Genomic DNA, 72,089 nt, shown 5'->3' on the forward strand with positions numbered 1-72,089 from the left:
TTCTCGAATATGTGAGCAGTTAACTTCTGTGTATTTTGATTGTCAGTGATTCAGTCATGAATCATACAGTAATTTAATGTTTAGAAATAATATACTGTGTGCTATCACCTTAACAAGCATAGAATTCTGCGGTGCTGTGCAGCATTTTGTCTAAGATAAACCATTTTGTTATGGTTTATTTGTTGGGTATTTTGATGTTGCAATGAAGTGTGATTAACACTGAGGTTTGAAGGTATAGTAGCTATAAATTGGCTTTACTTTCCTTTTTAGCAGAATTTCAGTTCCTTTTTCTCTTCTGTGCTTATGATTATTATTCTGAAAAGAATGGAAAAATGGTGACACCACAGTATGATGATAGACTGAGGACAACTAATATAAGCTGTCTGAAAAACTGCACTGAGTTGTGGTAGCCAAACAATTTAAGAAAAATGCTGCTGGTCAAGGGCATTTATGGATGTGCAACCTGCGAGTCTGAATTTTTCAAAATTAATTGTGAATATGGTGTAAGTTAAGGGAATATGTACTTGTGGATGAAAACTGTTCCTACCCAACTAGAAAAAGAAAGCTGAGATTCAGTTCAGAAAATCTGATTTTTAGGTATAGATCCCAGATCTCAGAGCAATGGAAATATTGCATGGATTGTGAAGTACACTTAAATATACATAAGACACAGAGTGGTGTTTTTCTCCTGACCTCTGGTCTGAACTTTTAGCTGTAGTCTGGTTTACTGCATAACTTGAAACCTTTTCCAATTTGGAATGCAGTTTCTTCGTGTAGAAATGAAGTTATGGCAGATTGAGAAAAAATTCACATCAGGAAAGTTATTCTTTTTAGTTTGCCTTTATGGGTTATTTTTACTATGTTAATAACTATAAATTGAAAATGGGCTCAAAACTAGTTCTAGATCTTATGCTATTGAAAAGTTTTTGTTTTGATTTAAATTTAAATAAGGATGCCTTTTAAAAACATTAGTAGTATAAATCACATACATATGCTGACTGATTCTATTACCTCATTTTCAATACAAACCTCTTAAACAGAATCCCAGAGGATGCATTTCTGCTTTAATGCCTCCGTAATCAAGCAAAAATATGTATTTTAGAAGCTTTCACAGACAAATGCTTAAACTGAACCGTAATTTGCATGTTAGTACCTGAATGTGTTGTTTCTGACTTTAATTACTCAGTTTTGTATTATTATTCTGATTGTTTGGAGTTTGGAGTATTTTATCAATAAATTTCCATCAATATTTTTATCAATACTTTTATAAACATTATATTGCAATTGATGGGACCTTGCTGATATCTAGTATGTTGTCAACAGAGCCTTCCACTTTATGGTAATAACTATTGACCTGTGAATTCTTGAGAGTAAAAGAATACAGACTTAACTAGAATTTCATCAACACTCTTGTAAGGGTTTTGGGCTAGATCATCTTGTCTGACCATTGTAACTCCACTGATTTTAGCTGTGCTGCTTTGACCTGGATGGTCTGGGAATTTTTGGTATTTTCTACCTGAATAAAAACATTGCAGTGATATCTTAAACAGGTGAATTTTGATTACCCTTCTGGTGATGCTGACAGCCTGCAGGAGGTTAGAGCAGTGGACTGCTCAGTTAGAGGCAGCAGAATTCACTTGCACAGCTGTTTGCAGCTAGCAGGGAGAAAGAAATTATTTCAGCCAAAGGTAATGCGAGGCAGAAGGCTAATGGCTATCTATTCCTCACCGCCAGTACTGAATGTATTACTGAGCTGATTGCTCAAAAAAATTCCCTTGCTCAAGTAAAACAATGCAAATTTTTTGAATTAACTTCAGTAGAGTTTGGTTTATTGACCTATGGCTTTGGAAACTTTTTGTGCCTTTTCTAGCTTTTTAGAAAGTCTCAAAGGAAAAGTCTATATCTGCAGCAGATATAATATAAATTTTAAATAACTATTACAACACAATTCTCTGTAACTGCAGACATGAATTTTGATGCTAATCTCTGAGTATAATGAACTTTTGTCTGTTATTTTGCTCTCAGATTGATGCTTAGTTCCAGTATCCAGTAGGGCAGAAAAATAACTTATCAGCATTCATTAGATACACGAAACTCAGTGGAATATTTCCTGTTGCCTATGAAAGTTGCTTTCTAAACTAGGAAAGGATGTATGAAATGAGAGAAGGCAAAACAGAATTGAAATTGGATAAGAAACCTTTCACATAGGGGCCATTAGTTATCAAAAGCTATTCTTACATGATGGCTCACTGGTATTCTAAATTTAATGCCATATGTGGGTGATCTCATCATTGCTTCTTACTTAATAATTTAACATCTCTTATTTTTGCTGCTGGGACCTGGGTTTCTTAGTTGTAGCAGGTTTTTGGGGTGTCATTGTTCAATTTTTCACCAATAAAAAGAAACATTGTTTTTCAGGACTATGTTTTCAAATTTAGACTGCTTTTCTTCACAAATGTTATGAGACAAGCTGGTCTGCTGAGGAAAAACAAGGGGAACAAAAAGTCTTTCCTCTGCTCTTTACCTCCTCGACATAATGGCAGTACCAGGTCAATTTCTGGTTTACTTCAGAGGTGTTCATAATTACAGGTGAGCTGCCACCCCTCCTCTTGTTCTACAATTGAACTTTGTTATAATTTGTTTTCACATAGGGTGATTTGTTTGATCTGAGTCAGAACAGATTCTTTTTTTTTTTGGTCTCAGTGGCAGGAGCTCTATGCTTTTTTCCTGCATTTCCTCAATCCAACACCAAGGCAAAATTAGTTTGAACAATTGCAGCTATATAAAACTCAAAATTGTTTAGGATCAAGAGCAATTGAAAAACTGAAAGTCAGATGCCAGAATTGTGTAAGACTTGTGATTTCATTTTCAGATTTTAACCCACAATCCACATCTTCTTAATGGTCAACCCCAGGAATTTTGTGTGTATTTCTAAGGGGTTGGGTGAGGATGTTTTTTTCAAAACTGTAATATTTTGTAGGCATCCAGTGAGTGACATCCATGTTTTCTATAACAAATCTAAAATTTTTGCTTAACAACTAAATAATAACATCCTGACCTCTAAGCACACCAGTATCTATCTTTGAAGGATCAAGAGTGATGGATAGAAAGAGGAAAATATGTTCTTATTTTGCATGATACTACTTCAGTAATAGTTAAAATTCCCTGTATTGATCTGGACACGAAAACAAACACCAAGATGGCTTTGTTACCTTAATGTATGAATTTAGTGTGTGAATTCAATTAACAGTCATAAACAAGCAGGGAAAGCTTAGCTCACCCTCATTTCTAGGTTATGGATGTAAGAAGCAAAAGACTTAAAAGGAATCTAATTTTTTTCCCTTCCCGTACTTAGGTCAAGGCAGAGGATTTGTAAACATGCCATGAGCTTTAGGCAGTTCACTGTATCTGGACTTCTGAAATAACATTATTTGTAAAGGATTTTAGAGTTCTGACTCTTGAAGAGACCTCTGAACCTCAGAAATTAACTATGAAAATCTCCATGTTCCTCCTTACTGTTAAAGTTTGTTTAAATTGAAAATTTCCACTTCTTAAATTGAAAAAACAGACCCATATAATAAACTTGATCCATCAGCTGTTAAATTAGTGTTGATTCCTCAGGTAAATTCTGTAATTTAAACCAATTATCTTCATTAGATTTTACGTGTCACAAATAAATTAGAAGCTGCTTAATTGTTTTTGCTTTTCACTTGAGAAATGCTGTGAAATCATAGCAATGACTTAAAAAATGTGGTATAAGAATTATTTTGGCTCCCTGGACTACAACTGAGATTACAGGATGTAATGTGCTCTTTCAGTCAGCTTTAGGAAGGGACACAGAACTCTCTCTTCATGATATGTCACATATATAAAAGAAATTTTAGTCAGTGAATACTGTGTCTAGAGGACAACTTCAGTTTAAAGGAGCCCAGGTCTAACATTGTTCTACAGACCTTACTCTAGATTCATTCTTACTTATTAGTCTTCCAAAATATACATTTGCAAAGAAATATTTCCCTAGAACATATTAAAAAATACATTTTTTTATCTAGAAAAGTTTTCTATGCTGTTTTAAAGAATTGTTTGCTATATGTAAATTTTTAATGCAACTGAGCAGAACAAAATTAAACATCAGAATATTTTTGCTTTAAGGGTAAACAAATTTGATATTCCTATACAAATTTTCCATAAAAGCAAGTGAAATGAATGATCATGCAACTGCCAATGCAAGAAGGGTATTTACTCTTCTCTTAGTACACATAGACCTCTGTAGACCATATTTATTATGTTTCAATGGCTCCAGTGGCTTGTATTTGGAGGATTATTTCAGAGGAAAAATCCCATTTGAAAGGTTTTGTGATGTCAGGGATCATTGCCCAGTTAACTTACTAGTGATGAATGCTTGTAGCATACCCAGGAATTTCATTCTAATCCAAGTAGGATAAGTAGAATTTTAGCCTAGTAATTAAAAAAGAAGAAATATTAGTTTTGTTATAATTTTTAGTTGGTATGTTTGTAATTTTAGCAGAACAAAATTTGCAAGGACCAGGTAGATCTGGAAACTATAGCAATGTTATGTTGTGAGATGAGGGAGACAGCACTTATACTATTTTTCTTTGGACTATAGTCTCGGTAACTTTGTTTCTTAATAGCTCTTTGCAAGAAAGAAGGGGAAAAAAGCAACCCCACAATTAGAGCTAGACCCTCAACCAACACTATCTGATGTTTCTCTTTTCTTTTGAGCAGGCTTACTCTATTTTTTCATAAAGATCTTTGGTTTTGTCTTATTTCCTTCTCATTGTATTTTCCAGTTACTGATTTCTCTGAAATGCTGTCTCTTTTCTACTCTATGAAGTTTAATAAAGTTATGCTTAAAGAAAGGCTGCCATCACACTGTGTTGGTTCAAAAGGGGGAGAGGAATTGCCTATCACAGGGCAGAAATCCAGCTGCTTTTGTTGGGCTCTAGTCTGTGCCAGTGCATGCCCTGCACTCAAAAAGCAGAGCAGGATGACAACAGTCAGCGTCTCTCCAGAGCAGGAGATGGAGGCTGTGGATGTCTGTTCTGGCCAGTGAACTGAAAATGTCTCTGAGGGGAATCTCTGCTCTGATCTTGTCTCTGGATTTCTGCAGGCATTTAATCACTGCTAGCTCAGATATCCACCTGAATCTGGCTGCCTGTTGTACTCCTGTGATCGAACCCCACAGTTTTCTGCAACAAATGCACAGACAAGGTGCAATCAGTAAACCCCTTCACTCCAGCCGGCTGAGTTGCTGTTTGCTCTTAGGCTGATAGGTTTTGGGCACAAATCTAAAGTCAGGTTGATTTCAGGGTCCATGAAGCTTTCAAGTATCCTTTCCTCCCTCCTTCTCCCTCATTCTCTGAAGTTTTCCTGTACTTGATGTACTTGAAACATGTATCTGGGTATTTTACACTGCTAAGGCAGTTATTCTGAAAAAACTTCCATTCAATGCCTAAACTTAGTGATTCTTCATTTCCTCTACCTTTAAATAATTTCCACATTGACAGTTAAAAATTCCTCTAACAATAAATGTACTATTTATTACTCCAGAGGAATATTTTCTTTGCCCAGGACTTTCAGGATCAGGTTTGAAACAGAAACTCGGGGTGCGTGGCCACAATCATTAGTTTGCAATAGCCCTCAGGCCAGGCAGAGAGAAGGGGAATTTTCAAACTGCCTCACCAGTTTTCTTCTCAGTTTGTTTGTACCCCAGTATTTTGCAGTTGTTAATACTTCTCATTTTATCTAAGGGCATTTCATTAGAGCAAATCTTTAGTACTGCCTATGATGAGAATTCTAAATTTCCTCTATCTCTGATCCGATTTCTTTATCTAATACTGTGATACTTCAAAAGGTTATTTTATGAAGTTTTTCTGTTGGTTATGTTTTCAGTCAAATGGTATAAGGAAATACTGCATATAGGGTCAGATTGTGTCCATAACTGGGGAAAAAAAAATCACAGCGTTGATATCTCACTGTTCGGCTTATTATCAGGCAATCTTAATAGCTTGTTGTTGCACTTTCATCTTCTAATTTTTGGACATTATTGTGTATCAGAGCTGTACTCTGCTTCCTGTTTTTTGGCAGATGTCAGAGCATAACATTGGAAAAAAGCTGAGGGTTCTTCGGTCCTGCAGGAGATTTCTCAAGTCTTTACTTCCTAAAGATTTGTGGTTAATTGACAGTCTTTGAAACTGAAGCTCTCTGCAAATTGCAAGCTAGAAGCTCGTGTTTTAAAAGTGTTAAGTGGAGCTCAACAAGCTTTAGCAGAGTAAAAAAAACTAGTGATTGAACCACCAGTGTGTCCTGTAATCCATGAAAAATATGATGTGTTGGTAAAGAGGAGTCTGACATAATAATATATTAAAGATCCTTGAACTGAAATTCATGGAAAAATCAAGGAGCTGAAATGAGCAGACTGATTCTATTTTCATATTAGCACCTGAAATTTTGTATGATCAATCTGAGAATCTCTGAAAAGTGAGACTTTCTGGAAGTATCTATTTAAAGTATTTAAGTGGCTCTGAAAACCACAAAGTACTTTTGTAAAAGTATATTAGGGTATTTCATATTATTTAAAAACAGTTATTACAATAAAACAAATGCTGCAAAGAGCAAAATGCAAACTCAGTTGGGTTTTGCTGTAGACAGTCCTGCCTGCCTGTTAGTGTTGTATCTGTTGTTGACTCCTGGCTGGCAGAGCTAGACTTCGTCCAAAACCTGCTTATTTAGTTGCAGTGAATTTCTCTTCTGACCTGCTGAATAGCTGAGTCACATGGCAGAGATATTTAATGTGCTGCCTTCAGCCCATCCCATTAGGCCAAAGATTTATGCTTAATCCAAACCTCAGATGGTTGAGTGGGTTTTAAAAAATATAACTGCACAGTCCTTATCTTTGCCTGGTTTTGTTCTTTACGTTTTCCTTTGGTTTCTGGTAATCATTCTTCCACACACTGTTTGCCCTTTTCTCTGCTGCTGAGCAGAGGGGATTCATTCTCTCGGAACCCATCGGACCAGCAGGCACAAAGACCGACACTCTGCAGCTCTGCAAAAATGGAGAGTGAAATACTCTGCTCCTTCAAAATAAAAAAAAATTGGTAGAATTAAAACAAAAGAAGATATGAAGCAGTTAGAGATATGAAGATATAAAGCAGTAGAGAGAGTGATACAATTGTAAAGTTTCCAGAAAAGGAGAACTAAAAACCTTGTTTAAAGCAGGCTTTTCCAGGGATTATACAAGTATGAATTTGCATGCGAGTCTCTATCTCTTATCACTTTGTGCTATTCATAGAATATCCCAGGCCATCACAGGTCTTCAGATCTTGTCTTCCCTACCCCCATTTGTTCTAGCAAATGGAAGAATGAACAAGACAGACCATAAAGATGCTGCTGCTGCTGCGCATTTTTCATCATGTTTGTAATCAAAAATCTTTACAGTAAACATGTGAAACTATCTCCTGTTTCCTGGACATGTTCCACATTAAATGTAGTACATCCCTTCATGTTCCTAAGATAAATTATTATTTAGTGTGTGACCTATGTCTTCCTGCTGTGATATTCTTTGCATCAATTCCTTCTTCAGAGACACTCCTGTGGCTATTTAATAATGGACTAGGAGAGACTATCTCAACTAGAGAGTACAAAAAAGTTCATTTCAGTTATTCTGTTTTAGTTTAGTCTTCTACTAAACCACCCCTTTCTCCAACAAGCCATTGTGTAGGGGTGAAATTTAATATCTATATGAGAACAAGCATTGGTAATCTTATGACAGCACATGAGATTAGGAACAATGAAGAGATTAATTTGATGAGGTTTGTTTATATCTTCTCTCTAAAACCTTTTCTGGGAAATTCTAAAGGGTTTTTGCAATCTATGATTAAATTCCAATACATCTCCCACTGGGTCCCTACCTTGTATTTTCTGTTTACTTAAATAACATGTGTTTTATGTAAGAACTGCATTTCCATTTTTCTTTTACCTAAAACATTTCTGTTGAGCTGTCACCATAGAGTGAAAACTTTGATAACATCGATGCTGCTCTCTCCAGCATAGACTGCTTTAAAATTTAGCTTTAGAAATGTTTTACTTTATCATGAAGAAATTGTGAATGCTGTGCCACTGAGTGCCAATGACCTTGCTGTATCCCTGCAGGCTGGGAGCAGGAGCTCAGCAGCCCCGGAGAGGCTGAGCTGTCCTGATTGTGAGCTGCATGGAATCTTTGGTGTGCAACTGTGGGAGTGCTTCCAGACTGCTCTGGAGCCTCTCCTCTTATGGATCACCCAGTAACATCTTGCTTCTTGCTCAGCTCTGTGCCGAGGTTGGTAGGCATTCACACCTTCAAAAAAAGGTAAAAACCCCATGAGGGTAACATGAGAAAAACAGGTAATCAAAGAGAAGAGGAGAAAATAAGGTGATTTTTCTTTCCCTGGTGAGTTATGGCTCAGAAAGATATTTGGGTGATCAGTGAAAAAAGAAAAAGAGAATTTTGTCAAATTCCATTGCTCTCGAAGTTGATCAAATTTATGTAGAAAATAATTAATGATGAGAGCTGCATTATATCTTAAGACAACCAGTTAGCTACTTCTTGAAAGACCATATTTTGTTACAAGTAATTCTAAATTATGCATCTGGTAGTATGTTAAATTTGGGGTTTTTTTCACTTATTTATTGTAAAATGAGAGAAAAAAATAAAATAACAAAAAACCCCCCATGGTTTGCTTTTGATTGCTTCTTTCAGTGAGAAAAAGCTGTGGCCAGTAACACTAAGTGAATGTTATAAGTCCAGTGAAACAGGCAACAGGATGTGACATTAATTAAATTCATGAATTTTTAAAGAATGAGTTGATTCGAACATCAATTTGCAGAATGACATAGCAAAAGAGTCCAAGAGCTCTTCTTCCCTAAAGGGGAGCATAAACACTCAGTGGAGACTTTGCCTACCAGAGGTGGGGAGGAGGGGAGGGCCAGGCTGGGGTAATGGATGGTGAATGAAGTGTGACTTTGATGTGCTCCTGGCCTCTGGTCCTTCAGCCTTTGAATGCAAGACAGCTTTTTTCCATGACAAATGTTAGAAAGTAGTTTATTGCTCAGGGTGTTTTAGGTGCCAAAAGGCTTGCAAATGAAAGATGGCAAAGCAAACATGAAATCGAGCATGAAACTATTAAAGGAATGTCAGTTGATGTATACAAGTAACAGAAATAAAAACAAAATTATAAAACAAAAATACCTTCCTCATTATTTTCCCTGGAAATAGACCCTTACTCATCTGTCCTTTCTTTAATATCCTTTAATTAAATGTGTTTAAATAAATAAAAAAGCCCTAAGCATATGTTATGACTAATGATATTACTCTAATGCATTTCTCCAGTGGCAATCACAGCTGAATTGCTGGTGCATTTTCAATGAGTCCACAGTTCTCATTCACCAGTTCTTGTGAAAAGGGGCTGCACTGATTCACCATATTGATTAAATTATCTTAATTTCTAGGTTATAACTGTGGAAATGTCTTTGCTTGTGTGGAGGGTGAATACTCTTTGTTTAGTTTAAAAAGAAAAAAAAGAAGGAAATGTATTTTGGAAAGCAATACTTTGTGTGATATTTTTCTAATATAGAAATTAATATAAATAAATATGTAATGAAATGCATAGCAGAGTTTTTATGTATATCAGGGTCAACATTAATATTGATATTTTAAATTATTTGATCTCTCTCTGCTAAAATTTGTCTTCCTTGGCTTATGATTCTATAAAATAGAGTTGTTTAGCTTTGAGAAAAAAAATAGTGGTGTAGTCTGCCCATTGGGACCAAGTGTACCCAATCTTATATTTTTGCACCCAGCCTCAGAATTCTGGGGGAAAAAAAAATTAGCTACGTGTAATATTTATTATATAAGAAGTACAACAAATACTAAATTTTATAAGCTCTCTCCACTTCTTATACTCAGATGCTCCATAATGCTCAAAGAGAAAATCTTTTCTACAAAAGTATAAAAAAATTATATATTTGTATTATAAAGGAAAATAAAATATACGGGAGAAGGAGCCATTTGAACTACTGTTGAATACTTACTGAAACTGTGACAATTTTCCTGGGAGTCTATTAGCACTAGCATGGTCCACAACAGGACGTTTTATGACTTTATTATGCATTCTCATTTACAGGAATGCAGAGTCAGAATGCAGCTGGTTTGTTCCATATTTAGCAGTTTAACTATTTATTACCTGTCACAACTCTCACCCTGTCCAAGGATGTAACACTGAGACCATTCATTAACACACTGAGAAATATCCATTACTGAGCATAAGATCATTAACATGGCACAAGTTTAACTAATAATGTTGAAAACAACTAATAAATCTACCTGTTTTTATTGTCAATTAAAATCTGCATACATCCTATGGCATTCATTAAAAATTAAGTGGATAGATACAATCAGGGATAATCATGCATGCCACTTATCCCTGAGAGCATGACATGCTGTTAATTCATAGAAACTGGAAGCCTAATTACTTCTATCACTGTAATTGATGAGCTTTGTATGTACTACTTCATCATAAAAATAAATGTGAAACAAATTTTCCTTTAATTTATTGGCACTTCTGAAATAAAGGAATGCTAGTTAAATATGCAGAATTCTGCATATGTGTGCTGTTGCAAATTTCAGTATTAATTTCTGCAATCTTTCATAAGCATATTTCTGCATAGTGTTTAAGTATACTGTAATTATTTCATTACCTAATTGCCTAATATGTTATTAACCATGTAGTAAAATTAATTTTTAATTGGTGAATATGTTCACTGACCACAGATTCTGTGTTTGAGATGTGGAATATCTCATGGTGTTAAATCATCCTGTAGCAAGATAAATACTTGATAAAACCCATAGCCAAGGCTACATTAAGATTCAAATATTAATTTTTCTAAAGCTGTGATGTTATTGACATCTCTTTACTACCTGTTAAGTACAGTAAAGGTAGGAATGATCTCTGTCTAAGTTACTCATTTTCTCATATTCCTGTAAAATCAGCAACATTGGCCAAGTTAATCTGATGGCAGCATGACTGATAAAATTCTGCCTTTTTAAACTAAGGCCATGCAATAAAATTCAGGTAACTGTAAGAGGTGAAGAATCTTGACATTGTGCTGTGTAACAGGGATTGCACGGACAGTTTGATATCTGTTGTAACAAAAACTTTAAATTAATGGTGATGTTTAAGCATTTGGGCAAGACTGATCAGGCTTCTCTTCTGAATAACTTGGCAAGAGTTCCACTTGTCCTCTTGTCCTTTCTCCTGCTCTCTCTGGCCTACAATGCTCTCATTCAGAAAATGAGTGTCGAGGTATTCAGGTTTTACAGTACTCTTGAAGATCCTACACTTTACAGCTCATAAAACTGACAGTTCAGAATAAAACACCTTGTTGAAATGAAAAGTTCAACAGGTTTATTTTATATTTGTAGAGTTTACTATTTCCCATATTCAAGCTTGGCTAGATTTCTCTGTGCTAGGACATACAGGGTGGACTAAATTAAGACATGTGGGTTAGGACTGGTTGAGTTGTTGTACTGCATATTTAAGACTTATAAATATGTGCTTTTGATAAGATAGAGTTGCTTCCCTCCTCTTTCTAGTTGCACTATCTATTCTGCTTTGTCTTTACTTATTATTCCTGCATTCCAGAAAGCACAAAGTTTGCAGTCACTTTTATAGTTTTATCCATTCTTCAGAGAGAAAGAATTGAAGTCTATATACTTAATTGCTGAATGACTGCTAAGGATGGGTTACCTGTGTTTGCACAAATAAAGGACCCTGACAGTCAGTGGAGGTTTTCAAAGACCTGTCATACACATACTATAAGGGGTTGGTGAGACCCTGTAATTGAATATTACAGGACAGTGGTGGAGGACGTTTGATACTATGGTGTCATTTCCTTGAGTCTCTTTTGAGCCATGGGAGCAGCTTAGAGCAATACTTACAGAAAAATGATTGACTCTTTCTACACCTTAAGTCACTTTTCTCCCAAAAGAAATAGACCTGAGGGCAGCGGCTCGTTCTCAGATACTGCAAAAACCAAACTGAGTATTAAAGGTGGAAAAAAGATGTCTCTAGGCTCAGGGGAGGGGCAGAGGTTTGATTTTTTTTGTTTGTTTATTTGTTTTGTAAGATTGTAAAAAAAAATTAAGTTTGTATTACCAGAATAGTTCACTAAAAAGGAAGTTACATAAATGCAATCCCTTCCTGGTTTAATTTAAGCTGTAAAAATTGGTTGTGTTTACATCTATCAGTAAACCTAAAAACTTGTCTAAGAATATGCTCTAGTTCAGTTGACAGCTTTACAGAAAATTGAGTAGACAATAAAAAGGGAGATGTTTTCTCAGTCATACTTAAAAATTGCCTTTGATCTGTTGCATTTTATCTTTAGAACAAATAAGAAGGAAGATATTGCAGTGGGTAGAATTAACTGTATTCAGATTTAACAAATATTGATTTAAAATGTAAAAGATCTCTAGAAAAATCATCAGAAGGATTTACACTAAAGACTTTTAAACAGTTCCAATGGAAACATCTTTAAGAAGCAATGTTGTAGTTCTAGCAAGAAGGGTGAAATACCTCTGCAGAGACCTGCTGACTTTTTGATATGTTTTGACTTTCTAAAATATTATATTATTTTTAATATGAGCAAAGATGATGTTCAGTTTTGAGGGGAGGGAGAAATGAAAGAAACAAAATAGGCTGTTCTGGAAAAAAGTTTCCAGTATTTCAGTATTTCACTTGTAAAGGGTTTATAATAATATAGGTTATGATCTTGAGAAGGTTTTGAGGAAAAAGAGATAGAACAAAAAGTTTTGTGAAGATATGAGTGATTTACCTGTAGTTTGATGTGTTTGTGCAGATTGCTCTATTAAAAGTAAATACATATATGAAAATTCTTTCAAATTAAGAATTTGCAATAAACCAGATTTATTGTTGGGCAATAGTAGCAAAGGATAGAATGATCAAATGAAAAGGAAAACCCAACAATTCCTTTTTCCATTGAACTAATTGAAACAAATCCTGATGGCAAGAGATTTGAGTGGGGAGGATGGAGCCTCAGTAATGCAAAGGAAGAACTTGGATTTATTTGCTGGATTTGCTATTGACTCCTCCTCTAACCAATAGCAAGTAATTTCCTGTGTCCCAATTTCCCTCTTTCTGTTCCCATTTCCTTGTTACCAAACCACAATTATTCTCTCTGCCTCTTCTGTTTAATTTTCTAGGTTACAAGTTTCTGTGCAGAGGGAATATACTCTATGAATGTGATTGGTTTAATGGAACTTGGGAGTTTGTAAAGGCTATTCTGATACCAACAAATAATTATAGTTTCAATGATCTTCAACAAATATTTACCAAAATGTAATGCTTTAAATTTCACTATAATTAGTTTTACTCCAGTGTTTCTGTGAAAGGAACCACATAATAAGCGATTAACTAAGACATTTAGCACTGAATTACTTTTTCATGGCTCCTTGCTTCCATTAGAGGAAAAAAATGTGTGTTTTCTTTGGCTTCTCTTCTCTGGATTCAAAATGGATAAACTGTATTGATAATTCTTCCTAGCTTGTAGAGGTGCTTATCACTGATTGCATGGTCATTAGCCATTGTAACTACAGTGGTAATGCTAAACTTAAAATCCTTCTGTTTTGTTCCTAGAATGTCTTTGTTACACAGTCCAGTTTTAAAATATGTTTATTTTGTCCATACAGTGAACATTTTAGCCAGAGAGCAGAAAGTTTTTTGAAATTATTATATCACTCCTCCTCACTGCCAGAATGCCTCAGTAAGTTAGATCCAGGCTTCCTCTGTTGGCACTACATTCCGTTTCCTGTTATCTCTGACAAATAATGTTATTTATGAATAGAATTTCTTGATGAAAGCAGACTCAGCACTTTCTGCTAAACCCACAATCTGACCAAAGAACATTTTATTTCCACTGTAGCATGTCTATACATTTGTTGGAAAAATCTTTTAAATGGGATTTTCTAATCTTGCAGCCTCAATCAGAGATTTGACAGCAGCAAAATTCTTCCAGCTACTCTTAAAGATGCTAAATTGCAGGTAGTTCCAGCAGATGAAAGTAATGACATTAACTTGATACATATGCATTTTAACATAGAAAGTGAAAAGCTTTCCTGGAACCAAAACCAAAGCAAAATTTCCATGTTCTTATGACTGAAAATCTGAAAAAAAAGCAGTTGCTTTGAAGAGGAGAAGCTGTTCACAAGTATTTCTGCTCTTCACTTCCTGCATTCAGACCCTGGAACATTATTCTTACTTGCCCTACATTCCAGCCTGGCTGCACTCAGAAGTTAAAAATCACACTGTAAAGATCTATTTCACCAGCATTTCTGTCCCCTCATTATAGTAAGATACCTAGCTTTTTTCTTTCCTTGAAAAGAAAAACAGGGCAGTGTATTATTCCTATATAGCAAACTGCTGGATTTTCTCTTCTGCTGCCAAAGCCTGTCCCAGGCCCTTCGAGTGTACCCTGGGATAAAATTTATTTAAAGCTCATAGTCTGTGGTTTAATGCAGCAGAGTGCTAAACATTCCTGCCTGATTCCTGCCTGTTTTCACAACTCTCCTCTGTCAGCTCCCTGTGTCAGAGCTCTGCTTGGAGCCCATGATGAGACCCATGCCTCTGCACAGAGCTGGGTGACAAAGGCTCTGGGTCAAGTACTGCCCACGTAAGAGTAATTTGTTTACATTTACTTTGAATGTCACTCTCCCTTGACAAGAATACTAAGCAGGTTAGATGATTGTGGGTATATGTACAAAACCACTGATTATATGCTAATTTCTCTCCCTTTGCTGAAAGTCAGTATCTTCAAAGTTGAGATTGAAAAGTAAAAAAATTGAAAAAAAATTCTCAACAAGTAATGAGAATTCTCTGCCTCTTCCTGCAGTGCCATTATTCCGCATTATTTATCTTCTTTTTTCCTAGAATATTAATCTACACAACTAACAATTTTTTTCTGATGTAAGCTTCTGAAAATGTTTTTAAGAATCTATAGTAGGCTTTAAACTGTAACCCAGGGGATTTTATTTTCTCTTAATTATCATTGATAATTGCGTATGTGTAGACCACTATCAGGTCTAGCTACAGTTGTGTATGCATAAGGAGGTATAATTTAAAGGGAGTCATATGACTAGGAACCATTTAGCTGAGGATATCGTTTCCGAAATATTTGTAGTGTGAAACTCATTTCTCTGTCAGCATATTTTAATATGAATTCTTCTATAATCATGAATCGGTAAATATCTTAACTCTCTTCCTCAAAAAGATCATGAAATTTTGATCTTGATCAAAATGAGACCTAAAGAGCAATGCATGAGGAGCAGAATCAGAAGCAGATTTTTCACCTTGAAGGGATGATGGCATGAGCTTGAATCTGTATTAAGAAGCTGCACATGCACATTGCTGATTACCAGCAGCAGCATGGCTCTATCATATGCAAATGCAGGAGATTTTGCTTGATAAGGGTTTGACCTGATTAGGATGCAGGAAAACCCAGCAGCAATGCAGGAATCATCAGCACGAGTTACAGCTGGAATGAAAAATCCGGCTGGCTTTGGGGAGGGCATAGAGCAAGGTTGTTCATCCCTGCCAAGGGCCTCTGCACTTGGATTGGCCAGGGAGCAGTGCAAATTGTGCAGAGGGCTGTGCATAGAGCCAGTCAGGAGATAAGCTCTACGCTGGCGGGGTTTTACAGCTTCTTCTGCCTCAGTCTCAATGGCATCTGTTAGCTGGGGCTGGTAAAAAAAGGCTCTGCCTTTGGCACAATTGTCCGATGGAACAAGGTGAAAATGGAGGTTGAAGAGTTTTTTAAGAAAAGTATTCTGGAACTGAGATATTTCCTTAGATGAATTATTTACCTTGATTTGCATATTGGACCTTATCTGAAATTTCACTTCCATGCCTTGTAGACTTAAAACTCCATGCAGTCCATTCTAACCTTAATCCAGCTGGGAAAAGCTGTGAGGCTAAACCCGAGGACTTTAAATACTGTTGACATACAAAAATAAAATAAAAAATAAGTAAACCCCTTGCCCCCCAAAGCCAAACAAAAGAAAAGAAATCACCTCAGGAACACAGTATTGGTCTGACCTGAAATACCAATGTTGATGCACTTTGATGAAAGGAACACTAAAGAGGAATCCAGCAAAAGCATTCCAGAAGAGAGGTGTTGCATGTGGATATGTAATTTGCAAGTAAGAACCTTAAAAAAGTTAAAGTATGTTTTTATGTTCAATAGAAAATCAGAGATGAGAAAATAATTTGCCCCATTGGGCAATATTGATGATCTAGAAGGTTATTAAAAAGGTTAGGGCATTGATTCAAATCAAGCCTGGAGACAGAATTTATAATGTGTCCTGTCTTAATTTTTCTTTAAAGTGTCTTTGTAGTCTGCAATGTCTGATTTAAAATGCAAACAAGAATCAGTTATCAAGGGGCAAATCTCCTGAATGCCTGGTACTGCCCACACAGAGCAGGCATGCCTGTTCTCAGGTGACCATCATTTATTTTTTGCAAAGAGGAAGTGTGAAAATACTGAAAAAATGAACCACCCAAAAAGCCCCAAAATATTACCATTTACATCTGGCCTTGTGGCTGCAGTGGTCACATGAGCACTGAGGGCCATGTATTTGCTTGAGTGGAGGTGAAGGAATGCCTAAGAATAATGATATTGTTACAAAAAGAAGGGAAAATAAATAATTTGCAAAGAATAAGGAGTCCATTATCAAAATTATTCCAGGGAAACAGGACTGATGTGGCTACTGAGAAGTACCAAGCTCTGCAAACTTCACTCTCATGGTTCTCTGTTTCCAAAGGATCCTGGTAATATTTTGGTTTTAGATCTGATAGGTACTGCTTCATTACAATACAATTACAAATAAAAAAGAAAAAACCCAAACAAACATAAAAAATTTTTCTTTCTTAGTTCCAGTGCAAGATTGGATTTGTTAGGGTAAATGACAGCATTTCAGAAAATGTTGATTTTGTTTCATCATTGAGATTTATCCTAGTTAAAAGTCAAAATAATCTGTTAATAGCCCCTAATAATCCTGTTATTTTCCATCACAAATTAACACAGAGCTGGAATTTAAAGGAAATGTTTCTGCAACAACTCAGCAGGAAACAGTAACAGCCTACCTTAGAGTTCCAGGCTTGCAGAGAGTAAAGCACTGACTACACAATCTGTTCCTGTTTCAGATGTGTTCTTGGGGAATTAATTGGAAAGTACATTCCATGTCCAATAATGAAAAAAAAATTGCAACTCCAGAGCTGATATCATTGTTTGAAGCCACATTAAATTCTGGGGTTTTGTTCTTTTTCCAAGGCAAAGCGCTCTTGTATTTTGCCAGTAAAACCAGAGTAGCAGAGATTCTTTACCATTTTTTTGAAATTGTAACCTGTACAACTCTTACTCTGTGAGGTTGTATGAATTCTACTGATATTAAGCCTGATATCAGCACTGACCACTGGGAATCATTTGATCAGCTCAACTGGGACCAGGATAAAGCCCTGAGAGCATCTTTGAATCTAGCCAAACACAATGAAACATAGCTATACCTAAAGAGCCCCCAGAAATGTTTCTGGAGTTCCTTTAATAAGGGTCAGTCTCTTCTGTATTAATAATGAGTATAGAAAACCAGAAGTTTCTTTTTTGTGCTGCATGCTTTTTTCCATTTAGTTTTATATTGATGTCTATAAAAATGACTGAATAATACACAGTAGAGGCAATCTGTGTTTTTCTTCAGTAAATTCTGTAATGGTAGCACATTTTTCAGTGTCATTCAATGAAACTACTGTTTCAAAGTAATATTTTTTGCATGCAATAATGACGCTTACAAGGTTTAAAAAACCTTAAAAGACCCAAAAAATCTAAACCAGCCAACCAAACAGAACCAGATAAAGAAAACCCCAGCAGTGGGGTTACAAATAGAAACCAAATCTATTAATTTTCTAACGTATAAGTAATGCAAATAGACTGATAACCTAAAATGTTGCTCCCAGAAATTCTTGTTAAGAGCAAGGAAATATGTTGTACCTACAGTGAACTTGTCTGTAACCTCTGCAAACTTGGGGTTAAGGCACAAGTATCATCTCAATGTTTTGGTCCACTCACATTGTAATATTGATAAGCTAATGCATAATCTGCACTATCAAAGAGCTACAGACAGACAAGCTTTGACAGCAGACTGCATTGGAAATATCTTCCTTGCTTATATTAAATAGGATCTAATTTTAAACCTTATATCGAATGTTAGTGTTGAAAGTAACAGCCTTTTCTGATTTCAAACAGTCAAGCAGTGGTGTCCCTCTGCTAGATAGAACAATATATATATTTGAAAATAATTACTTTTCACTTAGTTTTAAATTGAACTAATTTTAGGTTTTGTTCTCCTACTCTTGGATGTTGTAAGTATTTAGCCTGTTGGTACTACAGGGATGGGAAATACAACACAAAGGGCTTTTCTGTTGTGCTGCTTTCTGCCTTTCCAGGCAGTCTGCCTTTTGCATGAAAATGGCTCCAGTTTCCTTGGCAATATTCTTAAGAGTGCTCTTTCCCTCAGGAATAGGAGAGCATTTAAACACGTTTTTAGCCAACTTGCATTTTGCAGATGGGACATTTACCTGCTGTAAATAAGGTTGGGATTTGCCCTACAGGGGAAAAGAGAAAAAGGACTGTGCAGCCGGATGGGTCCTGTGATGGGGTTGGTGTGTTTCTGGAAGCCCTTTGTATGTAGCTGTGCCTTCCAAGGCCTTGCAGCACTGTCAGGGGTCTCTGAGGAAGCACAGGTCCCTCCTTCCATCCTTCTGGAGCAAGTGAACACAGGCCCATGGTCAGATGTTCCCACTCCCATGCCTGTCCTGGCTGGGGCTTCTGTGCAGGTGCCTTGCTGAGGAAAGATGAAGATCCTGCTTCTTCCCATTCATCCCAGATGGACACAACGGAGAAATCCCGGCTCAGTCTGTGCAGCTTCTGGCCAGTTCAAAGGTGAAAACGTCAGCACTGAGTTTGAAGCACATTGTAAAGGAACAATTGCTTCAAAGTAAGTGGAAGGGACTGCACAGCTGATTTTTCACCCTTCCTTCACATGGAGCCTATAGTGGGCAAAATGCACTTTAATTTTAGCTATGACGTGCAACCTTAATACAGAATCAGGATTCTGGGAAGTATTTTTGGCAAGTGCTGCACCGTATCAGTTTCACACATGCACATGCTTTGTTGCAGTGTTCGCAAAATAGATCTGGGTTTTGCCTGGGATAATCAATCTGTTTAACTCTTCATCAGCTATAGTTGTTAAATTATGTGTTATTGGTAATTTTATGTGCCTGTTGTCTCATAAAATTTACAGATTTGACATGTATGTGCTGGATGCTTTACCTTGCTTTTCTCTTTGAGGCATTGAGAGAATTCGTGTAACAGTAATTTTGGGCTTTGGTCAAGGAATTTAATTTCTAAAATTGTGCATTGAATATAAATCATGGTGCTATTCTTGCTTATAACCCAGAAACCTGATCTCTTTCCTCAAATCTGCACTAATCACATGTTAACAATACCTAAAAATTAGTAATAAAGAGTTTGGCAAACTAATTCTCTGCAATAAACTAGAGATAGGTCCACATTTTATCATCTGTCATTTTATCATTTATACAGAAAGCAAAAACCATATGGCAGTAGAATAAAAATCCAGGATGTAAAACCAAATGAAATATGTTTACTATATTTAATTATCCAGTGATTCAGCAATGGTTTGCATTGACTTTGGTCTGGGTCTGACAGGGAAAAACATTACATATTCAAATAGAAATGATAATTGATGTTACCATGATAGATATTGATGTATTTTCAGGTCTTGTGGGTAGTGAATCATATTTGACTTTTTTTGAATGTAGATAATTGTACTATTCATATGTTAATATAATTTTTTGTTGTATTTTTTTCAATATAGATTTAGTCCATGACCATATGAAGGAAATTTTTAATATCAATACATTACTTAAGGAAAGAAAAAAACACTAAGAAAAGATAAAATTAGGATGTTGCTGTTGTTTAGACTGGGACAATTGTTATTTTATTTAGTACTGTTTATTAGTTCAGACTGGGTCACTTGGTGCTTTTAGCCTTTGGACAGTTGACTTTTCGAGTTCTGTATCATTTGAATTACAATTACATGATTATAATAATTGGAGGCATACATTAGGTATGGGGACTACATACATTTAGAAAAAGAAAACAAAAGTTACTTTACAAGATGCAGATGAGAGAAGTTCTCTAAATTTCCTATGACGGATTTTTTTTCCCTTTCCTGTAACAGTGCAGGAAAAATAAATAAGGTGTAGCAGAGAACAAATGAAGTGTAATTATTTGCGGGATCATATGTCAGAAAACATACAAATGTTCTTTCTAATTTTTGATTGGACTTTTCTAGCACTTAAGCCAAAATGAGTGTTCCCATTTTCTTCAGTGGAAACTAGAACAAGCCAGGAATTTTAGGTTTATTAAACACCCTCAGGAAAAAAAAAAAAATCAGCCTTGAGGATGAGGCATCAGGTACCATCTGTGCTATTCAGCACAGAGAAGTAATATAAGATAAAAATCCAGGGATGAGAACATTTTAATCTATGTAGTTAGTATAAACACTATTGGATGCATGCAGTCAAGTACTTCACAGCTTGGAAATGGCAAAACAAAAGCTGCAACATTAAAATTTCCCCATTTTTCTGCCTGTTTTGTGTGCCTACATAGTAATGGTATTCCTATATATGTGATTACTTACAATTTCCCCAAACAAGACACCTAATGTTATCAGTATTATATTATACAACTAAGATATAAAGATAGATGAGAGATCTGAGGTTGTACCAGGACCTCAGAGATCCTCACAGACTTTCATTTTAATTGAAAAGATGGATTTTTTTAATCTCCAAACCTTAATTCTGAAAGCATATTTTATATTAGTAACTGCCTTATTTTTCAAAAATATATATAAAAAGGTGTTTCCATATTAAAAATATTAGCATTTTCAGTAGAGTTTACATATTTGTGAACTGTCAATCTGATTTGCAGTATTTTCTTTGATGGACTGCATTATTTTTTACAATATTTCTATTTAATCTTACTACCTACATGGTACTAGTATTTAAATAGTCATAATAAATTCTTGTGCCGATGTTAATATCTTTATCTGAGTAACAGAGAGAAGCATCCAAGATAAAAAACCCAGATGTTTTTGGTGTCACACAAAAATTTAAAAATTGAGTCCTTGAAGTTGATAAATAAAATGACACCCCCCCAAAAACCCAGCTGTCATTCCCAAATTCTTTTCATTTCAAAGAAAATAAGAAAAAGAAACTGTATTTACAGCAAATGAATTCACTTCAATATTATTTTTCTTCTATGGAAATAGTTTGATACAAAATGTGGGTTAAAAAGGGATTGTTTTGGTGTGAATGATGTTTCAGTTTTTTGAACATCATTATGAACTCATTTTTGAAACTAGAACTGCAAATTAGCACAGCTTCTAAGTAATCAACATTTTCTTTCCTGGAAATGAATGTTGAGTCACAAGTCAAGTATGGTGAGCTTCTGACTTCTGTGACTAGAATTGCTTTTGACACTTTTCTTAGAGAACCAGTTCCCCCATTTTATTATTTAAGAGAGCTATAAATGGTCTTCTTGAAAAAAAAAAAAAATTAACTCTCTTATTTTGGCATTTTTTTTGTGACTTAGAATTTAGCTGAAAGCAGAGATGTGTTTTGTTCTAAACACATTTTGGCAAAGAAGTCCTCATTTTAAAGATTTTTGATTGTGCATGGAAAAATCTCTTAAATAAATGCTAACTTTCATAGTATAATATTAATTAAGAAGCACATAAAACAAGTGAGGTTACTCACTATGTTAGCTAAAGCAGCAGTCATATAGGAACATTCAATTGAGAACACTGTGTGACATAGAAGAAGGTATGTTTGTTGGTCAGTGCACATAACCAGACACACCAACAGTGTGTGCTGTTTTTATTGACTGTTTTATGACAGCAACATGAAAATATCCAAAGAGGATTGTGAAGTAATTAAAGGTAGGAACAGCTTTGCCATTGAAATTACATTGCAGCATGGCTAAGTAGCAGAAAGATTGATTGTTTTGTAACTTGATTTGATAGTCTATTGCTGATCTTATTTAAGTTTCTTTTTCTAATCCATTTTCTCTGGGATAGTTATCAAAGAGAGAAAATTGGACTCTGCAAAACTTCAGATGAAAAGTTCACTGGGACTTATCCTTATTTTGAATACCTTTTTACAATAGAAACCAATTCTTGGAAACGAATAGATCAGTTATGAAACTTTATCATGATAACTTGGAGCATTATCTGACCCTTAATCTATAGCAAATTCTTTTTCCTAAGTTTTTGCACTGAGATTATACCTGCAAGGTTGACCTGAAAACCTACTCCAATGTGAAACCTGGTCCTCTGATGTCAGGAGGGAAACCTGCACATGAGAAGGGTTTGCAGAGAGCTCCATTCTGCAGATTCTTCTTAGCTGGTTCAACAAAAAACAAGTTCTAGACTGTTACTGTAGCACAGGCTATAAGGAGGCTTTTAATGATGAAACTACTTTGATATACAATCATCTTTTACAGTGTGCAATTTTTAGAACAAAGAGATAAGAAAGAAATAATAAATTGGAAACAGAGATTTCATTAAATGCTCACAATTGTATAATACAGAATAAAGCCATTTTATCTTATCTAGTTTTCTTGGAAGACTAGAAAGCTAAAATAACTTGGAAAGATCTTTTAAAATTGCACTTAAAATTATCCTATTAGGAAAAGCAAGATTTTAAACTCTACTACTGAAAAAGAGCCAGTTCAGGTGAACTATGAAGAATGAAGTACCTTGGAATATGTAGAGCAGGAAGCCAGAGCTGGAAGGTCAACTGCAAAAGGAAAAATCCATACAAAGATGACAGTGAAGCAAAGGTAGAAAGTCAGTGTCCATTGATTGACCTTCAGCCTGTTCCTCAGAATCAGTCAGTGGAATAACTCATTTGATCAACTACTACAATTCACATGGTAATTCAAACACCCTCTCTGCTCTCTTCCTGAGAAGGCATGCTGTCTGAGAAGGCATGTTGACAAAAAGGTCCTAGGATCTCTAAGAAATGGTATTTTCATTGGTGAGACCTTATGCTGCTAAGAAACAGGAACAGGGAAGATTCAGGCCAAATTTATTCAAAGCTTAGGTTCCTGTCAATATCTGTGATTTGAATAACCTTGTTATAGAACATAACAATTTTGTTGACTCAGATGACTCTTCACTACTGCAAATATGTAGATCTCTGATAAGAAGCAGGGCTATAACACATAGATTCTTTCTTTAGGACTTTTAATTCCATAGAGCTTTAATTTTACTTTACCTGATTTCCCACGTGAGCTACTTCCATGTTCTAAGTCATCTGGGTAAAGTTCCAGAACTGATCTGTTTGCCTCTAAGAATTACCTTCTATTGTGAGAAGGTATTCCATGTAAGAACAATCCAATTAGTTTTTCATCTAAAGTTTGGCAATCTCCAATTCTTACAGGATATTCTGCAGATTTTTCAGCATGCTAACTAATAAGGCAAAGGAAGTTATGCTGGTGGTTAGGATAGAACAAGCTTCCAATACTGATATAAGTATTTGGTGAATGTCTGTAGAATGTAAAGCTTTTCAATAATCTGCTCAGAATAATTAAGTAATTGTAATCTGAGGACACCTTTCTGACAATTGAGAAAAATGCTGTATTTGGTATTTAGGAGTCAACATAGACAAAAACCGCTTTTGATTGCCCTCCTCCTCTAAGGTTTCCTGGTTCTGGCTGTTGGTGAGAAGGAACAGATCCATTGCTTCTTGGGAAGTGGAGCGTGGGTCCATTTGTCTGTGGTATTGAAACCTTTACTTTTTCTTTTTCTTCCCATTATAAAACCACTGTGAAAGCAAAGCAAAAAAGTTTTCCTTGTAATGAACTGCACAGCTTTTTTTTTTTTTTTAGCAAGTTATCCACTCCTCAGCTCAGACAGCATAATGCTGTAATAATTTAAAACTGTATTTTACAGCTATTCCAGTGGCTTGTTTTGATATACCACATTAAGATTTAATTTATGGAAGGATGTATAGGTATATAGGCTTGTTTTCTTCAGTTTGTGTCTGGAAAAAAAGATAACAAAAAGATGGTTGAAAGTAGGAAAAAAACAATACTCACGTGCTGGATTTTTATTCTTATCTATGTCTGCACCCCAAATTTAGAAACACAGTAATCCCAAATTCTTTAAACAAGCCTATTGAAATGTCCCTTTCCTCTCTTTCATGTTTATAGGTATGCTCATATGTATACATGAAAAATAATATAATCACAGAAAAACATGAACAAATTTTCCAAACTTTCAGCTTTTAACGGCACAGAGAACGATTCACTTCTTTTAATCCTTACTTTTTCTTAATTTCTTTTATTTAAATAACTTTTTCTGCACTTTATTTTTCTTTCAGTTGCATACTTCAACCTTTTAGGGTTTTTTTTTTTCCCCACAGTCTCTTTATCCAATTAGTATATGCCTTTCCTACCCTTTAAAAGCAGAGTGACAAAATGTAACAGTTTTATTCCCATCTATTTTTTCCCAGCTCTCTTTGAAGACACTGGCCCCAATTTACTACAGTGTGTAGGCTCTTATGCCTATTCAGCTAAAACTTGGGAATTAACATAGGCATTAAATAATGTCTCTGTGTTTTGTATCTGGCTGGGAATAGGCAGCAGAAAGGTGAACAGTTCCTGTGTGCATAGTGCTGTTTGTATCTGCATAATAGTAATCTAAAAAATGACAATAACGGCATAAACCTGTTGGTTTATGAAATAAACCTAAATACTCTAAAAATATAGTGTGCCAAGGCATAACCTAACATCTGTAGGCTTTTTCAGTCTAGCTGCTAGTCTAGTCTGAACATTACAGAGCTGGGTTGCATTGACATCCATGGCTTGAAAACAGCTTCTTTGTAGATTATGACTTTCAGAGGTATGATGGCTATCAATTGATTGCATCCTGCTTGCTCAATACTGAGTATTGTGCTCAGGAATAAATAATTCATGCAAATAGTACCATCAGGAGGAACCAACCAATACTATAATTGTTTTACTTGTAGGAATGTCTTGTTTTGCAAGTTGCCTAGAATTGTGTATTTGTACACAAATGTTTACACATTGAAAGGCACAGTGAGAAACATGTTTCTGTGTAAGGAAAGCCTCTGCCAAAATGAATGAAATTCAGTCTTGACATTTCTGACAGTTGGAGCAGGATTCAATTCTATCACATCTTTATCCCATAATGACCTGCCATCATTGTTCTTCCAAGACTGACAACAGAAATGATCCCCTTTGAAAAAATGGCTTGAATATGTGAAGTCCCTATTTAGACATCCCATGCACCCCTGAGCATTGGAAATTTGTGATTTCTTGTCATAGACATTTTAAAGGGAGCAAACTCTCCACTGCAGTGTGTTGACTCTGCCAACAGCGCCATGGCAAGGAAATATTAAATTTTTTAATGATACTGTAAGGTTTAATTATGTACTTGGCATGTGAAATCTATGGTGAAGGGTGAAGCAGGGAAGGAGATGAGTGATTTTCTCTTGATATCCATGCTATCTACTGCTACAACAGAATTTCAGTAAAATTATTTGACAATAAAGAAGGCTAATGAATGTTCTAGAATCCACAGAGCTAAAATTAATATTATGTCAGGTACTTCCTAGGACTTGGATTGTTAATAACCTTCTAAGTGACAATAAATTTCTAAAAAACTTTTTGTTCTTGAGGTCACTCAGAACTCATTTTTATCAATTTTTTTAATAACACCAAAAATTCAGTTAATGAATTCTAAGCTAAGGGATGAAGAAATTTCATAATTACCTTTTTCTCAGATGCCAACCTTTTCTAACACAACATGGTACTTATTTGATTTCACCCTTTTTTTAGGAGCCTTGTTTTTCTCCTCCAGCTGTTTCTGAGGGTGCTCTAAGTCACAATAGATGTAAATCTATACTTTCTTCCTCCTTAATATTTTGTATTCTATTTTTTAACAGGAGAATTTGTAATTTATTTTAGGTTGATTAATAAATCCTGTCAAAGGAAACTATTTTTTTTACCTCATAAGCAAGAAAGTAAAATCTCTGGAGTCATTAAGGGATGATTCAGTAATGCTAAATATACCACAATTTGTTAGGTTCTTCTTCCATGTGTCCCCTCTGGGTGCTGATACATTTCACCTGTGTCAAATATGGTGCAGACTATTTTTTTTGTTTAGTAAACAATTGTTGTGGTTTATGACAATTGAACTAATAATCATTTAACCTAATCGACCCTCTCTTTGCTCTGAAAGATTTTTTTAAGGCCTTTGTTTCTGATGGGATATAAAAGTCAGTGTTCATGAATTTAGTTTGCTGTAAAAAATTCTTTTCACCTATTTTCATATCTATTCCATGGGAACTAGTAACTAATGCCTTTGAGAAGGTGATCCCTCAAGGTGCAGATATCAGAGTGATTTGTAAAGTGGAACAGACAAATTAATACATTTCAGCCTTGACAGATATTGAGTTTGTACCAACATCCTGTTCTTGGCATATGTCCACCCCAACCATTCTATTAATCCATTTCCAGGAATTATTCTTGTTTCAAAACTAAAATCTATTTTCAGTACATTACTATACTTACTCTAGCTCTCTTATGTGAGAACAAAAATGTCATATTCATGTACCAGCATCTGCACTTTCAAATGGGAAATAAAAATTGAATACAATAAAACAAGCAATATTCCATTGGTCTCATTGAAATGTAAACTTACCTGAAAAAAAATATAATATTCATGTTGTGTTTCCTACAATTGGGACAGGAAATTTCAGTGAGATATGACTACCAAAAAAGAGTTTATTTTACATGTAGGCTCTACCAATATATTGGGGCCCTTTATGCAATGTTAGTTTTATAAAATGTGTACAATTCAAAACTGTCATGCTATAGTTAGAAGACCACCTGAGATGTGGTCTGAGAATAAGTGTTGTCCTCAGGTTAGCATGTAACAGGTTATGACAAACCCTCTCCATGTCCTGGAAGGACAGACCATTTCCTGGCTGGAATGTTCTCAATATTTAATGTCGCAGACATTTCTCCACAGAAATCCTTTCTTTCGGATTTCTGTGTCTTCGGTAGGCCAGAGGCCTCCGAAGACAAGGTAAACAATTATTATCAGCTGCTGGGGAATGCAACAGGGGCACCTATTTTGATTGGTGATTGGTTCATGTTTTATGTTTATAATTAAGGGCCAATCACCAGTGCAAGCCAGGGGACTGAGTCCTTGGTCACAGCTTTGTTGTGGATTCTTTTCTATCTATGTCTAGCTAGCCTAGCTGCTCTGCAAACCTCTCTCCATATTCTTTCTAGTATAACTATAACGTATTATATCTTGTATTAATAAATTCAGCCTTCTGATTCAAGAAACAAGATTCACCGTCTCTCTCTCACCAGCTGCGCCCACTCAGGCGCGGTAATAATTTAAAATTGCTTTATTACAACTTAGCATATATACCTTTTCTCTTATATTTGCTTATCCTGTTTCCTCCTGTATCATTGACTCCAAGAGACATTAGCAATGCTTTTTTATATTGCGCATTTCAGTTAAGTATGGGGTTTTTTGTGGCCGTCCCTGGGAAAGGGCACAATGAGTTATTTTCAATTAATTGATAGCTTTTGTCTGATGGCATTCCTGACTCTAGTTTAAAAGTAAAACAATGTTATTTACAACCTCACTAATACAATATTTAAAATGGTTTTCTGTCTAGAGATTAGACATCCTTTATTGTAGCATTCTAGGGTTTATTTTCCCATCTGACCCAGGGAACATTGTATGTTGATGTATATGATGTATGCTTGTACGATGAACTCATAACAAGAGTAATTTTAACCATCTGAAAAGCATACTAACCTCAAAAAATGCATCGTCAGTAATCTCTTACGACCTTTAGCAAACAGTTTATTAATGTATTGGTCTGTGCATTATGGATGCCTATGGATGGACTACTGTGTGAAGGTTATCATGTACTAGAGCTGGTAGAAAATCCTGATCTATATCATAGAAGAATGAAGCCACCTCATAACAAGGAGTTGCACCACTCTATGTTTTTTCCTTAAATATGTATTTTAAGTGAAGATTGCCTGTTATTTCTTCTTCTGCATATCTTTCATATTGCTAAGATTTATAGTTCAGTGTTTTGCTTGTAGACATAGACACTTTTAACTGTGGTTCTCCCTGGTTTGCAGGGAGCAGTTAGCTTCCATTAGAGACAGAAGAGATGCATTCTCCCTTTTACCTACCACTCAGTGTATTTGTGATGTATTTTGTTGCTATCTGACTGGTTTAGGCAAAGAAATTTGTAAATAAATGTTTGTCCTTAGTATATTAACACATGTACAGCAATTTTGTGACATTTGAGTGTGATTAGCTCTTGAAAAATTCATCAAATGTATTGAGATCTGCATTGCTTTTTAAAAATTCATAAAAAGTTTTGAAGAGTGAAAATGGTTTGACAAGTAGGCAGGCCACAAAGAAACTGACACATCAAGGGAGGAAGATCAAACAGGAATAGAGCAGCACATTCATACTGGAGGCTGAGAGCCTGGCTGCACTCCAAGGAGGTTGAAAGAACTAGTAGACATGAAATATAGAGAAAGAATAGAGACAGGAATCTCAAGGTGGGGAAATGAAAGACCATTTGACATTCAAAAAGGATTTTTAAACATCTTTGACATACAGTCAATAAATTCACCTCTGCTTTGCTTATTTATTAACTAGATGCAAAAGTTTTCTTATAATGGAAATGTACACTGCATGAAATTTTCAGGAAATGATCTCCTATTTAGGAAGGAAATATTCAAGGGATTTGGAAAGGTTCTCAAAATAGTCATTGTGGCTTTGATGTGGGGTTGTGAGTCAAATAGGTCTACAGTGAAGTCACCCCAATACTTGATAGCTGCAATTTAACCTTAATGATTTATGCCTACTACACTAAACATGAACTGTATCTCTAAAACACTGCCTATTAAAAGATCCCATTATTTTTATTGCAGGTATTATTTATTTTATTGCAAGTATTTTATTAAAGGTGCTGTCATATTTATATAGACAAGGTCTATTTGTTATGTGTGTATGAATATTCTGAAATTTGAATTGACTGTGAAATGAGAAAGCAAATGTTTCATGTTTCAAGAGGCCTGATTCTGTTTTATTAGATTCTCCCTAGGTTTTTCCCATGCTTTGAAGAGGAGGTAGCAGCAAGGGATCAAGCTGTAAAAGCCTTTTAAAACTTCAACCTCCTCTCCAGCTGGGTTTTGAATCAATTCTTTTTTCACTGGGCCAGCAGTAGTGCTGTAGGAGTGTAGAGCACTGCAGTATTAAAAACTTGATAAAACTTAACTTGCCCTTTCTTATTCCAGGGAAATTTTACAGGACAACACCGAAGACAAAGCACCAGTGAGGTTACAAATGTCAGAATACCTGGTTTGTTTTGGTTTGAAGAATTGAAGGTGGGAATTTGGAAGAATATTCAAGTATTTTACTCTTGAAGGTGAATTTCCCCCATGTTCTCTGAGATTCTCATGAATTAGTGACTGTGTACATCTGTGCTGGCCAATTCTCAGTGTGTACACTAGGGTGGGAATAAATAATTGTATCCACTTGATAAGTCTGAGAATCCTGTTATGAAATGTTTTTGAAGTTCATTTCTATGGAAGACCTAAACGAGACAGAAAATTTACAAGACCCTCACAAATTTGGAATGAGGAATTATAATTTTGTCTTCTTTCTCTGGTAAATCTCTCAGGTACTGCTAGAGAAAACAAGGCAGCCTGCAGTCCCAGAAGCTATTTACAGAAGAAATGTACTTTGTGCTTCTGACAATAACAAAACAATGAAGCCATATATCCAAAATAGTTTAAGAAATCTCTTTTGTGTATTGTGTCTAGGTATCAGAAGATGGAATCTTTCTGGTGTGCTTTGTGGTTGTTCTGGGTGCTCCCGAGGTGGCTGCCGGGCCCTGGAGCGCAGGTGAGCTCCGTCCTGGGCTGAGGGCCCGGCTGCCTCAGGTGCAATTAATTACCTGGTTAATTGGCTGCGGCTGGGGAGGGGGGGCGGAACCCCCGAGTCTCCCTCACAACCGGGGGCGCAGGAACGGGGGCTGCAGTGACCGAGAGCTGGGGCTGCTCTTCTTGTTCTGTGTGTCCTCCCACACTCGGGTAAGTTAATTTTGTTGGTCTCAGGGGATGTGCTCGGTTTTAGTCCTGGTCACGGATAATTCTCCATAATTGTCCGTGGCTGTCGGGCCCAGCCGCTGAGCTGTCGGCTCCGCCGCTCCGTCTTCGGGGGATGCCCTCACGGGGCTCCATCTCTGCCCGCCACGGGCCTCGCTCACCTCTCTGCAGTTCTTGCCTTTGCTCAGAGGGGTGGTTTTCATGTTTCTATGTGGTGGTTTTTATGTTATGTGTGTATAAAATACAAATACACTAAAATACAAATACACTGAATGTCTGTCTATCTCTCTATCTATCTATTTACACGCACATATATCCACACACGCACAAATGGATTCTCAGGATTTTATGCGCTTTGGGACAGTTTCCCTGTCCAGTCTCAGCAGAAAGCAGCGCTCTCCCGGCCCCTGTGGGGTTCGTGCGCCCCGCGGTTCTGTGCCAGCACCGGCCAGCCCGAGCCCCGGAGCGCCCCGAGCCCTTTATGGCTCTTGGTGTCATTATTCTGGCAGGACAATGGCTCTCGTGCCTCATCATTAGCTCCCTGATCGTTACGATCCTCTGGGCTTTTTATCCTAAATAGTTTTTTCCGGCAAATCACCTCCTCTGCTGATGTGTCACTGGGAGCCACACGGAGAGCCGAGTCGCGGGAGGTTATCGGAACCCTTCTGAGTCCTTTTCTGGCAATTAACTCAGCTGTGTGCCAGGTTTCCGTTAAAGCATGATAATTGGTAAGCTGAGGTATTGCAGTTTGCAGCAGTATTTTCATATTTTCTGATTTATTTTCCTCTGGAGTGGTGGTCCTGTTGTGTAGGTCATTTCTGGCTGGAATGACAGAGAAGCTGAGATCCAGTGATTTACCACAGTTACAACCATGTGTGTAATGTACTTTCAGCCTCTTTGTCACGTATGCTACACGTCATGAAATATTATCGTGGAATGCTTAATATACCAGTGCCCAGCAGGAGATAATATCAGATTAATTACACTGGTGGTGTATATAAATCACAGCTTTGAAGCTTCAGTTGCTCAAGTTCATGTGCTGCTTTATGCTCTGCTTTTAAGGGTATCAGGTGAGCTGCTGCCTGCACTGCTCAGGTTAGTTTCTTTCCATAAAGATCAAGTATTTGCATATTCCAACTTTACTAAGGCTTCCAATCTTTGGGATAAAAAAAACAGTACAAACTTGTTGTAGAAAACTATATTGTTAGGCTATTGCAAAGCTGAAAACAAGACTTCTATTAAAATGCAGTTATGGAAGTTCATGTGTTGGGGTGACTGAGAAATGTGTGGTCCTCTCCTCTTCCAATGTATTTGAGTCCTCACTGTTACAGCCCTCTGCTGCTGCATTTAGAAGGCTTTTTGCTCTAGTTGCTTTCTTCATAATCTGCATCTGACGTGCACTTCAAATTCTGGATGAACACTTTGTGCTCAGCTCTCCTTTTCCAACAGCAGTTTCTGTTTTTCCTACCAAAGGTGTTGAGATAAGTATCTCCTACTGCATTTCCTTAGATTCTTTCTCGATTTTCCTTAAGACTTTGAACAAAGCTGGATGCCTGTAAAATGTGAGCTTCAAAATACCTTTTATATCCCTTGCTCCCTTCAAGAATTGCATTAATATTCCAAACTTTCTTCCCCTTTTAAAAGGGACAGGTAATGGGATTTAGGTCTTAGCTAGTGTCTGCTAAAAAATCAGTACGGAGCTTTTTACTGGAGGAGGAGCAATGTTTTGGATGTGAGGGGGGAAGTCAGGCCCTTTGCTTAGTGCTCTGTTGCATTTGTTAGCTGGTCTTAGGAATGTGCTAGAAATTGATACACGTGTCAGTTTGCTTCCTAACAGCAGTTCTGTTTTGTTACCAACCACACAAGACTGGCATACTTAGAAGAATTTGCATGTAAAACATGCATTTCACATTTGATTCAGGGAGTGTGTGGTGCTCTACTCAAAGCTTCCTTTTGCTAACCAGTTTTAATGTGTTTTTACATGAGCTGTTACAGTGGCCCCTTTATCACCCAAACAGAAAATTTCAGGTGTCCATGCCTAACCCTTGCACTTAGCCTTGCAAATAGCAAACACTTGTGAGTCAGTGTTTGGTTAAATCTAGTCACAATTTTACATGTATTTCACAGTACATGTAGACCGTCAGGGAAACCTTTGTGTGAAAAAAGGGGGTGAAAGCTTCACACTTGGCAGCAGGCAAGATTTTGGCCATTCTGTGATCTGTGTGTTCATGCATAACTACTCCCCTTCATCTATTTGCCACTCATGTTCATCCTCATAACTTTTTTGTTCTTTGTTTTGCTTTTTCTTTTATTGTCCTTCCCAAAAGGACATTTATGAGGCTTTAAAAATTTTTATGACTAAAACATGACCTGGCCTGGTGAATCAGTGGCTCCTTTAGATGAAGATGTTAAAAATAATAATGACACGAATGTATTATGAGAACTTTCTCTTGCACCTCTCTGTTGAAGTCCATATGGCCAAGGCCATTAGTACCACAAATATATTTCTTTTCAGATTTGGTAGCATCATATCTGAATTTTGTTAAATCAACTTTGCTTCTTTCAGACATTTTTGTGCAATAATTCCCTAGAATTTAAATGGTATGAACCATCAGACTCAGTGCAGATGTTTTTGGTGAGTTCATAAAACAATGTGTTGTCATATTCAGGACCAAGTTAAGCCATTTATGCAGTCAATATCAATGACATAATATATCCAGGGGAAACTGGAAAGTCCAAGGACATCACCAGTCAAAAGGAGCAGTAGGATGAGAGCTGACTCCCCACTACATGTAACTAGAGCAGCTCCTGAAGTGTTTAATAAGATATTCTACCCATTTCTATGAATTTAAGCATCTTTTAACACACTGAAATAGGAGCTTCACAAATGTCAAAACTGAGCATCATTGTAGGAGATAGTTCTTTGTTCTTGAACAAATAAAAGGGTAAAACAAACCTTATAATAATTGCTCAGCATGGTTTGATTCAGACTCAGGCCTGTGATTTCTTTTGGCTGGTTTACAGTGATTTTTACAGTGTGTTCAGAGTAAAGCTGTCACACTCCCCCTTGGAATTATTTGCAGTTAGAAAATACTTAGTCTACTTTAAGCATCCTATGGGATCCTTCAGGCATACATTTGATTTTCCACTGGTACCTGTGGATTTCTTGATGACACTTGTGCAACTCCTCCCTGAGAGAGGTGCTGTGCAATGGGTTAGTGGCACAACCTGATACACATGTGCTTGCCTGCAGTCTGTGTGGCTTTCCACACAAAACCAGAGTATGCATAACTGCTGCATTAGCAAGGATGAGATTTGCAGAGTTGTTTTGGCATCTCACGTGAACAGAACAGATGACAGCAGAACAGCTTGTTCTGCTCCTTTTTCATTGAATAATAAAGTGTTGAAGCTTTATGCTCTTTAAAACAAATTCAGGAAAAAATGGCATTGAAGGTTTTGAATGTTAGAGCCGATTGTGTTTCAGATCTGAGCATGTGTAAGATATATTCTAAAGTTTATTCCTACTTGTGGTGAACGGATCCTGGCTCTCCAGAATGGGGATTTAGAATGGTGTTTTGTGCATAGGATATTTGATGTTTTAAATGCTTGCCTTTGGCCCTAACTTCTGTAACCCTACATATCAGCATGCCAGCATGAGTCCTTTGCATATTGGAATTTGCCTTGCTGATTTGATAATTGGTTTTATGTAAAACTATTCTAACTTTTCTGTGAAAAGGGATTTTTCTTACCCCACCCCATACTTAGGACAAAAAATACCTTGATGAGAATGCAAACCTATTACTTCACAAAATATTATTATATGATTAATTATACAATAAACATTATTTCTTGCTGGTATAAACTACTAATTTAACTTTCCAATTCCAAACCCAAATGAACTGGGTGCCTTGAAGTCTTTTGTCCTGGAAATGTCATTATTTTAGTCTCAAATTAGGGTTTTTGACAGGATGGTGTTTGGACTTTTGTGCAGATTTGTGTTTAACCACTTTGTTTTGGATTCTTGCAGTTAGAGCCCCTCTCTTGTTTGTTGTGACCTTTTCTGTTTCATTGAGTTTGCTTGCTTCCCAATTTCCACTCCTCAGATAAAAGTGTCTGTTTTCCACTGCTTCATTGCAGCATCACTGATTACTGAAGTTATTTCATCAGTGAATATACACATTATCTATTGTATCCCCCAGACTGGGACTGGCACCTCTGAAATTTTTTGTCCTATTGCTGATGACTTAGTCCTTGTAATGATGTTGCTTGATTTACTATTGTTAGCTGTTATTCAGGCTTCAAACTATTTCAAATCTGTTCTCTTTTCTTTCAGCTCAGAAAATTGTTGTTTTGGGGAGTTTGTGTCTTTTTACAGGATAGGCAGTAAAATTAATATGCCTAACCTATTATCAGTGCAGTTATGTGAGGTTTTTGGGTTTAGTGTTTTTAGACTTTTATAAAATGTCATTTTTCTGAACTTAAGTGTTGCTGTAGTGTGCTAACAGCTTACACTTGTGTGGGAAGACTCGATCCAGGATGGCTCTGTGTCTCTAATTGTGAATGTTCATGCATGGAGAGAAAGGCCAGCTGTTCCTTTCTCATCAAAATGTAGTAATTGGTATTGCCTGTTAGTAGGTGCCACTAAGCTGTGCCAGTAATAACAAAAAGATGAAGAGTAATTTATGGTGTAGAGCAAGCAGAGTAATTTGACTTGACTATACTAAATGTGTGCTCTTAGCAGAATGCAGGCACTTCCTGAGGATAGCTGATGATAACTGCAGATGTGGAGCTGCTGAGGAATAAACTTTCTTCAAGGATAGAAGAGCAGAACTAGAATTCCTGGAGGTGAAATACTCATCAGACAGTCTGTCAGAAAGCATTGTTTACTCATTCAAGTTCCTTTAGCTTAGTGATGGAGGAGGCTTTATTTTCTTAATATTACTCTTGAGGTTAAATAAATGCTTTTTTTAGAGAGTGCTGTTTTACACCTGAGTAGTGCAGCATCAGAAGTATTGCCTATGCACTTAAATAATGCAAAAGCAAAGTTACACTCATGCTTTATTCTCCCTAAATTCTTCTCTGCCTGCTTGAGTTCTGCTAAAAAATATGCAAATGGGGTGTATCTAGGACTTTTTAATGACAAGAATGTCATAGAAACAGGTCTGGGTTTGAGTTGGAGGGGACCTTAGGGGTCATCTAGTTCCAACCTGCCCTGTGATGGGCAAGGACACCTTTCATTGCATCAGGCTGCTCTGGGTCCCATCCAGCCTGGCCTTGAACACTTCAGGGATGAAACATCCACAGCTTCTCTGGCCAACCTGTGCCAGGGCTCACCACCCTCACAGTAAGGAATTTCTTCCTAGTGTCTCATCTAGACCTACCTCTTCTCAGTTTAAGAGTATTTCCCCTTGTCCTGTCACTGCCTGTCCTTGTAGAAACCCCTTTCCAGGTTTTTGTAAGTTCCCTTTAGTTACTGAAAGGTGCTATAGGCTTCTCCTAGGAGACCTTGAGAGGCCTTTTTTACCCCAAATAGAGCAGCCCCATTTCTCTCAGCCTGTCTTCTGAAGAGAGGTGCTCTAGACCCCTGAGTACCTCTGGCCTCTTCTGGCCTTTGTGCTGGGGGCTCCAGAGCTGGACACTGCTCCAGGTGGATGTCCTGATGGCTTTGGAGGTCTTTTCCAGCCTTAGTGATGCTCTGGTTGTGATGTTCAATGTGATGAAGAAGAAAGACATCACTGCTGGGAAGACAATGGCTCTGGAAAGGGGGGATGTGTTTAAAGTGAATACGAATAAATTAATGGAAACCAGGAGCTGTAGCTGTTCTGTGCTTGGTAGGCATTTCTGAAACATCAGAATGAAGTAACTTGTTGCAGGGTCATTCTTGGAATTAGGATGTGAAGGTTGAAAATAAGATTGAGATCTAAAAATGTCTTCGTACAGTAATATTGGTGTTTTCAGTGCTTATGTTTGGCATATTTACAAGGAATTAGTAAGAAAAAAAAATCAAGAATTTCCAAAAGGCAAGAGCAGGCCTGCAACCTGCAAGAAGCTTGGAAGGAGTCATGTCCTAGGACAGTCCTGATGGCACTTTCTGGGATGAAAATAGAGCTGAAAATGGTTGTTTAGGGACAGGTGAGAGAACTGGTCCATGACAGAAAGATCAGACAGAATTACTTAAGAATGTAAAAATTCTAATAGCCAGGGGAAGCAGCACTGTTTCTCTGAGTAATTACTCTCTGGTCACAGAGCAGCATTACCAATTATCCTGCACCAGGGGATATGCAGATTACTTTTTTTTTGTTTGCCTTTAGAATTAGGTGAAGGGACTAACAGCAAAGAAAAGCTTTGTGTTTGAAATAATGACACTCTTTCCTCATGACCTTCCTTCAATGTTTCACACATCCCATAACTCACACATTGGTGCAACTATTTCTTTTTCATTAGTTTTTCATAACTTTTGCTACAGTGGACAATCAACAACTCAAATTCCCATCCATAAGACAAAGTTAGTTCAGCCCATGAACAGAAGATGCTTACTCAGCATTTCAGTTTAGAAGTGTCATTGACACCAAGATAGTGTGAATATACTTGAAAAACCCAAGGTCTTGTATATTATTTACTTTTCCTAATCACTCAAAGTGTTAGAATTTTACAGGGACAAGCACTAGATAAGGTTCCACTTATCTAAACAAATGTCCTGCACTTTCAAGAGCATGTGGAAAAGATGATTGGCAAAACTCATTTACCTTTTAAGCTGAGGACTAGTTTGGTAATGAAAGAAGTGTTTTTCACTGTCAATATTTACTAGTTTCTAAATACACTAGGGGTGATTATTCTCCTCTCAGTGGATTTTAAGTGAGAATAAGTGGCAAGTTAGACAAAGTAAAATGTTTGTATGGAACCAAGCCAGAAGTGTGTGTCTATTTATAATCTTTACTCCTCTGCTCTGCAAGGCTAACTGGTCTTGTCTTTTCTGCAGAGACTAAACCTGTGTCACTTTAGTGGTCTGTCTGAGGCTCTTACAGGAGAATTCTAAAGGATGGATTTCTTTTTTTTCACTGAGTAATTGCTGTAGCTTTTCAGTTCTGCCTTCACAAAAGAAACACCATATTGTACATTGGGAGAGCATACCATGTTTATAAAAGTATAATGTTATAACTTCAAAGTTATCTTTCAATGTCCTTGGAATTTTCTTTTATAATATTTTTTTATTCTTAGTGCTGGAAATTCTACAGTATATCTTCAAAGACATTTTATATTAAATTCTCTTCTGTAAAGGAAATATTTGGGCTCATTTATAGTTAGGTGACAATCAGCAGTCAGTGAACATGGTAATGTCGCTAACCCAACGTCACTGCAGACATAATCCTTGTAGACTCTTAGGAGAGACAGGTTGAGCCTTTAGAAGTATTTTACTAAAAATCCTTTTGTTTATGGTGTAAATAAATGTGTGGCAACAGTTGAGATTATAATAAATAATGAAAAAAATCACTGTTAAAAAGCTCTGTATCATCTGGTAATATTTTGCTGCAATTATGTGCTGTATTGTTGGCATTTTTTCAGTTTTGAGGGTTCTTTATTTTAGGTCCAAGATCATGTCACTGTCTCAGTCAGTGGTTAGCCAGTCAATTTTTTACAGAAAAAAAAATTATTACCCACACCAGAGGTCAATAGTACAGAAGTATTATAGATCACATTGCCCTGTCCTGATCAATTGAACTATATTAGACCATTCAAGGTTGTGATAATACTTAAGATGTAAAGAAAGTAGAATTTTGGACTTAAGCTAAATAGCTGGGATGGATGATTCTTTGTTTTATTCAGGAGCATTCAGAATGTCTAAGTGACTGCCAGAGTGTCCTGCTGTAGGCTGGAACTGCACAAAGGTATTGGCCAAAGCCTGATAGTCCTGCCAATAGATCAGTTTGTCACCACTGAAACTCCTACTAATATGCACTGGCAGGAATCAAGGGGAATTTGACCTGTGTTTCTTGCTTGTTTAAGGATTGTTACTTATATGCAATTAGCTGCTCTGATGCTGATGCACAACAATAAGAACTGTTATAATTTGTTCTAATATTCCTTGAAATATTGTAAGGATGTTGTTTCCATTGTTCTGATCTTTAAGAACGAGGTTTCAGTAGGTTTCAAAGAGATCTCTAAATTTTCTCATCTCCTTTACATGGACAAGCCTTCTAGCATTTTGCTACTTGACTTCTGTGCCTAAAAGTACTTTAAAGAATACAAAAATAGAGGTTTTATTTTTAAGAATAGTCACTTTTTTCAAGATCCTTTGTTTCACTGCAGTTTTAATGCAATCCATGCAGAGCTGTTTATCTCTTGCAGCTGACTCTTACAGATAGCTTGCTGCAGACATGTGTAGATTATCTAAGCTTTGCCCTGCTAGCATTTTCATACAGCTTTTTTTTTGTCACTGCAAAGTCTGACTTGGATTCAAATCTAGTAATTACCAGAGTCAAGAAAGCCACCAGCTAACTGTCAGTTTTACATATGTGTTTGCTGAGGCTCACTTTCAAAATGAAAACTACATTTTTTTCCAGATATTCTGCTTGATAGTAATTTGTAGAGAAATAGATGCCCTGTTTAGACATGAGGTAGCTCCAATGTCTGTCTTCCCTTTACAGACCAACATGCACAGGAAGATTCTTTAGGCAGACAGAACAATTTGGGTACTTGTCACTTCTTTTAAATTGATAAATTCTAAAAAATCGCATTAATTATAACCAGAATATGATTTTTTTCATTAATATTAAAATACATTTTTTCTTAAAATGCTTCTTAGACAGATACCTGCTCTGATCTTTTGCCCAGTTTGCTGTTACCCAGCCATCCACTTAATTCTGTTGCTTTGTCAGGTGTTTTCTCCCAGTCTGTACTTTAAAACAACCCATAGCACGTACCCTTGCTTATTTTTGTAGTATCTTTGCTGACAATATTTGAGATGGAGGTAAAGTGATAATTGTGAATCCATCTATTATTGGGGAGGGTAATGTCATGTTCCCCTGAAATGATGTAGCTTTCTTCTACAACTGCAATTATACTATACACAAATATTATTTTTGTCTATCATTTGTTTTCCTTCCTAATGTGAATTCAGCATGTGACCACTCAATCTACCTGAAAAAAAATCCCAATGTAGATCTGACGTTTATTCCTTGTTATAATATTCAGCCACTGTTCTTCCTTTTGTTGATTATTGGAAATCCAGTGAAATTGGATAACTTAATTAGCAATGAGTGCTTTTGGTCACTTGGATTAATCAGATCTTTTGCTTACTGTACAGGTGTAAATGTAACACCTTTTAAACCTAACATTCCTACCAAAAACTAGTCTGGTTTAAGTAATATTTTCAAGGATTGAGATGATTCTTTTCCTTTTTATTTTTTTTTTTTTGAAAGAGTTAAGATGTAATCATGCAGACAAATGCAGAGTATGCTGGCATGTACATAAGGAACCCATTTACTGAGTCACTGTCATTTTAACAACAGGGATGTTGACTCCCTGAGGTGTTTCTAAAGCATTTCAGGCTCACTGAGTCAGGACTAAATAACACCCAGCTGGGTAAGAACAAATACCTGTCAGATAATCCAGCTAATAGCTGGTTTAGTTATCAGTGCCCTTCTCTACCTGCTTCCTCTTTCCTGCCTTTCTAAATGTATGATGCATTTCCTACAACATCATGTTTAAAAGCTTCAATAATGGCAGCTGATGGAAACCTTTTATATGTTGATTCCTTTTTTCCTTGGTTTTGGAAAGATGGCAGAAGTTTGCATGATGACATCTTGATTAGAATGCCTCTTGTTGTGTTCAGATGTATTTCAGCTGGGTTTTCCCCTCTTTGGAAGTGTCAGTGTTAGAAATTGCTTCTGGAATCCATGTCGTCTTTTTCCTCAGTGAGAATACAACTCTGCAAACTGACTTCTTCTGTGAGCGGGCTGGTTTCCTAAATACAACTTTACATTGCTACCTTTGAGGTCAGTGATCCGCAGGCTGGCAAGTGAAAGCTGTAGAACACGAACATCACCAGACTTCTGAGCCTGCATTTGTGATTTTAGTGACTCTATATCCTTGCCCTGGAAACTGGCCGAGCAGTTTGTGATCAGCTTCTTTTGACAGTTGTTCCAAGTATGTTTCCTTGTTTTCTAGATACACAGACAACTCTAATTCTGGTAATTGCTAAGTCTTGAGTTAGTTTGTAATCTTCCTGCTGTCCTAGAATAGTTCTGTATAATGCATATTTCTATTTTAATTCACTATATTTTACATCCTGCTGTATCTGGGTGCAACATGGTACTGTCAGCTTTGACAGTTTGATCTTCAGTGTTGCTGTAAAGCTCATCATTCTTAGCTAATCCGATTGCTTAATTAGCTGAATATTATCAACCTCTTAAATTAACATAGAGGTTTTTCTGTTACAAACTGTCCAGTGTAAGTGTACTTTGGAAATCTTGCTTAACTATTTTCAGTCTTTCTTATCAAAACTTTATCTAGGATGAAAATCTGTCGAGGTTCAGTCTGAGTCAAATGAACACAGTGCTTAGGCTTGACTGTTTCTCTGCTCTGTTGGGCTAACGTGTGGCATGCAGTCCTTGATCTTGGTGTCTGGTTTGCAGTGCAGGAAGTGGCTTTGAGAAGACCACAGCAAATGCATGCAGGCATTGAAGGGAAGGAACACCTTGCTGTCATCCTGCAGAAATACTCTGGGAAATGAGAAGGTGGCATTAATGGGTTCCAAGAGAATGATCAAACCATATTGCTGTGCTGGCAGTAGGGAGAGCTGACAGTGGGAGTAAGCTAAAAGGCATCACATGACACTTGACAGAGTGGCAGACATATGTTGTAGCTGATGGAAGCAGGGAGAGCAGAAAGCAGTCAGGAATCCATTGTGTGCACATCATGTGCTGTGATGCTGCCACTGAACACCCCGTACACCTTCTCTGTAGCTTTTCTCTTGTAGCTTCTGTTAGGGTCCCATGACAAGTGGTGCTTTTCAGTCCCAACAAGTGCTCTGTGACCTGGCCTCTCCACAGCTGAGATCAATCAGGAGTTCTGCTAATCCTGTTCTTCTCTAATGCTTGTTGGGTATGTCTCAGCTCCTCAGAAGGGTTTAGGTGGGTTCTGTAGCTGGGCTCTCTCCCATATTTCTTCCTTTAAATACAAGTCAGTAAGTGTTTTTTTACAGTTGTGTTTTGCTTATTGAAATATCTCTTTGAATTTAAATCTTCCTGAGAGACTTATTCTGTAACAGCGATAGTGCAGGAGAGAATAAATGTGTCTCTGGCAAACTGATAGGCAATCCCTTGGGAAGATGTCTTATTAGTGCTTTTGGAATATAATTTTCCTTTACTGTGACAGAACTGTGAACTTAGAATTGGAAAAAGAAATAGAATTTTTAGGACCTGGAGATTTCATTTCTTAAATCATACTGACAAAGGGAGCATGACTGGGTTTTCTGGGAGAGTGTTGTGAGCAGCTGCAAGCTGTTATTAATAAAAGGGCCTAAAATAATTATTAATAAAAGAGCCTGCTGGAAGTAAAGCTGATAGGGCAAGTAACTTTAATTTCCAGGATCATGGGCAGTCTAATTGGGTAGTTTGGGCAAATCAGACCAACAGTTATGCCTATGATCATCTGTATCTAATCTGCAGACACTGTGATGCTTTGGAGTTTGAATGTTTTCCTTTGCTAGTATTAAAGAAAAAAGATTCATCTTGTAGGGGGAGGCCCAGGATGGCTGATTAGATGCCACAGGATGCTGTACCTCGCTCTGCTCCAAGTCACATTCTAATAATATCAGCATATTAGGAGCTATGAGCTTCAGTATCATGGAATTTGGATGAAATATCTCTGACAATCTGACAGACAAGGTGACAGCTAATAAACACCTAATGCCAGGACAAGTCACCTGGCATCTGCTGAGGCTGGCTGGGTGTGCATGTGAGCATTGACTCACATGTTAAGACTTCCTACTGATGCAAACATACTTATATTGCTGTTGATATAAAAATAAAAGAGTTCACATTGCAGAAGTGTGCATTTAGTGCAGTGTATTTTAGTGCAGTTTGTATTTAGCATGTGAATACTTTGAACTCATTTCAGTGGTGCAAACTGAAGATATCTTCACTTCTGGAAAGCTACTAGTTAAAGATATGCACAAAGTGAGACATGAAGTTAATCTGGATCAAGGCTCTGGGCTCACGTATTCACCTCATGTTCTTGGTGAAATACAATTCTTAAATTTCTTTTTTTTTTTTTTTTACAATTTTTTGATATATTCCCTGTGACACATCCTCATTGATTTGTCATTTGCCGTCTTCAGAATTTAAACATACGTAGTGGAACTCTAGGAAAAAAGCATTGGAAGATGTCACTTAGATCAAATTTGATATTTCAGCAGTTAGTAATCCTCTACCTCAATTTCATTTCCAAGTTAGAGGCTGGTGCATTGGCTACAGCCACAGCTCTTTTGGGGCTATGGCTGTGCTTTTGGCCATGTTTAACTTGGTCCAGTTATTGAGCTCCAGAAACAAAGAGGGATGCACAGTTACTTACTTAAGTTTATTACTTACATAATAAAACTGCAGAAAACCTGGAGAGCACAATCAGGGAGGTGTTTGCTTCCCGTGTGCAGTGCCAGAAGGTGTCTTGTAGTGAAATGGGAATTGTGTTGTGCTGTGCCTTGGGGTGGTCAGAGGAAACAGGCACTTCCCTGCTGAAACAGCTGCTTTGCACAAGAGTTTAATGTAGTGGAGGTGTCCTATCTCTTCCAGGGTGATGTTGCATCATCATGCCCTCTTTGACTTTTGCTATGTAGTGGCATAATTTTTCTTTTGTTGGGTATTCTGGAAACATTAGATTTTCTTGTTTTGCCACAAAGGGTTGCATGAATTTATGATATGTTGGGGAAGGAAAAGTAAGGTGAATAATTTAAGCTTGTGATTCCTTTGTCACTAAGAATATAGGTTTGCAATGGTTTAGTTAAGTCTGACTGTTCAAGGAGATAATGAGTCAGTAGTGCTTGGTCTGCAGAGAAACCCATGTAGATGGCTCTCATTTCACCCTTTATTACTATTAACCACAGAATAACTTTGAAAGCTTCAACATCTTATTGTACTTTTCAAAGTTTACTTCCAGCTGTGCTAAGTAATACTTTGTTTAATCCAGACATGAATCAGATTTATTCATTGCCCTTAATCTCTATTCTTTCTTGACCTCTTGGAATTTTAGTCAGTAGCAGAATTATTTCTACATGCTGATAACACTGTTGTCATTTTGCCATTGACTTTTTACTATTAAAAAACCCAAACACAATCCTTTGTACTAATTTTCATTTTAAAGCCATGAAGTATTCCCACATCTCTTTGCAGATAACTTGTAAAATGTTTATCTTGCAGAATGAATGCTTACAAAACCAAAACTAAGGGCTGGCTTTGGGGGTCAGCTTCTGCGTGGAAACACAAGTGGGCTCACAGGAATTCTCCACAGCACTGTTAAAGGTGTTCTGGGGGCACAGACATTATTGAGATATTATGCAGGGTTTTTCAGATTCAGAAAAGAAGTGTAAGTGCCCAGATAGCACTGGTGACCTGACTGTGCCCTATATGCATTTGGTGAAGCTGGTTGAGTTGTTGGCAGGTGTCTTTGAAGCTCATTCCAATGCAACTGAACATCAGCCTTCCTAGACACTCCCTGTACTCTGCAGTGTCCATTCAGGAGCTGAAATTAGCTCCAGTTTCTGGCCTGGATTCCCTGCAGATCTTTGAAATGAGAAAGCCTAAAAATTATAAAGGACTGATAAATTAGACATTTGATACCATAGGACATTTTTTGTTTGCATTAGACACTGTGCTTTGAGAATTGTTTTTGAATGTTTTTTTCATCTTTGCAATGGAAGGCCACTTGGCGTTGCTGCTGCTGCTGAGCTCTAAGAAGCAGCCAAGAATAATAAGTTGGGAGAAACCCCTTGCTAGCTCAGTACCTGAGGCTGCAGACATGTTGCCAGGCAGTGTGCTGTATGGTCTGTGAAATATTTGGGTGTTTTTGAGCGTTTTCCCACTTAGCATAGAAGGCTGCACACAGCAGTCCTGCAGCTCGAGGCCCCAGGAGCTGCCTGGGGCTTGTTCCCTGTGTGTGGTGGCTGTGGCCTTTTGGGGCTGCTGTGGGTCAGCCCTGGGGGCTGGAGGAGGCTGGTTGCAAGGGGACAGAATGTAAGTAAATAAAGGTAGTATAGAAAGTAATCTTACCCCCTAAAGAGATGCAGCTGAACCAATTATTATGGATTAGGGACAGGCCTGATGTTAACAGGCCACAGCTGTAGCCAATAAGAAGAGTGTTATAAAAGAGTGGATTGGTTGTTTTTGGGGAACTGGAGTCAGTAGCCTACTGTGAGAGAAAGGAAGAGTCAGTGCCTAGAGGAGATACCTACAAGAAACTTCACGGAGGTATGAAACTCTAGTGATATGGGACCCTTGCAATATAATGACAACAGCTGCTGGGTGCCTCCTTGGCTGTGCCTGGCATCCAGTGGGAAGGCAGCAGGGTATGGTAAGAAAATTGTGAAAATGACTTTGACGTGGTTGAGACAGAGCAGGAAGAGCTGTTCCCCACTGGTTCCACCTTGGGCCATTGGATATGGCCAGCTGGGATGGGGAATGCAGGAGGTTGTCTTTGCCTAACACCCAGACCTCTGTAAGATCTTATTTTACCAAACAGAATGGATTACAGCACCATCTGAAAGTTGTTCACTTTACTTTTAAAGATAAGAGTATCTTTAGAAACTCCTCTATTGAAGAATGTTGAGGAAATAAGCTACTCCCAGTGTTCACTCTTTGCATGTATCTAGTCTTTTGGTACAACAACAAGTTTAACTGCATTATTTAATCTGATCAATGGCCTAATAATTTTCTAGTTTCTAAAGAGATGGTTCTTCCATGTTACGAATTTTTGCCTTTTTTTGGTGAAATAAGCCTGCTATAGTATAAATTCTCAACTATTTTATATTGAAATATAATAGTTATCAGAAGTTATCACTTCTACATTGTCCTTTCAAGCTTTATTGTGAAATATTTATGCCATACTGAACACTTCATTGTTCATTAAAACTTTTTATAATTATATGCATTTTTTAAAGTATTTTTTATTTTACGTACTATCATGAAGGCAAAGATTTGTGGGAGGAATTTTAGCATTTTGAACTAAATCTTTCTTAACCCCAAACCCCAAATGACTTCTTGAAGGATTTAAAGATTTGGATTATCAGAATACAAAAGGATGAAAGACAGGGTGACAAATACTAAGGATAATAACAAAAAGTGCCAGTTTAGCTTTTTAATTCATGTCTGTTTTTAGGTACTTTATACATGCTGCTGTGAAACAGATACTATTTATTGTATAATAATAAGCATATTTAAAGAAAGATTCAATCTATTCTTTTCCTATCTATTGAAACATTTGATGGTGTGCACGGTTTTGACTATTGGCATAAGAATTTGAAGTGAACTGCTGTGCTAGAAAATTACAAAATAGACAATACACGAAGGTCTGCTCATGTATCCCTTGTGAGATGTTCAACGCCTATTTACAAATGCGATTTGGCCAGTGTTCTGTCTTGGAAAAATGTGGCCCAATGTGGGGCTACTGCAGTGGGAAATTTTTGTTCAGTTCATGTGTGAGTGAATTATGCAAACCAGTTCTGTGAAGACAAGATTTCTATGTTGGGCTTGTCATCTGAAAACAAATGAGCAGAAAACAAACAAGTGTTTTCTGATTAACTGTCTGCACTTCAGTATATGCTCCATATTCCTTCGATTTGAAAAGCTTTGCAGTGACTGTGTTCTTACTCCCCAGTGAGTGGCAGACCTCCTGGTGTTTATGTGTTTGTTACTGTTTATATTTTCTTTCTATTTTAGTTTGGACAGTGCATGTCAGTCTTTCTGCATTAGTAATTCCTTTCTCTAAGAATGAGAATCAGCATCTAAAGCCAAGGGAGAATGAGACTTAGTGCCTCGCATGCATGCCTGTATGCAGGCTGGGGAGATGGGCTGGCAGGAACCTGGAGGAGTTAGGAAAGAAATGCAGAGTGCTGCAGCTGGGAAGGAGCATTCCCATGCTGGAATGTACGTGCTGGGAGCTGTGACACTGCAGAGCAGCTGGGCACAGAAGGACCCTGCAGGGCACCAAGCTGAACCTGAATCTGTGGCCTGCACTTGCTGCAAAGGTGGGCATGCCCTGGGCTGCATTATGCAAAGGATTGCCAGCAGTAAGGATTCCAGGCCAGGAAAGGAGATCCTTTTCCTCTGTCCAGCACTGGTGAGGCCACACCTGAAGCACTGCATCCAGTTCTGGGCTTTTCAGTACAAGAGAAAGGTACTGGGCATACTGGAGTCCTGAGAAGGGTCAGAAAGGTGATGAAGGGACTGGAGCACCTCACACCTGAGGAGGGTTTATAAAAGCTGGCACTATTGGACCTAAAGGAGAGCAGGCTCAGGGAGATCTTGTCAATCTATACAAATACCTGACAGGAGGGTGCAAATGCAAAGTGGTGCCTGGTAACAGGATTAGAGGAAATGGGCACAATGGGCACATCTGCTTCCATCTGAACACTTGCTAACACTTTTTATCACTGGTGAGGGTGACTGAACATTTGAGCAGGCTGCCCAGGAGAGTGTGCAGAGTGTCCATCCATGCAGATACTCCAAAGCCCCCCAGACAGAGCTATAGACAGCCTGCTCTAGGTGACTCTGGGCAGGGTGATTTGACCAGATGACCCCCAGAGGGTCCCTTCCAACCTCATGGAGCCATGAGATTATGATATGTGAACCTGATATCAAGTCTGTTGCAGAACAAATGGTAGACAGAGTTTTTTACTCTTATTTAATTTCTGGAAATAGGTAACAGTTTTGCTAAATGTTCTAATCAATTGTTATTTGGCATTCAAATTAAAAGTTGGTGATAAATTTCTTCAAGGATTATTAATGCTCAGCAAGTGTATCCTATTATGCTTCTGACTGTATAACATATTTTAGCTTTTAAACATGCTCTAAGTGCTGCAGAAACATGAATTTCCTGTATGAGTTTATTGGTGTTTGAGCCTCCAGATGATAGCAATGATTCCAAGTCCCTCAGGGGCAGTTATGCAAGTCTTATTAGTTGTGAGCAGTAATAAATACTCTTAATGCATGCAACCAGCTGGAATGCTGAAAAAAATCATTCAGGGTATTCCTGCCATAAACTGATAAGAGTGATTGAAATTCCTTTATATATGTGTCAGATTTAGTTTAAATAAATTGATAATATGTTAGTCACAGCACTGGGAGTTCTCCCTGGAATGGAGGACCCTTAAAAAATATTTGGACTTTTACTCAGGGGTGGAAGCTGTTGTGATTACACTGCTATCAGGAGAGCAGCTGGCAGGAGTAGTTAACGTGAACTCTAATAGAGGATATTTGCTGCAGCAGCACCTTCTTCTCTAGACTGCGCATGTTGTGTTTCCAGTCACCTTAAACTCCAGGATGCCCTCTCTGACAGTTTAACTTGAAGCAACTCAGAATTAGTCTAGTAGAGCTTAAAACTGTGCTTTAACTGTGCTGCAAGAGACAAAATTTGTAAACAAACTGCAGGGAAGAGCTTTAAGAGCCAAACTCTGTAATGAGCTTGAACGCATGAAGGAATCCCTGTTACTCCTTGTTCCAGTTGTCCTATGTTTGTCAAGAACTGCACTGAGGCTTTCTTTATTTATGTATATAGACAGAGAGATATAAGGGAGAAAATATGGTAGCAGTTTCAAGGCTCATCAGCTTTCCAGCTGGTTTGAAGAGTCATGGAAGTAGTTTGCAAAAAGCTGTGTGGAGCAGGGAGTAGTAGGTATCAAGTTAGCTGCAAGTGTCTTCAGTTTTGATAATACAAAGCAAACCTGAAAGTCCCCTTTAGTTGCTATTTTGCTATTTTTTAGTTGCAATGAATACATTGCTCTTTCAATGTATTCACCCTCAGGACGTACTCAGTCAAGGAAAGGTTTTAGAATGCTGAGCAAAATTATAGCACTTGGGCATTTATTTTCTCAAAAGGTTTTTGCTGGTTTTGCCTTAAATTTTGGCAGTAAAGAGTGCATTATTACAGCTTCACATTATGCCTAATTAAATATTTATGTTAAAACTAGAGTTGATGTACCTGCATAGAAGCAACAATTGAAAGCAGTCTTTCTCTGGCTTAGTCAGTACATGCCTACCAGGGGAGCATCCATGGGGAAGAAGGGGAGTTGCAGTTTCATCCACTAAGTAGGACTTATTTCTTTATCACTTGATGGTAGAACTAAAAGGTAAAGGACAGGACTTTTGCTGTTAGGGCAGGCTTGTATTGTCCTGAGCAGGGTCCCAGGAAGCAGAGTGGAATAAGAAAAAGTGTAAAGTTCCCACATGGGAGATGTTTCTCCAGCTCTGCTTAGGGACAGCTGAGACTGTCAAACCTTTAACCCTGGGTGATGTGGGAGAGGAGAGCATAGCATCAGAGGATTAGCTGATGCTAGGAAGTTTTTTGAATAATTTATTTGTATTAGTAATGAGACTTTTTAATATGCATATTGGCAAGGAGGTTGCTTGAAGGCCTGTAATGAGACTGCAGTTTGGACTATTTGGCTGAAAAAACACACTGAAGTACCAGCATGTTCCTGGATCTATTTAAAGAATGCATTTTCTGTTGCAAGGTTCTGAGTAACGAAGTGCAAAAGACATGTGACAACATACTGGGGAAAGTTATTCCTGACCTGCGCTGAGTGAAGCTCAGTAGTTATGACTTAGTCTTGCAGCGTTTCCAAAGGTATGTGGAATAGCTAGTCCATACTTGAAAGGTCACCCTTCCCTGCCTTCATATATATTTTTAATTTTTTATAGTTATTTTTCATTCAGATTGAAAAATAAAAGCTGTTATGCCATTTGTTTTAATTATTGTAAAAAGGAAAAAAAAATACTGTGAGCAATTTCTAAGGAAAATAATTTGCAGCAGTTGACATATTTTGTGTCAATGAGTACTTTTAATGTTATTTGAAGCAGTTAGCTTATCTTGACAGTGGTAACATACTCAGTAGGAATATGTACCACTGCCAAGTAAAAAATGCATTGCTTTGCCATGGTGCCAACTTTTAATTTCAAGCTTTCTGTGGGAACTAATCCCCCCTTTCCCAGCAGTGCAACCAAAGAAAAATTATGAACATCTGTGTGAGAAATCTAATGTGAGGATGCTCAGGTCCTGATGCAGGGTGACATCAAAATATGTGCCTGTAGGATTGCACAGCAACAATCACTTTGTGAAATTATGCTAATGTGATGTATTAAACTTTCATGAACTGGTGTTTAGCTAAACACACAACGCTATTAAAAAAGACTTGAAACTAAGCAGTCAAGTACTGCATTAACATTGGCTGGACAACTTGCAAACTCTGTCCTCTACTAATAGATTGCTGAGAGAGACTTGAAAAGTTTGTAAAGCTCATTATTACAAAAATGGATTGAAATTCTGTCACTCCTTATTTCCTCTCCCTCTTCTCATCTGAGCAGCACCTTCCAGTCATGGCTTCCAGTGTAGTTTGCAAATGACAGCAGAACAGCAGCAGCCATCTCTTAAACTGCTTTAACCTTTACAACAGTGTGTTTGTTTGGAGAAGGCAACCATTCCATTTCTCTGTTGCTCACAGAATATTAAGGCTGCAGTCAGAGGAAACAAAAGGAATGGCCAACAACTAGAATTTGAAAATTTTGAAAAGGTCACTATAGCATGGTTTAGGACTGTAAGTCTGTATGCTTTCTTCCCATCAGGTGACAACTGACCAAATACCAATAAACTATATATACATTTTAAAATATCAATACAGAAAGTGTCTCAACAGTCAGCTTAAGTAGTGCTGTTGGTTAGGTTTTCAGTTGTTGATACCCAGAAGTTATTAAATTTAATAAAGTCATTTTGATTTCTTTACTGCTGTAGGGTTTACTGCCACTTCATTCTCTTTGCACATGCATGTTTTTATATAGCAAATGTGGTATTGTAGCAAACACTTGGGATTGCATTAATTCTCAGAACAGCAAATCACCAGCAGGCTGCTTGCCCATCCAAATACTGGGCTTCAGCTAGACAAGTTGACCCATATGAAATAAACATTCAGTGTACACATTCAAATGAGAAATGCTTTAGAGGGGGAAAAAAATCAAGAACAAATTGTCATAAAATTGATGGACACAGAATCTGCTCTGAAGATATCCCTCTGCAGCAGGTGTCAGTTATATCTAATGGATACCTAATACCTCACAGGCTGTGGAGCCTCTCTAGATAATGTGTCTGGCTATTGACCTGTTTATTAAGATCTCAATGCTTTTGCTGTGTTATCCAAGCTTTTGCAACAGGGAAATATTTCCATTTCTGTGCATGGTGATCTGTGAAAACAATTTACTTCCTTCACTGGGGCAGTTACCTTTCTTTTTTTGTTTAGACAGGGTGCTCTTTCCTCCAGGTGAAAGCGGTCCTGGAAATATATGCCTTTGTTTTCTAATGATTAAAGTGTGACCCCACCAGAGTTTAGCATTTGAAACATTGAAGTCTTATGCTCAAGTTTGTCTTCCAGCCTCGTATTTTCCACAGACAGAAAAAGATGTCTTCAGGAGGCAGTTTGTTGCATTTCCCTGCAGTTGCTGTCTCCCTCCACTGGTGTGGAGGTGGGACTAAACCAGGAGCAATGCACTTCCTGGACATTTTGGGGTGGTTATAATCATATGAGAGTAGTTTCTGTAATGTCGTATGAAGATGGGAAAATAGTAAAGAAAGGCAGGTGGTGTTATGGACACCTTAAAGCTAATGGGCATAGAACATGTTTGTAGACCCTTAATTTTTATTGCTCCAGATTCTTTTAGACCTAGTAGCCTGAAACAAGTGTGAATTAGCGACTGTTACTCCTTTAGATGTTGCATCTCTGAGAGAACAGAAACAATTATATACTATAATTAGTTCCATGTCACTTAATCAGTTTACAGCAGAGCCTATCGTGGCAGAGAGTTTATTGCTCCCTTCCAGTTAGCAAAGCAGTCCTCTGACAGTGTGAAGGTCTCTGATGCATAAAGAATGAATACATTCTTCTCAATGAACTGTGTCCACCCCTGCTAAACTGCTGACTTTATTTTGGATGTGTGATCTTTTACCTTCTTCAGTGTCTGCTCACTTCTGTGTTGAGATGAAACAAGAACAAAGCCCTAATAAGAGAAGGTCATTAAATGCAGATGCTCTTCTATTTAAATACAAGCATGTGAGACAATAGCCCAGCTCCCACCAGGAAAACCGTGTTGTCAGGGAAGAGGTTACCTTGGCAACAAGGTCACCCGGCAGGACCCTGGTGCAGAGTGATGGGGCAGCACATGATGGCAGAGCCTCCAGGATGATGAAAGAGCAGGAGGTCAATCCCTCACACTTCTCACTGCCTTGGCTCTGCTCAAGGTGAGCTACTCCAGGAGTTTCATAAACCTGGCTTTCTGAATACAAATGGTCTGTGTGAATTGTCAAGGGCATGGAGGACTTTACACTCCAGAAATTATCATCAAAGACTTTTTTTTTTTTAAGAGGGAAAGACTATTTTTGAAGCTCATTGGTGGCTAGCTACTTGTGCATAGCACTGAACCCTATTATCCCTGAGAAGGATCACAGACTTTAGGTGTGGACAGGGGAGATGCAGGTTGCAGCCCAGAGTGCAGGACAGCTGAACTGACGGTGGTTCCAGTTCATGGCTGTTGGGGCTGGGCAGGTGTCTAGGATTGTCTGGCTACGGTGAGATGAGTTGAAGTATTGGTGTTTGACAGTGAGCTCATGACAGGCCAGTGGTGTGCTCAATCAATTTATCAGATTCCTCCAGAAGCTTAGAAAGAGTGAGGAAACCTTGAAAGCTCTTAAGGTTGCTTGGGTGCTCTGTATGCTGGGTGGGTTCTAAGGCAAAGCAATGCAAAGGCTGTGGAGAAGTTGCTAAGCACAGCTGGCAGACTGAGTGATTCCTCATCCTTACAGGATGGGTAAGAGAGATGGAGATAGATGACACTGAGACCAAAGGGATGTTTAAAGCTGTGTGGGCAAAAAAAAAAATAATTAAAAGGATAGCTTCTATCTCAGGAACAAAGGAGTGGTTTGTAAACAACAATTTGCACTATTCCAGCTTGCTCCCTTTTTTTCATACTGTGAGAAAAATTAAATAGGGATACTAATAGACAACCTACTTAAAGCCGATAAATCAATTCAGGACTGTAATTAACAGATGGATCTTAATCACTCCTTATGGTTCTCTTTTACCTGTTTGCCTTTTCTTTACCAAGCCATTAGTTTTGTCTGTTGCTGTTTGATTGCTGGACCCTGTAAGAAATTCACTGCCGTCCTCAAGGCACTTTTCTCTTGGTGCAGGATATTCAGTGAGGTAGACTCATTGCCTTGTCTCTTTGTAATTAGCATGCCTGCTAACCATGTCTGCAGTCTAAACTGCTCAGTTGGAAGCTAATGAGACAGCGTAGTGGTGTTATTCTGTATTCAGTGCTCAGGTCTGGGTCTGTTTTTCAGTCAAAGGATTGCCAGCTCTTTCCATTTTGAAGGCAACATTCTGCAGAAGTGTAAATGACACCACCTCCTCTCTCTCATCGTGCAAGACTGCATGTCTAACTGCAGTGACGAGAGAGCCGAACTTGTGACTTTGTTAGTGAGGAAATGATGTTCTTGATACTTTTCTCAGTCCTCCTCACCCATCACCTCAGGCAAAACTAACCTACTCCTCCATGATCCTGTTGTTAAATACAGCAGAAAGACACGGTGCTGATAACAGAAAAAGCCAACATCTTTAGGTACTGCTAAATTATTCTATGCTGCTCTTAATTTTTAAGGTCTATTTCCTGTTTGTGCTGGAATTAGTGATGTAGCTAAAAAACCCCCACCTCCTGAGATCTACTTATTCTTAACTGGTGTCATGAATATTTATTTTTCATGGAAGGTAATGGTCATAATTGCAAAGACCTCAAACATATTTGAAATGGCCTGTTTTCCCCCCTATGCTTTTACTTTTGCTTTTAGTTTTGGGGAACAAAGTAATTATGTCACAAAATTGATGTTGGTTACTGTTCACTGAGGAGAGTTTAAACCATTCATGCCAAAAATGTTTGTATTTTCTTATTTCCTTCACATTTTTTTCTGAAAAAAATAGCTGAGTATTCAACTGCACTTGCTATGTGTGCAAATTAGATAGAAGCTCACGTTACTCTACGTGCACGACAGGATTGTTTGGGAAACTAGAAATCATTGAGGACTACTGTAAAAGTCACAAAGAAAAAGTGAATGTGAATACTGGAAGCTCTAGAAGGGAAATTATTATTAAGGAGGTAGGAGTTTAGGCTCAAGATGTTAGAGTTTTTCTTCTGAGTGTTCACCTCACCTTTCCATCTCGAGTGTTTGTACATGCTAATCAAGGCATAGGGCATCACCCAAGCTCTCAGACACATCTGTCCTGTCATTTGCTCATTCTGAGAATTTAAGGAGCACTGGTAAACAGAGCAGCAGCAAGAACTATCCAAATGTGACAGCTGATTTTATCTAAGTAGTGTCTTCAGCCTCAGTTTGTGTGGAGGAAAGGCTCATGAGTTGAAGAATTCAATCTCAGAAAGGGTAAGCTGTGGCTGCAGATGCAGTAGCAGGTGTGCTACAATAAAAGAGAAGACTGGTTCTTAAATGAGTAGAAATAGTCTGCTCTTTCTCCAAATGAGCTGCCACTGGTATCCCAGTTACAAAGATGGTAGTCTCTTAAATGGCATTTAACGAAATTACTAAAGCAAGAGAATAAGATAAAAATTTATTGCTAAAATACTAATTGATATTTTGTAAAGCTGTAACTTCCCTGCATAAGCACTTTTGTCAGATTCTAATTAAATACGTAGCCATTCTCTTGCAAATTTAATTTAATAACAACATCTATTGCATCTCTAGTTTTAGTAATGGCTTGACTGTGCTCTCCAATATACTTTTCATCCAGAGTACATAACTTTCTGATAATTGATTGCTGTGCTCTGTGCAACCAGACTAAACAAAACATGGCATCAGGGGATTTGTCTAAGTGCCACAATAGCATCGCTCACATAAAGGCTGAGGGGCAAATCTGATTGTGAAGCTGCCGCCCCAGCCACAGTCATCAACAGAATGCCCAGCTAGGCACCACCAGGCAGACTGCCTGGTGAGAAATCCAAAATGGCAATCACCAGTTTTCAATTAGGGCAAGGAAGGGCGATATCCTGTCAGTTACAGGTACTTAGAGGCCTGAAATCTCCCGACTGTGGCACACTTTGCTCTGAAGCCACTTGTGCAGGACCCATCTAGAGGCGCTGATGACCTTCCCACCCCCATTACTGGCTTTGGCTGGGGCTTGGATCATCTCTGCCCCCCTTGTGAGGCCAGGATATGTCAGGGGCAGCCAGCTGCCAGCTTGTGCCTCATCTGTCAGTGCTGCACAGGTGAGGCTGTGCTGGCACTGGGTGTGTGCTGCAGCATGGCTTTGCTGCAGAGCTCTGCATTTGGTGCCTCTGAACTCGCTCTGGGGCCTGGGCAGGGGTGGCAGGAGGGGCACTGGGCCCCAGGCACTGACATGAGCTGCCTGGTGGCAGTGCATCCCAGCTTTGCTGTAGGTATGCTCGTGTCTGTATGAGCAAATAGCATCAGGGACAGCTAAGAGAACAGCAATCTGAAGAAAGGAGCAGATATAGTGGTTTTTTAAGGTAATGCTATCAAAATGAACATATTTTGTTCTAACGCATTGGAAAAATTAAAATAAACATTACCGTGTAAAAGAACTTATAACTTTTTCCCTTGTGTATGCTAACCCTGAGTTTCTCATGCCTATCTCAAAGCTTCTAAATAGATGGAGAAATTGATATAAAGGCCCCAGTGCAGAATGCCTGAGAGGGAGGTAAAATAGTGTAAGCATTAATTTAAGTAAAAGTCGTGAGAACTGTTTAAATGTCCACATTTATTGTAAGTTAGAATTTCTGCATATAGACTTTTTTGCTGGTTTTAAAATTATAAAATAATGGCCTTATATAGTAAAATAAGAATCTTTTAAAGGAGTGGATCAAAAACTTGTAATAATGATTGTGTAATAGCTGAAGATGGATCTTAATATTTAGCCCATCTAAACATTGTTGGGCTGTGTCTTAAGGAGATTTTTAGGCTATTTATAGAATATTTAAGGAACACGGGAAAGTAAAATTTGCTACTTTGAAATGTCACATTTTACACCATGTTTATAATATTTTTATTCTGTGGGAGCTTGGGTTGATGGCAATAGCAAGTATAAATGGTAGCTGTTGACAGGTGTACATTTAAGTTTTATAATCATAGTTGCACAATACCTTTAGACTCTCTTCCTTAGTAAAGGTGACTTTTTTGCAAGACTGGTAATAATTTGTTTTTGAGGTTGCATACTAAACACAGCAGTAGAATGCCTTGGTAAGCATATTTGCAAGGAAAAGTGTATGTAGTTTTTCTTATTGCATAATTACTGAAAACATTGGGAGGCTTAAATGTGAGTTAGGTAACTTCATGTGGATTGAGACAGACTAGATTGATTTGTCCCTTGAAAGAGAAAATATTGCTTTTAGGTAGCTGTAAATATTTTTTTCATCTGCTGTTAGCTGTGCTTTTGCTCTGTTTTGTGTTGTAACAATCCCATTTTCATGGCTGTAACTGTGGCTGCTCCTTCAGGAGCCTCCCAGGCTGGGAGGAATCTCTTGCCTGTGACAATGAATTACTGTTCTGTCGCTTGTGAGTGCTCTTTTCTCTGTTGTGAGCTGGTGCAGCACCTTCCTTCTCCGTGTACACCATTAATCTTTTCCTGGTGAGGAGCAGGTTTGTGGCTGTTAGAGATCTCCTGCATCTTTGTAGCTCTCCAAGGTTCTGGAGCACTCTGAATTCCCAGGGCAGGGCTGCAGCTCCCCTGCAGGTCTGTCACTTGACTTAAAGGCTCCCTGTCTGGACTCTGACCCTGTGCTTAGTGGAAGACCTTTTCAAGATTATGGAGGTAACTTTTAGGAAGAGTGATATTTAGAATAAAGTCAAATTACTAGGTATTCAGTATCCATGTATGGATGTGTACATGGAATGTGTTCCCTCCTGATTTTGGGTGATGATCAAGGGGGTGTTTTTGGAGCTGTATCCAGGTTTAAGTTGAGCTGCTGTGGGAAGTGGTTGACTCAATCTGTGTTTTGGTTTCCTCTGGGGGTTTCTTGGCTTTCTCCTTTTGCAGTATCCAGCCTGGGGTAACTTGCTGCTCAGACACCTGAGACAACAAACACTGTTATGTCTTTTGGGCCAAACTAATTTTTTTATATCAAATCTGAAGCAAAAATTACCTTAAATTTCTATCTATGCTTTGTGAATGGCCATGATTTTGTTTTGATTCAGCTAATTACATTTCCAGCCAAAATAACTAAAGGTTACTGAATTCTTCTGATTAAATGTTAACTGCCTCATAATTTCTTTTTTTTGTGGTATTAATTGGCTGCTTGTTTATCCTGTAATTCAAATTCAATAAGAAATTGAAAGTTATTATTTTTCAAATCAAACTTCTGAATGTATTTGACTATTTGGCAGCAAGTTTTAGTTGCTTCAAAAGCACTGAGTGATTGTGTCAAAATTCAAGTGCTGTATCACTAACAGTTCTCAAAGAATCAGTTTACACTTCTGAAAGCAAGATCATTTGAAATCCTTTAGAAGCATCAAAGCAGCCCACTTGAGGATCTATAGCATTGTAAAACTTATAGGGAAAAACTCTATATTGTCTTCTCTGCTGGAATGGAACTTTTCAGGGGTAGTAGAAGATTCACCATGCCTCAATAAAAACTTCATCACCCCAATTGTTTTAATTTTTCTGTATTTCTATAAGATGTCTTAGTGTCCTTAAAACTTCTTAAAGAGCAGACACAGTGCCAATGTCCTGAATTCATGTAAATCAGCTGCAAGATCTTTTGGAGAGTCAGAAATGCAAATTATTTGTTCAAGAAGTTAAAGAAAATGTGTAAAATGTTTAAGGACAAATGCTCATTGCACTGCATTTTTGCTGCTTCTTAGATACAGACTTTATGGCTGTTGACCTTGAATTTGGCAGTTCTGGAAGTAACCTGTGCAGCTGTGTGTGTTTCTTTTAATGCCATGTTGCCAGAAAAGTTGTGCTGGGCTTGAGTCAGAAAACCCACTGGCTGTGTGGTTAAAGGACCAATTTCAGCATCCTTTCTGGCACTCTGATATGCAGGGTATGCACAACCACTCAGCTGCCACACTTCAGACATTGAAGTCTTGCTGCTTAACGCAGTATGGGCACTGCAGCTGTAAATCTAAGCTAATTAAAATACCTACAGAATTCTGTCTTTAACCTTCCCAGGATTAACTATAGGGCAACCTCCTCTTAGTTCTCTACCAACAAATTTCTGGAGTGCTTTAACAAAACTCTTGTTGTTTATGGTAATTTTCTATCCATTTTGTGGAAAATTTATACTGTGTTCAGAAGTTTGTCTTCTACACTTTAGAAATATGGAAGAAAGAAAAAGATAATAGCTTTTTACACTAAATTAAGTCTTGAAGGAGCCTTTTTCTTTTTTTTTTTCCTGTTTCAGACACTAACACATGTAATTCCAAGCAAAGCTGAGAGATTAAGTCCCCTGTCAGTTGAAGAATAATTCATGCTTTATTTATGAGAAAATGCAAATATGCTAATAGAAGATTATTCATCTTGGGATGAATATTTGATCTCTGATGTACCTTAGGACAGGCAAAGCTTTTCATCTAGAGGAATTGCACTGAAGCTATGGCCAGAAGTTCAAAATTTAGTTATCCCCAGATGTATAAATGAAGCATTTTTAAATTTGCTTCATTTATGTCCAAAAATAGCATTTCTGTTAGTTGTCCCACAGGCTGTATTTGAACAACTCTAGAAAACAAAGGTTTTTCTTCTTATGTTAGAGATCTGTGCTTCAAAATACAGCTTTTAGGTGAAGGGCAAGTGGTTGCCTTCCCTGAAAACTAAGCAAGAGAACCTTTGCCAGGTGATCACAGAATACACAAAATGCAGCTCTGTGATGGATGCTCCTTTCCAAAGCTGAGCAATCGATGGAAGTGTACCTTGCACAGCTTCTCTTGTGCCTATTGGTACATTGGGTTAGGATTTCCTTGGGTCAGAAGAGATGGATGAAGAAATGGATTTTGGCTGTGAACATGTTCTGCTGGACTGCCAGCTGCTTGCATGCTGGTTGTGATCCTTGCCAGTGCTGAAAAGAAGACCCCATGTCAGTTAGTTCAAGGGCTGCTTTTGCACTGCTTATTCAAATAACAGAGCTTGGTTTCTTAAAGTGTATCATTGGACTTCTCTCCCTTAGGTGTGTTTTACCAGGTTCCCCTGGTTTGAAGAGCTCTAACATAGGTTCTAGAGTAGAAAACTTTTGGTTTCTCTGCTTGGTTTTGTGCTTCTGTGGGATTGTAGCTGTTTGTGAACTGCTATTCAAAGGATTTAGGTTTTGTTTCTCCCCAGTCTTTCTCTGTGGCCTCATGTATGGATATCAAAGAAGCTTCATGCAGATGGTGTGGATTTCATGTGCTGTGTATGAATGACAGCTCTGCTACACCTTTCTGCTATCCCAGAATACTGTGTGTGAAAGGTCACAAGCTTCCGTATCTTAAGGAAAGAAACAGAAGATACATGCAAGATAAATATATGTTCACATGTGTTAATAAACTGCAATTGGCTGACATTTGAATCCAAGCTGTTGTGCTTCTGAGAAGTTAACTAGTTAAGCAATTACTTTATAGTGAATAATCTTTATGCTGAATTTATTTTCTTAACAAATCTTCTATGAAAGCACAATGTATTTTCTGAGATGTATTTATTGTTTTAATTGCTCTTTTTCATTCATTCTGGTATTGGTTTTCAAGCCATGAATTGCTTGGAGATTGTTAGTGTTTGAAATGCATTGATGCACCTGGATTGAGCTTTGACTTTGTTATATAGGGGGATAATTTTTTGGTGTCCAGGTGGAGGTGAAATTAGTTTTTGGTGTGACCCTGTTATTTATAAAATCAGTTTTAGTGGTTTATGTTCTCAGCCTGGGAGAAGTGGAAATGTGCACAAAAACATTTGGAATCACTGTAATTCATGGCAGAAACGTTAAATATGCAGCACCCTTCTGCTTCACCTGCTTGTTAATTGTTTCTAATTCTTTCCTTAAAATAAGTGTTTAAGGTTACTGGAGCAAAAGATTACTCTACAGTTCTGCATATCTTGCTATTTTTGGGGATTTCCTTTGGCAAAAAACACATTGCTTGTTCCAGGAATTAATCTGGTACCTGAGAGATGCAAAATAAACAGAACAAGAAATCTACTGTTTAGGAAATAGTGTCAAGGGATTGCTGTGAATTTTCTTTTGGTAACACTCTATACATTTTTCTATAAGGGAAAAAAAATTCTTATCCTTCAATTTAAAGCCCTTCATGGATTCAAAAGTTGATTCAGTTCTAATGTTATGAAGTGTCCATTGCACACAGCAAAATCCCTGGGGAGGGGGAAGGAAATGAGAACAGGAGTGTATTGGTTGCACGTGTGTAAATAAAACAAAAAATCCCAGCCAATAAACAGCAATAACAAAACCTCCATACACAAAAAATAGCAAAAAGAATTTTAAGTACAAGAGATATATTGAATGTAGGAGCAGCCCTTTCACATTGTCCTTAGAATGCTGTGGGGAAAGATATGTAAGTATATAATGCCAGAGAAAAATAATTCAGAATGCGAAGTTGGTTTTATGGGCTGTTGTAATTCCCCCCCCCCCCCATTCCCCTCTGCCTCCCTCGCTCACATGCAAAGGTGCACACTCTGCAGATCTTCAGAGCCCACAAAGTTCATCTATTCCCCTTTATGCTGAAAATGCTGACCAGAAATCAAAGGGGGATAGAGAGTTCAGGCAGGGAAGCTCCATCTGTGTCTCACTGTTTTTCACCATGTAAAGCACAAAATATTATCTCAAATTTGAAGCCTTCATCCATACTGAGGAGTAACAGATGAGGTGTGCAGAGATCTGCACCCAAATATCTGAACTTTCTTGCTGTTAGATTTTATTTCTTTAAAGGAAATGTTTGTGAATTTGCTTAGTTTTTTGGGAAAAAATATGTCAACAGAGAAAAAAGTGATTGCAGTTGGTTTTGCCATTTGTTAAGCTAATGGGATTTCTTTTGGTGGTATTCTTCATATGTATTCTCAGCATATCCCATTATGAAGTCCCATGGAACCATTTTAGTGTGTGCTGCAAATGTTTATTGCCAATATGATGAATTGTTTAACAACGCTCAGACAATCATAACAGATTTACTGAACAAATTTAAATCTCTTATTTTAACAAAAGCCCTCCTGGAACTCTCAAAGAAGTAAACAGACCTTAGAACCATTACAGGCACATTAAAAACAAAAAAAAGACAGCACTTAGTGTGACTGATATTTTTATATCTGTCCCATGGTAAGACTTGGAAATCATGCAAGTGACCTATTTCTAAGATTTTCTAGGGTTTTTTCCTATTTGCATAACACATATTCTATAAAAAGTCCTAATAAAGCAAGGTTGATCATGCACAGGGAAATTTTTTCTAAATGTGGTCTGTGAAAGCTCACAGCTTTTAATTCATGCCTGTTTATATTGTTTCTTGTGATTGCATTGACACCTTTGGGATGGCAGGAGCATTGTGTTAATTCATCTGTTGGGGCTTGTAAGTAACTGGAATTATTTTCTAACTTCAGAATGAAATTATAAAGACTGTGAGAGCCATGGACTGGAAAACGGTGGGCTGAGGAGTGGCTCTCCTGTCAGGCTGCAAGGGCTGCTGGACAGCCATGAGCAGAGTGCTCCAGAAGTTCATGTAGAGGCCAATTCTTTCCCCCAGGAGTTGTAGCACCAAAGAATATTGGTTGCAAGAGACCTCTGGGCCTTGACTCTGTCTGGAAGTCTGAGCTCCATCTTTACTGCTGGCATCCAAGCTTGGAGTCACTTTTGAATTGCTGTTCTTCTCAGACTAAGTGAGTTCAAGTGCCTCAAGCTCTCCTGGTAGATCATGTGCTGGAGGTGCCTGCCCACAGTGGTGGTGCTTCCATGCACCTTCCCAAGCTACTGAGCATTCTTTCTGAATTAGCCCACCCAAAACTGTGCCTTTACTACAGATCCAACCTCACCAGGGTTGAATAATGCCTGTAAACTGTGTTTTGAGAGGTTTAGGTAGAACTCCAGGGAGATTAAAATAAAACTTGCTAGAAGAGTAGTCCAGCCGAGGGGGAGATTACCTAGATGTTCAGGAGTCTGCGTACTTGGAGGTTCTCAAGAAAACTGAGAAGAGGCTGATCTGATTAGTGGTGATTATGCTCTAGTTCATAGTGGGAGCTTAGACTAGATAACCTTTTGGGGTCCCTTCCAATAGGTATTTTTATGATGGCATCATTCATTCACTCTATGAGAGCTGATTTTGATTTTTAAATTCAAGGTCTCTGCTTAGAATTTTTCTTTCTTCCATATTCTTAAGCAATACTCCAGAGAACTTAATGATAGAACTAAAAGATGTGTTTAAAAATGATGTTTCAAACTGATACTGTTAAGTAACTTCTGACAGAAAAAGATTTCTTGTTTGAAAACTATCAGATTTTTAAAAATAACTCAGGATGTTGTCACCATTCATAATTCAAAATCTTTTCTTGGGACAAATTTTATTAAAATAATGACCACAAATCTGAAAACCATTTTGGAGAAAGGTGGGTGGCAGTTCACAGGATGCATACATGCTTTGCTGTGCTGGGGATGTGTTAAAATTTTCTATAGTTTATTTTCTTTTTATAGTCCCAGTTGAAGTCTCAAAGTCTCAGGTTTTTTGTTTGCTGGTTTTTGTTTTGTTTTGTTTTTTTTTCAAAGGGAAGGACTAATTTCATTATAGTTGCAGGAAATTCCACACTGAAATCATTAGGCTTGCAGGGAATGGAAATTAAAGAAAAATTTGGTCTGGAATACTTTCAGATTCTCCCCATCCTCATAAATAAATGAATAAAAAGAAAACTTCAGAACTGTGCAGAAGTCTGTGTGTGTCTGCTTCTGCAGGAGCCAGCAGGGCTGGGGTTTTCCAGTACCAAGGCAGAGAATTCAGTTCCTGGGAAGAGGGCATTAACCGTGCCGCGCCTGGGGTCGCTGCCAGCCTTGGCTCTTTTGCTGTGCCCCTGTGGAGGGAGCCAGGGAAGCTTTTGTCTCTGGGGCCCCTTGGGGGTGAATTCCTGCTGCTGTCTACCTTGCTGGAGACAAACTTTAGGTGGTGAAAGATGGAAGTGGCCATTGAACTGTCTCACACCTTTGGAGTTCATTCTGTTTTACTGCACCAGGGAGGGCATTCTTGACACTGCAGAGCAGAAGGAAGCAGCAGCTTTCCCTGCACTGTTTATTGGGTAGGACTTGAAATACAGCACTGAGTGGGAAAGAGCAAAGTGAAGTGAGACTAAAGCAGGAGTAGTGATAGCATGTCAGGAGCAATTTAGATAAGGTGTGTGTACCTATCTCTCTTTGAAAAATAAAGTATCTTCCATACACCTTTTGGAAGTAAAGATACTGGGGGCTGTTGTATGGGGAATGCTAAGCAAAATCTTAGCACGTTTTTGGATGGAACATGAGCAAAGACATACCAGGACTGCCAGCTTTTGGAAGAGGGAATTTGCTAAATGGTGTTGCCTTGTTCCAAGCCTCCTCCAGCTGTGCATTATGGGTGCTGGGAAAGCGGTAGGTGTAGGGAAAACGGCAAACACCTTTTACAGATCACCTTCAATTTATGCTTCTATTCTTTAGCTATGTTTCCTTATACATAATTTTTGGTTATAGTACATGAACTCGTATATGCTGCAGTTCCTTACTGTCTGCAACCATATTCTGACTAATTTACACCTACCCTTGGGGTTCCTTAGCACAACAAGCCAGGCTGCCTAAAGATCTGCTTTTTGGGCTTACCTCTCTATAGAAAAAAAACCAAGTTGTAGTCTGATTTCTATGTAGCAGTCACACAGTGTAAATGGAATGGGAATAATTTATTTTTCCTTTGCTGAACAAAAGATAATGTGTTTGTTCAGGAACTTCTTATTAAAAAAAGCATATGCCAAGGAATATGTAGCAGTGAGATAACACATGCCTCAAGGAACTCCGTGAGGCACGTACTTTTGAAAATATTTTATTTCTGTATTCCTTTTTGAAAAGAAGTGTCAAAATATGGAAAGCCAACAGGGAGCTCTCACTAATGCACCAAACAGATTTTCTTTGCAACATATTTGCACATAGGACCTTCCAGTCAAAAAAGACATAATTAATTCCCTGGAACACTGGTATATAAGTTTCAGTAGTTTTGAAGGCAAAAAACCCAACAGGATAGAGATGAAAATTGTAAAGAAGGATCCTTGTGTGTAAAGACTTGCACACAAAATCTGTTCCCATACATACGCTCCTATATATATTGGATTGCAGGACTGTGACCCAAGTATGCATTGTCTTTATTGATCTGGGGACAAATTGCTTCAGAATTTTAGAAAAGCTCTTTTACTCTTGAGTAATAGGGAAAACATCTGCATGTACTAAGTATATCTTTATTCGCTGTTTAGCTATTATGGAGTTATTTAATCTCATCCTTTGATGGACATTGGCAATAACTCCTGTCCTTGATGACCTTAAATTTGCATTCAGATGTTTCTTTGCATAACCCTGAAATAACATTTTATCCAAGCTCTTTTTCCTTCTTTTTTTCCTCCCTGATCACCAATATAAATTTGGTGCAAGCATGCAGCCGTGTTTCCGGAGAAATCCTCTGGGATATTTTTGTTCCAAAAGAGTGACTACAAATCGTTCACCTTGATCATGAATGTCTCAGCTGCCTTGTAAAGCAGGAAGGGCATAGACAGATACAGATGTATATAGATAGCTATAGATGGATATGGGTAGCTGTAGGTGTGTATAGATGTATACTGGCACAGCCCCTGATCACTGGTGTTCTTTGCTTGGCCCAGCTGGTGGCACTGGTGGCCCCTGGTCCTCGCTCTGTGTCTGGGCAGGGGTAGCTCAGCAGGAGCCTGTGCTGGCTGCTCCCAGCTGAGCCATCAGCCCAGTGCCAGGGCTGTCCTCATCCTGTCCAGCCTCGCCTGCCTGTGCTGCCTCCTCACCCCTTTGGGGACTTGGTGGCGACTGAAGAGGCAGAAAGTGCCTTTGGGTCTTTGAGACTGCCTGAAAGGATCTTAACAAGGTGTGCAGAAAGGAAGGCAAGGGTTTGTCTATAGATGATGGCAGTTTTCTTATTCAGGGCTTACCCAGGACTTCCTTACAGCAAAGGAATACATCATAAATAGTGCCTAACATACTTGGGCTCCACTGGAACATCTGAAATATTTTGTAAGGTAAAAGAATTCTTAGACAACAAGTGAGAGTTTCTTAACAAATCTGTCTTGCAAGGGTGACTTCTTTTTTTCTCTTTTTCTTTAAAAGTATTATTTAAATCATTTTACAAAGCCCAGGCGGTTTTAAGCAACTTGACCATTGTGATACATCATCATCAATAAAATAGCTGCATTACACTTCAGTTCAGTTCTCAGGGCTTTTTTTACATTTTATTTCATGTAGCTATTGAGAATTTTCTGGTTTATCTTCTTTTTTTTTACTTTTTTTTTTTTTTATTTTTTGTGAAGTTGACCAAAGTGTGTGGATTTTCAGCTTGTTTGCTTGTTTGTTTTACCCCTAAGCCTGGACAGTTCAGCAGCTTGACCTTATATTTCAATGTAAGTTTTTTCTTTGTTTTGGCTGTACTCATCACCACAGCCCTTTGGCTCTAAAGGCAGTATCTTTAAAGAAAGAATTTATACAACTGGAGGTAAAGGCTTTTTAGAGTTCTCTTCTGGTACAGCACTGAGAAAAGTATTTGCTTTTCACAAACCCTTACCTGCTCTGGTAGGTTGTGTAAGGCAGCAATTACTGGTCTTGTTTTACCCCAGTGAAACACCGTTTTGTTAGATAAAATAAGACCTGGTAAACAGCAGCTTTCTTCAGGAAAAAAACCCAAACAAACACCTCTTACACTATTGCCAGTGAATGAAAAAACTCTTTCATTCCCAAAGTTATTTTGCAATAGATGTCTGAGGAAACTTGTGAGATTGCAGGATGAAGCAGCTCACAGAATTGTATTTTTGTAAGTATGATTTCAAAGTAGAGAAAAGAACTCTTCCTTCCTTCAGACTCTGCTTGGAAAAGGAGCTGCAGTGTGTTCTCCAAGGATGCATCCAGCAAACCCTGAAGTTATCCTCAAGCTCCTCGTGTGCAGGAAGCTGGGGTGCAAGGACGTGAGACGAGCATGAGGTGTAAGTCTGTGTTTTTCCAAAATACTCTAGACCATATAAATTTGCCTCTTTTGAGCCATCCCCATCTCCAACTACTATCCAGAGATGGGAAATCTAAGCTCAGTTGTTTCAGTTTTTGAAGGAAAACAGGAAGTTATGAGTTATCCTGCAGAGAGTCTGGGTCTCCTGGGCTTGGTGTACCTGGCTAAGCTGCAGAAACTGAGCCTGGAATGGAGGGGAATTTCCAATCACCTCTGTCAGTTTGCAAGTGTGCTGCCTCTTGCCATGGTGCTCTGGCACGGACAGAGACATCACTGCTCCTTGAGGCACACTTTTGGGAAGAGCTGCACACTTGTGGGAAGTGTGGCATGAAACCACACTGATTAACTAGAGCTGCCTTTCCTCAGTTATGCTCTTATTTGTGTTAACAAAAAAAGTAAACCAGTTCTGAAGCCTGTTCCTGATTCAAGTGCAAAGTGGAGTTGAGGGGGAAGACTTTCCAGACTGGAGGTAGAACCTGTGCATGTAAGAAAAGCTCTCTTACTGATGTTGAGTGTAATGGACAGAGGTGTGTGGTGAAATCCTCCCCATCATCTCCAGATTTCTAGGGGGGTTATGAAGGTTCCATGTAGCCTTTACTTTATGACAAAGATTCTTGAGTACTTTAAAAGATGAGTAATCCTCCTGAGTTAAATGATGTATTCAAAAGTTTAAATACAGACGTGTTCAGGTTCAATAATATTTTCTTGACTGTGTACAACTAATAAATGCACACAATATTCATACTGCTAATATGTTAAGCAATATTTAACAATCTTGCCCTTTATTTGGTCTCTTTGTTTAAATCTTTTGCCTGTTCAGTGGTTTAAATTATCTTTAAATAATGATTAAAATTAATATTTGGAAAACGCAGAAAGGAAGAAAGCTTGAAAAGAGGAAGTAACTTTTTTTTGAGATTTTTATCCCTTTTTTTTTTCTTCTGTCATTTTCATTTCCCTCTTATTTTCTTATTTCAAACCAGCTGGACCTGGTTCAAATACTCATGCTATATTGATGATATTTATGGATCAAAAGAATATGATTTCCATGGCAACTGCTCCAGGTTTTGAGCAAATATCAGCTTTGAAAGTGCTTTTTCTCTTTTTGGTTTTTATTTTGTGATTATTAGATTAACCCCAGGAGGAGTTTAGATCTCGTTTATAAACAGATAACTTAATTTGAAGAAGAAAAGCAAATTTCAAAATAGAATGGAGTGTTCAAGATATCAGATCCAGCAGCAGAGTTCTGCCAGATACTTGCTTTGTCCTTGAGTGTTTAAGCCACTACAACATCTAAAAAGCAATTTTTAGCATAGAATATGATGTTGTTTATAATCATGTGATTTCATAGTTTCTGAATAAGAGTTCTGAAAGAGTTATTCATATTTATAGTGTCCCCTGGCTGTCCATTTGCCGGTGCTGCGTACGGTGTGGGTGGATTGAGGGTGACAATGTAGCTGTGAGGTGAATTGAGGGATAAGTGCTCTGAATGGGGAGCTTGCTCTGTGAGCACTGATGATAATAACTGAACCTGATTGTTGCTTGCACGTAGCAAAATGCTCTGGGACAAAGTTTTCCCAGTTTGAATGCCTGCTCTGCCTGCATGTTAGCTCCTGCCTCTTGCAAATCTCAGCCCTGAAACAGCTGTAACAGCCCTGTAGTCAGTGTACGCAGCACTGGATTCATCTAAACAGCTGGTGTTTATTGCCCACCATTATAAAAATGCATCCTATTCAGAGATTCATGAAGTACATACTGAATTTTGATAATTTAATTAATTTTCAAGAAGTCATCAATACTAAAAATGATGGATCCATGACTTGAAAAAATAAATTATTCTTGCTAAGTCTCAATTTTTATGGCTGCAGTTCAGAACTGCTGTTGTGTGTGTGTGTGTTTATGCATTTACACACATGCACCTGCCTGGTTGTGGGAATGCCCCAGTTATTCAATGTAACATCAGTTCTTCATTGTTCCTTGGTGCTGGTATCTCAAGGAATGAGGCAGGGAAATCCCAGGGCACAAGAGAATGTAATTCAGGAGAAAGCAATACTCAGGCTGCACAAGCATTTCCTCATTCTCTTGTATGTAGAAAAAAAATATTTTAGAGAAAAAAATAGGGCATTGGTTATGAGCAGCAGAACCTCCCCATGTGTTATTGGCAGGGTTAGAAATCTTAATTTTGGGCATAATAATAAAGCAGAGTCAAGGACAGGGGGTTTGATCTCTTCAAGGATCCAGTCTATAAATATTCTGGTTAGGTTGTAAGTAGTTACAATGTTGGCTAATTTTGATCACCAGCCTTTAAATACATGTGGTATACACATGTGGTTTATAGGATATTAGGGGAAAAATACTTAGAATACTTTTCTCCATATTTTTCTATATCACCACCCACACTGTCAGCTGCTGTCATATTTTTCTGGCTTTGATACTGTTATTCGTTAAAGAAAATAACAGTTGAAAGTAACTTTGGCTACTCAGCTTCTGTAGTCTTGAAGTTCCCCAGTTTGTGGTATCATGTGATGGGGAAGTCCTGGCTGCTAACACTGGTGTTCTCTGAAAAGCCAGACAGCAACAGGCCTTTCCAGTTTTGGTTTCTAATTTTATTTATTACTCTGTTTCTCTAGAGCTAGAGCATGACTATATTTACAATGTATTTATTTTCTCATACTTACACAGAAGTGGAAATGGTAAAAAAATTACCATGAATTTTTCTCTATTCTCTTTAGCTTTGTGTGAGTGAACCAGGCTGTTGTGTTCCTGTGGGGGGCCTCCTGTACTTACAGAGCATTTTGTCTTTGCAAGACCCAGATCCTGCTTTGAATGCAGTCAGGTTACATCATAGGAGCTCAGGCAGATTGTAGCTAAGAACTGAAAAAACTGACCCTAGTGTTTTGGTTATCACTGTTTCACTAAATTTCACGTTGAATTATGGTATTAGAACAAAAGATAATCAGAGGAATTTGTCCAAGACTTTAACTGGAAGTGTGAAATCAAGATGAGTAACATCTCAGGTGTCTGCAGTCAAGCCCCACATTGTACAGAGTACCTTACAATTTGACCCATCCATGCAAATACACTGATTTGGTGCATTCTCAGCAAAAGTTTTATAAACTCTGGTCAATCTATTAAAGATCAAGAGTTGCAAGGTTGTACTAGAATGAAAAGGCAGGAATTTTCTTTTTTGCAGGTTCTCCACTGATAAGCATGTTTCAAGACTCTGAACAGGATAAATAGATTCTGTTGCTTCATGTGACTATGTGAATATTTCTCATAGTTCTAGTTGTGAACTACTTCTGGCCTTTTTTCAATAGTTGACTTTCCCATACTTTGTAAAACCAAGAGCAGGTTTATACAGCTTTTTTAGGATGGCTTCTTTAGAAATGTCTTTTTAATATTTGGGAATTGTACGTGAAATTATGCATAGACATGCGTGGTTGATTCAGTCTGTATATTTTGCATACTAATTTTATCCTGCCAGAGGTATTTTATTCAACTGAGTTACCTTTGATGTTTGTAGGAGTGCTGAAGTAAAACTGCTCTGTCCTATCTCAGGAGCTCAATAACTTCCAAAGGGATGCTCCATGGGGTGCCTGCACATCAATCAGCTCCTTGTAGGGAAAGGGGGAATTACACACCCATAGCACTTTGGTCATGTCAAGGACACCCTAGTACTCCTCTTTTTTCCAAATTAAGCCTAATTTGCTTGTTTTCTTGCTACAGGGTAACATTTTTGAATCTTTTTGAAAAGGTTCCCTTGTTCCTCAAATACACAGATGTCTTGTTTTCAGAAGAAGATCAACTAGTTCTTTCACCCTTTGCTAGCTCCTTGTTGAGAGACTACCCTTTGCTCACAATGGAAAATGTCAAGTCATTTTGAATTTGCCAGATGACTAAAGGGAAGGGAGAAAGCCCCATATCAGAAATAACTTTTATGAGGGTGAGCCAACACAGGCATTTAACTCCTCTTCATCATATGGTTTTATTATGTAATGCCTTAAATACAGAAAAGGAAAGCAGGTGGCAGTCAAAGAGCAGGAGAGGACATCAGCCACTGGAGAGCAGGACCATGTGGTCCTTAGTGGAGATGAACATGAAGGAAGGAATACAGCCACAGATCTCATAAGATTAGCACAGGAGTACAGGGCTCACCCAAATTTGAGATTATTAAGAGCAGATAGTGGGTTCACACCATATGGCATCTTCTTTCCCCTGCTCTATATTTCTCTCTCCATGTTGTTTCAAGTGCATTTTCCTGTGTGGCCCAAGGCCTTTTGTGATTTCTTTCTCCCAGGGATTGGCTTTTCTATTACTTTTGGCTTTCACTTTTGTTTTAGGTTTAATGTCATCTAGATGTTAGTGTAAAATAGGCTGAGATGGTTTTGTTTTTTATGAGTCATAAACTGTTACTTGTCGTGTTTATGGCAGTGATAAGGGCATGAGAGTAGGTATGTTAGACAATTATAGACAAAATTGTTTGGATTCTTGTTGGTTCTGGCAATGTACAGGTTTAAATTGCTATCAGTAGGCCATATGAACTAATAGTTCAGAATTTAAAAATAAATAAATAATATTAGAAGAACATTATTTAGAGTTCTGTAGTTACCTGGAGAAATCTGACTGTGGAAGCACTGTTTCACATTGACAAAATGTTCCCATTTACAGCCGAAAAAGTCTCCAAGTTACCATGTTTTCAAAAAGTCATTATTTTACTGGCTTTAGATATTTCTATGTGTTAGATTCAGGTTAGCTTCATGTGAGATAGCCAATTATTTGAGCTCTTGTGATGAGGAGTTAAGGAGAATGCAGTTTGTTTAGTTACAATAGCAGCAGTGATAGAAGAAACATCAGCTCATGTAAGTCAGTGTCAGGTCTGTGCCATTTCAGCACATGCCCTGGAATCTCTGCTGGCTGTCTTTGCATTTACACTGAGTGTGTGCTATTGAAAATCCCTTTACATCACTGTGTTGTGGTAAGTTTGCTGGTAAGGTTGCAATGAGGCCAAAGGACTTAATTTTCCAGGCTGTTAAGCACTTCTACTGTTGTACTATATACCCTTGAATTCTATTGCTTTTGAAGTTTCTATTTTTTTCTAGTTTTGAAGATTCTATTGCTTTATTGAAGTACTCGTGGCCATGTGAGATCCTACCATTCCAGAAAGAAATTCACTCAAAGTGTTTTTCAGTTCTCTGTTAAAAGTCACTATGGCCCATGGAAGTGGCAGGTACAATTATTATTGATATTCAGGCACCATACCAGTAGCATTTCCTACTGCATTTCACATTCCTCAAAAATGTAGAGAAATGGTCGTCTGTCACTGGAGATCAGAAGATTTTTACTGTCTCTATCATCACACACTTTTTACCTCTTTCTTGGCTCTTTGTCAAAATAATACTCCCAGCTTCATTCTGAGACCTTGATAGGTGGAAGATTTTATTTAAGAGCTAAACCTAGAAACAATGATTTTACAAAGATGACATTCCTATCCTATTCACTTTTCCTCCTCCTAAAGCACAAAGTCTCCATGAATAATTGTCCTAGTAATAGTTTTCAGTCTTGACATAGCTGGAGGTTGTTGAAATTTAGTTGAACTTTTTGAAAGAACTAGCCATGTTTGAAAATTTTAAATTAACTTTCTCAATATGATCTAAACATGGAAACTGTGTCATGCTGTCTTTTGTAATGCAGCTGAAGATAGCAGTCACCCTTGACGGGTCCAGCTGTGAAGCCAATTTTTTTGCTGACCGAACACTGATAAAAGGGACTTTGCAACTCAGCCATTTCACTCACAGAAAAATGGAGGCACTGCCCCAGACTCATTCTCTAGTCAGTGGAGAGGGGAAGCAAGTGCACAGGGCTCTTCATCCCCTACAAAACACCTTTTCTAGGATGGAGTGCACTCCTCTTTCTTTACTATGGAGATACACAGATTATATATCTAGGCAAAACACCCGTGTTTCCATGTTGAAGTATAATCAGAGTTGACTTTTAGGCTAAAAATCATCTATTTACACAACCAAATTATGCTTTTGGCATCCTAGTGGAAGAGGACGGTAATAAGTCTTTATCTCTGTATTGTTACTTAAGCAAACCTTTAAGAGAATTGGTCCTGATTAATGGTTGCAGGACCAAGATTTGTAAGAATCCTTGTAGGAGAGACTGTGATCTCGGGTGCTTTAATGAGTTTTAGTTCTGAGATTCATTATAGCTGAGCTGGCCTTATG

This window comes from Ammospiza caudacuta, chromosome 7 (assembly GCF_027887145.1).
Source record: "Ammospiza caudacuta isolate bAmmCau1 chromosome 7, bAmmCau1.pri, whole genome shotgun sequence".
In the NCBI taxonomy this organism is placed as follows: Eukaryota; Metazoa; Chordata; class Aves; order Passeriformes; family Passerellidae; genus Ammospiza; species Ammospiza caudacuta.